This window comes from Diabrotica virgifera, chromosome 3 (assembly GCF_917563875.1).
Source record: "Diabrotica virgifera virgifera chromosome 3, PGI_DIABVI_V3a".
NCBI classification, from domain to species: domain Eukaryota; kingdom Metazoa; phylum Arthropoda; class Insecta; order Coleoptera; family Chrysomelidae; genus Diabrotica; species Diabrotica virgifera.
In genome coordinates, this window is record NC_065445.1 from 18,372,651 (window position 1) to 18,429,258 (window position 56,608).

A 56,608-nucleotide genomic window follows, 5' to 3' on the forward strand; every position below is an offset into this window, starting at 1 on the left:
AAAAATACCTTTAAAATGGGCAATATTAAATGTCGATTACAGTCAAACTAAGCGAGATAGCTGCAAAAAAAAACTGATGACTAATGTATTTTAAGAAAAAAAAAAAGGAGAAGTTTATTTAACCCCCCATCCATCATAATTTAAATGCATCGTTTTCCTTGTACAAAACCTTTTATTATAGTATTATCTATTTCTATGTTCAAAAAGTTGAACGGGTTTAAAATTAATGGATTTTGAAAAAAAAAAGTTTAAATTATAGAGGGAATTTTTAAATCTTCCTTTTTCTCCATTTAACTCAAAAACGATGCTAAAAAAGATACCATACAAAAATGTAGGGTTTTTAGATAAAAATTTTGTTTTTAGTTTCTATCATTGTGTCTCTTATCATTTTCAAGTTACATGGAGAAAAAGGAAGATTTTTAAGAAAATTTAAAAATGCGCTCTATAATTTGATCTTATTTTTTTTTCAAAAACCATTCATTTTAAACCCGTCCAACTTTTTGAACATAGAAATAACACTAATAAAAAGTATTGTAGAAAAAAAACGATGCATTTAATTTCTGGTGGATGAGGGGTTAAAAAATATACTTCTCATTTTTTCTTAAAAAGCATAAGTCGTTTTTTGCAGCATCTCGCTCAGTTTGAATGTTATCTAGATTTAATATTGTTCATTTTAAAGGTCTTTTGAAGCACTACAAAAGGTATTGGTATACACCTAAAATCGGCCGCTTCTCTGTTATTTCAAGTTGAATACACCGGTTTGAGCATGCACCAAAAAAAAAAAACAAACTCGTTCACCTACCATCTCTTTTTGTGTTATAACTAGAGGATTTATGAAGTAACCAATGTCCTTGTTTTATAAGCTACAAAAATGTTTTATATAGTTTTTTTTTAGTTAGATGCATGGTGTTTAAGGTATTCGCAAAAAACCGTTCGAAAAGGTGTTATGTTTCAATGAAAATGGCCAATTTTCAACTACGAATAACTCAAAAAGTATTGAGTTTTCAAATAAAAATTATTAAAACAGTTTTTGCTTAGAATTACGTTCTCTAGATACTTTTATGGTTATTTTAACCAAAAAATTCTCCACACCCGAGTAAAAGCGCCCTAGTATATAGGGTAGACTTTGAATTAGGAGATAAGTAGAGGCTATTCCCAAAATTTAATAAATCCATGTAGTAGGATAGAACTCTGGGGTGACAAAACACGTTGTTTAATTCCCCTCCCCAATTTCTACTTTTCTGTGATCGGGGAACCTTAGAACCTAATTCTGGCGTTTTGATACAAGTACAGTGGAACCTCGATAAGTCGGCCCCCGATAACCCGGACCGATTTTGATCAGACAAACATTTCAACAATAAAAATGTATGTATTATGTTAAAAAAACATTTTATCTGTAGCCTCTTCTGGAATGTCTTAAAAATATCGAGTTTCATTGATAAAACTTCGGTTCGACCAGAATATAATATTTGAGAGATAATGGGTATTTGTGTAATTTGAACTATACGATAGTAAAAATGACTCATGGCACACGGCGGCGGTAGACCGACGTTCATTATTTCGGGCTATCGCAAACAACACAGGCACCTGTTATTCCTTTATTTATTTCCAACTGTCTTTTAAAAAATTCTTACAATGGTCTTTTAAACAATGAAAGAGCCACTGTTCTTAAGTAACATAACATCGTTCCGATCAGACGAAATTGACACAACCGAAACTGACTGAGTTGTTTTACCTAGAAATGAACAATACTCTATACTGTCTATACTCTATACTATACTATGCTCTATACAACTACTATAGGTAAGTTAGATGTATACTGTGCATATATATTTCACGTTATTTTAATTATAACGGACTTTATCCATAAGTATACCGTATTTTATTAATTTTTACCATGCTCTCCGGCTAACCCGGATTTTCGATAACCCGGATCGGCCTCGGTCCCGATTAATCCGAGTTATCGAGGTTCCACTGTATAAGTTTTTTGGTAGTTTGATGTCTTTTGGTTTGTGTTTGGTGTCTTACTCTATCAAATGCTTTTTCGAAGTCTATGAAACATAAAAATATATCTTTTTTTTTTCTTCGTGGCATTTTTGGGCCAGTAGTAAACTGAACAGGGCTTCTCTCGTTTCCATGCCGGCACTGAATCCAAACTTAGGGTCGGTTGTTTGAACACTAATCAGAAATGGAATCAACTGATCATTATCAAATATTTAATTACTGTCAACGTCATATTTAGTTACTGTCAATGTCAACTTTGATTGGGTTACTGAAAACAATTGATTACAATTATTTGATTAGTTAATTAATAGGGAACTTGCACATTTTTTTTATTACATAATAATGTTCAGTTTTGTATAAAAATGAGATTTCCAGAATTTCACGCTTCAAAAACTCATAATAACTTAGAAGTACAAATTTAAAGTCTTCTTTATCTTAAAATAGTTAAAACGACCCGTGACGTCACAGAGTTTAACTATGTGGTTCAGTTTATGGTTATATTTACGTATATTCTTCTTCTTTAGTTTATTGGCCTCCACCTACTTGGGTATTTAGCCAGATCGTCGTCGGGGAATAAAGGAAAAATATTTATATTCTAATGACATTTATCGTATGTCATTGTAATAAAATATACCAGTTTGTTGAGATTGCAGTTTGATACAGTTTTTGAAGGAAAGGAAAGAAGGTTTACTATTGAAAATAAAACCATTTTGTAAAAGTACAAATTTTCTATGAATAGTTCAAACGATCAAAAACATTTTTGTAACGTCACATAACTGTATTTTCTACTGACGTTTATAATGTCTAATTTAAAATTATATATATAATTGGTGTAGAATGTAAACATACAACCCGTGACGTCACGACGCGTTTTGGGGTGGCTGGTGTAAGTTGAATTTTTAGTCGTCTTTAGGGGCCAAACGAAAGACAAACAAAACTTTTTTATTTTTGATACAGGTTCTAAATTATGTTCTGTTGTAATTTATACCATTTTTTTCGAATTTAAAATTGTATGCAACTTCCCTATTATGATAATAATTGTTATGTTAATTAATAATTAATTAATCAATCAATTATGTTAATTATCATAATGATAATTAACATAGTTGATTACAATCAACTGATTGGCGTACGAACAACGGATTTTGTTATTTGATGGTTGTCAAGGGGACTTGATTATAATCAACTTCTTGATTAGCGTTCGAACAACCGGCCCATATAGTCTGCGATGATCGTTTCGTACTTTTTATAGATTCGGTTATGTACGACTATTAATAGAACTTTTATTGCTTGACTCATAAGGCTTATCAGACGTAGCTCGTGGTAGTGTTGTGGGTTTGGCTTTTTCGGTGGTGGGCTGTTATCTAATGTATGCAAATTTGGGAACAAAAAGGATAAGACTTAAAGTAAGTTGTTCTTTTATTTTTATTTAGCGATGCAACTTTTACGTCAATTGTTTTGATCTTTCTGATTGGAATTGGTTGCATGCTAAATAAATCCGACGGGAACACTAACAATATTTTATTCTTAAATCGTATGACAATAAAAATACAATATCTTCTTTTCCATCGCTACACATGCAACCAATTACATAATGCAGCACTTGACAAGTTCAATATAAAATTATTTATATTACACAAATACACATATGTCAAAAAAAGACATTTATTCTTAATGTTAACGGTATAACCTGGCTAGATCCTTGAGAGCATGTGTTACGGACTTGGAAGTATTCGACCTGAAACATAAATGAACCAATTATAGAAATTTTATATTTATTACCGTTATTAAACAAAAATTAAAATAAGAATAGAAGAATTCGCTGTAAAACGAAATCAAGAGACGTATTATATGTATTTCAGTTCGTTCAGAGAGCGCCATAAACGCCCTTACTAGTTTCACTCTCATTAGAGATCATCAGAGAGTGTATATATGGCTATCTGAACGAATTGAAACAAACCAAGCCTCCTAGTACCGAATCACGACAAAATAACTCGACATGGATCCCATAGTGACATTTGCCTAAAACAACAAGTTTTATTTCCGAAGAAAAAATTAAAATAATAGCCGAAGCAATAAAGCCCTGAACCCCCGAAAAAAAAGACAAGACGGATCTTAATAATTCTTTTTGCATTCGATTCGTGAATGCGCCAAGAAACTTTGTGACCCCTAGCCAAGAGATAATATTGAAAAACTGCACTTAAAAATGCATTCTTTAAGAGCATCTCAAACAGTCAATAAAAAAAATCAGAACTCGTCAATTATCGGCGGAAATGAGTTCAATTTTGTTACTCGGGGGTTTTTGGGGTCGCTGAAAACGAATATGACGTCGTAAGTGATCTCCGGAGTACCTGGTGTCCAGGATATCTACTGTTTACCTCGTCTTGTGGAGTTTTCGACAAATTCATTAAAAAATTAGTAAAAAATCATTACTCGGGGGGTTTTTGGGGTCGCTAACGACGAATATGACATCGGAAGTGATCTTCGGAGTACCTGGTGCCCAGGGTACCTACTGTATACCTCGTCTTGTGGAGTCTTGGGCAAAAAATTTGTTAAAACATTAGTCAAAAATCATTACTCGGGTGGTTTTTGGGGTCGCTAACGACAAATATGACGTCGGAAGTGATCTCCGGAATAGCTGGTACCCAGGTTACCCACTGTTTACCTCGTCTTCTGGAGTTCTCGGCAAATTCATTAAAAAAGTAGTCAAAAATCATTACTCAGGGGGTTTTTAGTGTCGCTGACGACGAATATGACATCGGAAGTGATCTCCGGAGTACCTGGTGCCCAGGGTACTTACTGTTTATCTCGTGACTACTGATTTTTGACTAATTTTTTAATGAATTTGCCGAAAACTAAAGAAGACGAGGTAAACAGTAGGTACGCTGAGCACCAGGTACTCCGGAGATCACTGCGGATATCATATTCATATTCGTCATCAGAGACGCCAAAAACACCCGATAAATAAATTTTGACTGTTTTAATGAATTTGCCGAAAACGAGGTAAACAGTAGGTACCCTGGGTATCAGGTACTCCGTAGATCACTTCCGATGTCATATTCGTCGTTAGCGACTCAAAAAAACCCCCCGAGTAATGATGTTTGACTAATTTTTTAATAAATTTTTTGCCGAAAACTCCACAAAACGAGGAAAACAGTAGGTACCCTGGGCACCAGGTATTCCGGAGATCACTTACGACATTATATTCGTGTTCAGCGACCCCAAAAACCCCAGACTAGCAAAATTAAACTCATTTCCGCCGATAATTGACGAGTTCTGAATTTTTTTATTGTCTGTTTAATATGCACTTTAGGAATGCATTTTTTGTATGCAGTTTTTCAATATTATCTCATGGCTAGGTGTAACATGGTACGTTAACCCTTAGCATTGAGAAGAACTACGAAATAAAATATAATGTAGTTTATATTAATGTAAATATGATCGGCATTGACCGCTATTGAACTTATCTATGTTATTATTTAGTGTTGTATATAAGCGAACCAGAGAAGTGACGATACATTCAGATCAATCGATTAGTCGCGATAAAGCAATAATACCTTAGTTATTGTTTACATATAGACTGTTGTTTACATCCCGCACTTACGGCACAACAGCTCAGCCACCAGACGTTGTACCACATCATGGCGATCTGCCTAATTGGAAAAGCATGCTAAGCTCCAGCCTTTTGGACCCGAAGGAAAAATATGCAGAAAATAGTTGTTATAAACTAGAAATGGGAAGCAAAATGTCCAATAGAGAAATGAACCAATGTCGACACAGGGGAGAAACTTTAAGAGGACAATCCAAAGAAGCAATCCAGGTGTAAAGAGACAAAGTAACAATTTATCCTATTTTTATACTTCCTTTATAGAACTTTTATTATTATTTAAGTTTAAGATATTGGAATTATTTTATAGGGATTCTAAAATATAATATTCTTTAATATTCATTAACATAATATTTTACTAATGATTTAACTTAATATAACATAATATTTTTTTAATATAATGAGCAATGATTAGATTTACTTTAAATGTCGGCTAATTGGGAAACTTTTGAAAATAAATTAGATAGCGTGTTAAAAGAAAGTGATAAATAGAGTAAAAGAGCATTGAAAAAAGCAATACCCAAAAATATAGAAGTACGATTGGACATAATCAGCAACCTAATCACTACGTGCGTTTATTGCACTGGTAAGCAAGAACGAAGGAATCCTTAACGGCGCTCAGCGTACTATTTGTAGCAATTATTTCTGCAAAATCAGGGATAAGGTTATCAGAACTTTCCAAGCTCTAGACTCAAGGATAATAGTTCCCGAGACGATTACACAACATATAAAAGAAGATATAGTGGAAACACAGTGCGACAGCGAAACTGAGGAAAACATGGCCTTAAATATGAATGACTTTCTAACTACAGCGAGTAGGGTGTTACCCAGAGAATTCGATGGAGAAATCGGGAAGCTGCAAGCATTCGTGGATGCATTAGAATTTGTAAAATCGATACAAGAAGTCTAATCACGACAGAGGATTCCATCGAGAAAATTATAGACACATTAAAGAAAAATATAAAAGGAGATAGCCTTAAATTGGTAAAGCCAAGCTGAATAGCAAGAAACAAGCCCACAGGTCACAAAGTTTCCTGGCGCATTCACGAATCGAATGCAAAAAGAATTATTAAGATCCGTCTTGTCGTTTTTTTTTGGAGGTAAGGCCGATTTAAGTGCTTTAATGTTTCGCCTATAAAATAAAAAATTAAACGTACAGCCGAAGTAAGCCAATTTTCTGTTATTTACGGTGTTATTAATTTCTTTGTCTTTTATTAGCCTCTGGAGTATAGTTATGTTAGTTGTGTGCGCCAAACCCTCAACATACGTTGATAGCACCACATTTCAAATGTCTCTAATCGTTTTATGATATTTTCTGTAAGTCTCTAGCTTTCTACTCCGTAGAGGAGGGCACTAAAGACGTAGGTATATAAGAATACTTATATTTCCTTATGAAAAAAAAATTAACAGATTTTTGATTAAATATTTTTAAGGCGTATCCTCATATACAATTACCAAAAATGTATTCGTTTCATTTGCACAATTTGAATGATTCGTGATTTACTTACCTGCTAATAGTGGTATGTATATCCGTCAACTGTTGAGGTGTGGCGGCCATGATGCCGCCGGTACTGTTCTTCGGTAACACGTCAAGACCAGCCGCTACCCATTTGCAGGTGATCTCTCTGTCGAAATCGAGCAGCTGCACGAATACGTCGCCGACTTCGCTGAGCATGTAGGAATGGAGGTAGAAGACACAAGAATGGATTAGATTTGAGACTAGTTGTTGGCCATACTCGTCGAGGATGCTGTTGAATATACAAAATAAACAGAACGTAACAAGTACATAGCAAAATTTATGGAATTCAAACTAAAATCTGTATGGATCTTAAGAGGTTATCTATCCTAGTGTAAAAATACGAAATTCATATATTTTTTTTGGAATTTCTAAAATAAAAAGTACTGTTCCAATTTTTTTGGTAATTTTGCACGAACATTTATTATAAAAAGAAGTTTGTACATGTAAAAAACTTACATAAAAAAATATTGAAAATTAAACAAGTTATGCTATCTGATTATTATTAAATCTAATTTATATTATTTATTTCAAAAACCACTTTGAAATTTTATGTTTCAGGATCTCTATTAGCTCCAATCACTGCAGCAGTGGAGCTGTTTTTTTTACGGTGCCAGCAGGTGGCGCATAAATCGTTGTAATTTTTTTTTTATGAAAACTTTTTTACATGTACTTCTTTGTATAATAAATGCTCCTGCAAATTTTCAAAAGAATTGGTACACTACTTTTTATTTTAGAAATTACCAAAAAAAGTATATGAATTTCGTACTTTTACACTAGGATAGCCCCTTCGGCAAAACCGAAAACACGTTCCAAGATTGCAGCTTCAATTTTGAATATTTTGTCGAGATATTTGACACACATATTCGTAATATAGTAAAGAATGGCGGTATTACAGAGCCCAATTTGAGAAACATTTTAGTATGTGGAAATTACTCTATAATTAAATAAAATATTACAAAAACGAAAAAAGAAAGATTTGAAGAAAATAACCTTTCTTCAAATAAATTTTCTTTCAAATGCCTAGATTTTGTGTCACATTGGAACTACTAAATTGGTTATCTGTAAAGTTTGTTTAGCAGAAAATGGCTGACTTCAATTAGTGCGGTCGTAAATATTATTAAATTTATCTGACTGCCCATTGTTAAGACCGGTCCGGAGCGATAAGCGAACGAGATAGACAGAGTTGGTCTTTTGACAATTATCACTGCCTAGAAGGTACTCCTATAATAAAGCAAAGGATCCACAAAATTTTTACCTGAAATATGTAAATGAAACACATTTACATTTTACCTGAAACCGGGCCTTTTATACTATTATCGGTTAACCCAGGATGTTTTAATTGAAGAATTGAAACAAACTTCAACAAGAAATCGAAAATATACTCCCGACATTTTCGCAAAAGGACTATCATTGCAAATAATGCTTTTCTTTTACCCATGTCACCTATGAATTATCACATCCTCGTTATAACTAATAACTGATTAGGCAACATAGAGAAATAGTCACTGTCATTTTGAAAAAACCTGCGTCGGTTATCTAAGTGTAATAGCACGATTCCCTTCTCTGTATCGATATCTGTTCAGTGCAGTAGTGTATTATTTTCTAAGATATTCGAATTCGTTAGTGTTAACCCATAGGGAAGTAGTGTTTGTTTATAATTAATTTATTATATTTTTGTGTAATAGAACAAGTTGTCGGACTATTTGTACTATATTTTACATAAAAATATTTCGAATTTTAATGAGAGTATATACAGTTTTAGGAGGATTTTTTATTCTAGAAATATCATCAATAGTTTAAAAATGGGAAAAGTTTATCAAACGAAAATAAAGTGAGGACTTTCAGAAAAAGTCCAGTAAAAACCGTGCTAAAATTATGACAACATCGAAATTGGAGCCACCACAAATTTTAATAATGTAAGTACCTATGAGAAGTAATCTACTGTTGTCATAAATAAAAAAGTGTGAAAAGTTGTTTCCCATGAAAATGAAATTCGTAAAAAATCTATATTTAGGTACAGAAATCCTGACTACAGTGCAAATGCCAATTTGTTCAGGTAGGTATATCTTCATTGACAATATTTTGGAACTTGCTTCAATCTGTCGTTCATTTCTTACGACTAAACTATTTGATATTTATATACGTTTATAGTAAAACTTGTAAGTAGCGTTCGGTTTATTTTTATAAATATTTATTTACTAATAATAAAATTGTTTTCTATTACATACTTCCATTTAGCGCACCTATGAGTATATTATCACAATATTGATCTTTCATCTTACATAGTGTCATACTGCCGACGCACTGTTGCCAAAATTTCGCAGAACTTTCGAAAAAGGGTATGATACTATCTCCCAAACTAATATTGATGACACGCAGATGTGGCTTCTTAACAAAAATATACTAACCTTTTAACTAACATCTGTCGTTGATTGAATTCGGGATCAGCTCTCCCACTCTGGCCCTGGTTTATCAAATCGTAAAAGAATTTCATCACAGACATATTCGCTTCTCGGTGGTCCAGGGAAGAAGCCAAAAGGGCACACTGTAAGATGTGGACCAAGGAAGAACATTTTAAAAATGCTAAAGGCGCCCTCTGCATAAATCTTGCACACAACCTAAATAACACATAGAAAAATGTTAGTATCGTAACGTTTAAAAGAAATTATATTTTGCAGTTTATAAAAAATAGAAACTTATATTGTAGCACGGTACACAGAGAACCGGTATGTTCGCACGCATGGAAGGCGAACGCGTGACGTCATATGGGAACCTTAATTTTCATCCGGCAATGCTAAATGAAGCGGTAATATTGTTCGAATTTTAAAATTATGTACCTATCATCGCTTTTTAAATAAGAAATTGTATTTTATATTCTTTTTACTGTCATTTTCCAATATGTATTTAATTTAAACATGAATTTCCATTGAAAAATAAAGATTTTAGGTATCTGTGGTCCAATATACATTTACCATAGTATATTAAAAAAATAAAACAGAAATAATATAAACATTCACTTTACTTCTGGGTCTGTAAAAATGACATAAAATTGTGTCTACTTACTGTTATTCTAAATTGTGGAAAAATATTTTACTAAAAATAAAAACTTAACCACAAATCAATTAAGAAATTTTAAGTTTTAATTGAAGTACTTAGAACCAATTACTTGATGACTTTCAAATTTTATTTACAAAAAAGAAAAAGGTTGATTTTAAGTTAAACCAGGTTAGGAATCTAAAAATTTCAAGTGCGAACATTTTATTAGACTCTAATATACTGTTATGATCTGCTTCTTATTGATTTTATATTAATTATTATTTATTTGATTAATTATTTAATTGTCGCAAATCATACATAAATATTGACTAAAAAAAAATCTCAGGGTGCCTTTTTTATACTATAAAAAAATCCAAATTATCTCACGTTATACTTATCTTCTCTCGTGGGTTCAGTATCTCTTAGTTGATCCTAATCGGGATAAAATAGGGAAAAGAAATAAAGCAAAATATTAAAATAAAAATACAGAATTGACTTTTATTTATCAAAATCAATACTCTGAAATCTATCGAATCTGAAAACCTGTGGACACAGATGTCCGAATGAAATTTTTACCACTTAAATTTATTATAGTTAAAAAAAAACAATTTATCGGTTTGTTCCCGATGACTTTGGTAAAACAAACTAAACAAAAACAAATTTATGTATTCGCAAGATTACCTATATTTACTATTTATATTTTGAAATATTGGAATTTTAATTCATATGCCTTTTACTCAAAAATTTAGTTTCCGAACATAAAAATCTCTTTCACATAAATTGACTGACCTTTTGCTTCACTCACTCTGATGTCTTCTCGTGACCCAAAACAGCTCTCCCTCGTTGACTATGTTAAAGGCTACTCATCAAAGCCCTCTCCTTTGTCCAGCTTCAAAACTATCAGCATACCAGCACCAATTCTCCAACAAGCCGTGTCTCTTTTGACACGTACTCGATTCAAACAAAACTCCCAAAAATTCTCTGCTCTCCTTCTCACAATAATACAGAATCAAAGAGGTATTTCGTCTCAATTTGATCTGTCTCTCGTTCCACTTTTCAACACTATTTTCCACTATCAAACAGCCACTGGTATCTGGTAACTATCTATTCACTAACAACGTCGAACCGCTCCTTAGCGATGCCAAAAACATAATGCCTTCCTTTTCAAACTCTCTCAATCATTCTAACTACTTTTCCCCTTCCACATTGCCAAGCATCAGAAACCTCGACTTTTCCATTCGACAAACAAAACAGTCATTTTCAAAATTATTCCGACAATCCTAATTACTTTCGGAGAAACTCTCCAACATATACTCGTGTTGAAATAAAGATATTAAAATTCCAACTTTCTTTTCAATTATCAATTTCGAGAAATTTATAATTACCTATACCCTAAACAATCTTTTTCCATTTTAAATCTAAATACATCGTTATTTTCACCTTAATTATTCACAAAAGTCTTTAATGGTTCATCGGAAAGCTCATTTAAAGAGAAATCTACTTACATCCAAACTACATTCTAAGAAATATCTACAGCTCAATATACAGGGTGTATCAAATTTATGTGCCCGCGTTATTTAAAAAAAAATTAATTTAATTTTTATTTTGCTTTTGATTGATAAAATTGAAAACACAATAATACATACATATTATACAGATTTGTCGTTTGTCATCCCCCTCCCTTCCACTTCCCCGCCCTTATTTTGGACACCCTGTATAAATAATTATGTCAATGTTAATATTAATGAATAGTGAATTGAATAACCTTTCAAATGAGGTAGCACACGACCCGTATTCCCTATTTAAAAATATGGGGTGGGGGAAATGGAAGGGAGGGGTTGACAAATGACAGATGTATGTACCGTAAAAATGTGTCCCCCTTAGATCAAAAATCGACCTGTTTCTTCATTTTCTTAAAATCTAATAACTACTGTCAAATTTCGAGGTGGACTGTTTTCTTTGGCCCACTCTGTATATGCATGTATAAAATGTTCGCACTTTAAATTTTTAGATTCCTAACCTGGTTTAACTTTAAATCAATTATGTATATTAATACATATTATGTATATTAATAAAAAAACAAATTAGCGGGAAAAGTTTTATTAATAATATTATAATTAGTATCTATAATTAAAATCATTTTTTAAAATTAGAAAATTTAGATATCTTTTTGTCAAGTGCTCTCTAGCAGTTTTTAAAACTTATTGTTCTGTTAATATCCCTCATTCTAATATATGTTCTGCACATGCATAATATCACCTCAAATGGCATTATAGTCTCGGTTTTAATAAATTACTATGAAACTAATAATTACAAAAATACACATTTATGCTAATAAACAACACTTTGTAACTAAAATAATATAGAATTACTTCAATCGTTAACAGCTTAATATTTTAAAACTGCCTCAATCTATTCAGTTTCAACGCCACCACATATGAAATAATGCATCCAAATAATAAGCAAATATCTGTTAGGTTCCCACGTGACGTGCTGCGCGGCCGAACCAAATTTAGCGACGACAATCGGCATACCGGTTCTCTGTGTATCGTGTATTGCAGTACTATACATGTTACAAGTGATTTGCCACCAGACAGTCAATATGTGAACAAGTCGATTTAGAGTTCAGATGGTACCTACAGTCGGAAAAATGAAAGAATAGGGCTTTTCATTCACAGTCATTTGTTTCGAGCTTCTGTCATGTGTTACATAAAATTAATATATCTACGTCATACGTTACTGGTATCCACCATGATACAAACCGAAGACGTATGACGTAGATATATTAATATTATGTGACACATGACAGAAGCTCGAAACAAATGACAATTGATGAAAGGCCCTATACGCTGTGAGCTCGTACGTAGAGGGGATATTTACAAATTCGCGAACGCCAGTAGTGACAAGTTTGTAAACGTTGACCGGAAATTTGACATAAATGTCAAAGTGATTAATTTAAAATTAAAATTAAAAACATTAATTATAAACAATATTAGTTGGTCAAAGCTGTGGTATATATTTTTACCTTAAATATACTTACGTTTTAAATACTGAATTGAAGTTTTTTTAATGTTCCGTAATATCTAATTATAAATTAATATATTAATCTTACCGCCATCTATACGATAATTGTGAAAGTATCCGAAGTAAGAAATTCATATTTTATCAATAGAACGTCAAAATGATTAGCAAAATCTTAAAAAAATCGATTATAATTTAATTACTTTTTTGCGTTGTAAATATTAAGCGATAACAATTAAATAATAAATTTAAAAATTACCAGTGAAAGTTGATTAGTAATCCGCCAGGAGCGACACCAGCGAAGCTCACAGCGCATACCCATGAACGATCACATCAATCACTTATTTTGTATTTGCTGTCTTTTTCTATAACAAACGTTTGTTATTTATAGAAAAAGACAGCAAATACAAAATAAGTGATTGATGTGATCGTTTATGGGTATTCTTTCATTTTTCCGGCTGCAGAGCATATTACATGGAATATTTTGAACATCCATGTTTACATTCACATATGAAGGGCCACGGGAAAGACCGATCAGAGTCACATTGTGTTCATTTTATACAAATCCAATTTGAAAGTTTTAGTTTTGGTTCGGAAAATTAAATAAAACATTTTTAATTATAACGTACGGTGATCGTTATTGGACAAACGAAACCATGTTTGGGTTCTTTCCACGAAAAGCTAAAATATGGTGCCAATATTTAAATTTAGACCAAAAATGGACTCTGATCGTTCTTTCTCGTGGCCCTTCATATTCCATCTATTTTTCCTTGACGGATCACTTTTAAAGGGTTTTTACCCATATATTTTTATAATACATATTGTATTTTGGTGGTTAGCATGCTAGATCACGTAAGCAATGATGATGATTGGTCATCCAATCGAAAACTAGTTCTGTGATGTAGGCCTTTTTAGAGATTTTTAACTATTTATACCTTTTATAAAGGATCTTAGTCGCTTTTTAAAATATTAGTGCACAATATAAACTGCGCGTCATAGAAAACGGGCACCCTAAAAAATGGGTCATTTTTGATGTCGCGTATCTCCTAAACCTGTTGTCCGATTTAAATGATTTTTTGAATATTTTATAGCCCTATTCTTTTTCAATATCTTTGTAATACCATTTTTGCAAAACAGGTAAATTTTCATTGTATACCGGGTGTACGAATCAAACTGTGTTTTTTTCTCAAAGTTCGCAACACCCTGTGGATTATTCTAGCATTTATAAAATACTGAAATTTAAATTCAACTATAGCCTCAGGTTTTCTTAACATTCTGTTTTTTGATTCATTCGCTTATGTTGGATAATACAAAAGTTATGTACTTTAACAACTAGCTATGTTCTTCATCAGTACAGGGTGTTATAAGTCTAAAGTGTTTTAGGGACTAAATAAGTTCGACAAACTTTAAGGGGTAATTCTGCATTAAAAATAATGGCAGTTTGCTTTATAATCATATATCCGCAAAAGCTTCGTTTCCGAGATACGGGATGTTAAATTTTTTCTTACAAACTGATGATTTATTTATTGCTTTAAAACCGGTTAAGATATGCAAATGAAATTTGGTAGGTTTTAAGAGATGGTTATTGCGCATTTTTTGACATTCAACTAAGAATTTTATATTCACTATTGGAGCGCATACGGGTAATATGACCGATCATATTATTCGTATGTACGCCAATGGTGAATAAAAAATTCTTAATTGTATATCAAAAAATGTTCAAAAATTACGTCTTAAAACTCACCAAATTTCATTTGCATATCTCAACCGGTTTTAGGGCAATAAATAAATCGTCAGTTTTTAAGAAAAAATTCAACATCCTGTATGTCGGAAACGAAGCATTTGCGGACATATGTTTATAAAGCAACCGGTCATTATGTTTTCATGCAAAATTGCCCCTTAAAGTTTGTCGTACTTCTTTAGAAACACCCTGTACTGATAAAGAGCATGCCTAGTTGTTAAAGTACATAACTTTTGTATTATCCATCATAAATGAATGAATCAAAAAACATAATGTTAAGAAAACCTGAGGCTATAGTTTGGTTTTAATTTCAGTATTTTATAAATGCTAGAATATGCCACAGGGTGTTGCGAACTTTGAGAAAAAAACACAGTTTGATTCGTACACCCGGTATATAATGAAAATTTACCTGTTTTGCAAAAATATTAATACAGTGATGTTGACAAAGAATAGGGCTATAACATATTCAAAAAATCACTTAAATCGGACAACAGGTTTAGGAGATACGCGACATCAAAAATGACCCATTTTTTAGGGTGCCCGTTTTCTATGACGCGCAGTTTATTAGTACTAAAAACTGTTTACCTAAAAAAGTCATCCACTGTATCGGGATGATTCTTCAGCCCGTTCTCCTCCTGCAACACGTGGAAGGTAGGTTCCAGAAACGCTTGCAGCATATCCAGCAGACCTGGCACGCATATCGGATCTATTGCGTATTCGTCCACGAGTATACTACCGACATAGAGAAAACACGAATGTTGGTATAACGTATAGATCCTCACTATTTGTCCAACTAGGCTTTCTAAGAGTTCACGCACTTCTTGCGCGACGCACCGCAGCATGAAACGCACGGCACGACAACATCTCTCCATTATCCTAATGTCACTTTGGAATTTATCGAACGTGCGAGACAATACCGGCCACACTTCGAGAATTACCGGTTTACAAGGGTTTTCCACACCTGAAAGTATATTACATTTACAAAAACGTTTGTTGAATATTTAAAAGGACTTTTACTTTCTAAATGTAGAAAAAAATTATGTAAAAACATTCTTTAGTATCAGAAATTCCTTAAAAATACTGTCCTAAAATTTTATTAAGAAATTCGAAATAGAAACGAAGTTATAGCTGTATACGGTACCTACCTGAGCTAAAACCCACTTGTATAGAACGACGCGGGCGACGCTTGACCTGTGCAGCTGCACCTCGACAGTTTGGTTCTAAAAATTATAAAGCAAGTACGTGTATTATATTATTGAAAATTGGAAAAAATGCCTTGAACTGGTGGTCATTTAAAAGACATTCGAAGTAAGGAGACGCATCGGAATAAACATAATACTAAAAGACAATTTAAAGGTGATCAATTTACTGCAGAAAACAATTTTGAATTACTCAGTTTCTCGGCAAAAAATTAAAATTTTGTGATGCATTCCAAACATATTACGGGAATAAATATTGGACAAATAGTAACGAGTTGGTCGGAAAATATCGACGAAACTCAAGCCGATAGAAGGAGCAGCGAGTCATCAAAAGAGGGCAGAATGATGTAAAAAAGTTTTGACCGACCAATTATAGCTTTTGCTGGACAGTGAGGGTAGATATCCAACATACACCAGGAATCGCAGATTAAGAGGGAAAAAAGGGGACAATTTTATTCGATAAAATTGTAGTAAAAATACTTTAAACACGTTTTTCTCGAAATCGCATTTTTCAAAACTTTATAGGAGTTTTTCTCAAAATCTACTACACCAATCTCAGTAAACCAAATTTTTTTGATACTCTATACAATCATAATGTCCCATAATTATCAGTCATCGTGTCATGTCCCATAATTAATTGGACATTATCTAATGGGTGATAGAAGACATCAAAATATTAAGATTTAACCACAATCGCTTATATAAAATATGGCTCGTTACTGAGTTACAAGGTGTTTTATTTAAAAATTTAAAAACTATTTTTGCTCAATATTGTAAAACTATTCGACGTATCCTTTTCATACTTGACGGAAAGTGTAGATATTATACATCCTCTGAAATTATGATAAATAAACGTTTCTGGCTACTACCAGTGGCGTACGACAGGGGACGGCGAATGGTTGACCCTTCGCAAATTCTACGCCACTGGCGGAATTGCCATTTTGACGCAATTTTTCGATTGTACAATACTCTCTCTGTAAATAAAGTACTCTTCACTCGTAACCATAAAGTCATTGGTTTTCGAGATATTTGAAGTTAAACATGTAACGGCACACATATTTTGATTAATGTATTGTGCCGCCTAATTTTAAACTTCAAATATCTCGAAAACTAATGATTTTATCGTTAAAACTGAAGAGTACCTATAATATTCATTCTTAACGATAAAATCATTAGTTATCGAAATATTTGAAATTAAAAATTAAGTGGCACAATACATTAATTAAAATATCTGTGCTGTTACATGTTTAACTTCAAATATCTCGAAAACTAATGACTTTATCGTTACGAGTGAGGAGTACATTATTTACATAAAGAGTATTGGAGAATCGAAAAATTGCGCTAAAATGGCAATTCCAACAATGGCGTAGAATTTGGGAAGGGTCTACCATTCGCTGTCCCCTGTCGTACGCCACTGGTAGTAGCCAAAAACGTTTATTTATCATAATTTCATAGAGTGTATGATACCTACACTTTCTGCCAAGTATGAAAAGGATATGCCGAATAGTTTTAAAATACTGAGCAAAAGTAGTTTTTAAATTTTTAAATAAAACACCCTGTAACTCAATAAGGAGCCATATTTTATTTAAGCGAGTTTGGTTAAATCATATCATGTTGATGTCTTCTATCACACATTAGCTAATTTCCAATTAATTATGGGACACCCTGTATAAACAACCACTCAATAAACATCTAAAGTTAAAAAAAACCCACATTTTTAGTACGGGGAATTAGTAAATTTACCCCCAAAAGTTATAAGTCTCACGAATTAAATCTCATTGCAATTAAAAAAAATTGTTACGGAAAAGCAGAAAAGTGTCTCCCAAATTAAAATGCATTTTTTTGAAAGTCGCCCTCTGCAGTGGTGAAGAAGTACTAAAAGTACTAAAAAATACCACGAAACCTATTTAACAATGTAAAAAAATAAAAGAAAAGGAAATGTTTTTTCTTTAAAAATATTCAAAAATCATCTTTTTTCCAATTTAGAAAGTAAAAGTCCCATTAAGAAAATAAAAATCATACCCCATATATACAGAGTGGAACAAAAGTCTTGACAACGCCTAATTACCTCTTAAATGGATGGTCCGAATTATACAAAAACAGGGATACACCTATTTTGCAAAACGAAGATTTGAAATTTGAATTTTGTAACGTTGCCAGATTATAACATACGATTTCAACCATATATAAAACTTGGTATTTTGTCTAGCCACGAAGGTAATAAATTAAAAAAACTTCTTAGTGCCAAATAGTTTTGAAGTAAATCAGTAAATATAGAATGTTTTGATTTAATCACGTTGACATTAATTATTAAAAATAACTAAAGCAGACAATTGTTTTTGCGTTTTTAAATCTCTGCAATAAAAATGGTTTTTTAAAAGAACGAATTACTGTTTTAACCCTTTCACTCATGGCGTCTACAATTGTAGACATATTTTCAAATATCTGGCCTACCCACAATTGGCTTCGTTTTACAGTTGTGTGATATCGTCTACATCCACAGATATTCTGTAATAAGTACTATTACCTAGTTTACAATGACTTTTAGCATAGAGAAGCATCAATCTATAATAGCTATTTACATGGTGGTTACTGCGTTACACATTCTATTCAGGTAAGTTCTCATAATTCCATAAATATATCAAACATTATTGGTAATCCAGTCAATTTTATGTTTTTATTTGGAGAACAAGTATTATATTATTAGATGTATATAAAAATTTTCGTCATATATTTCTTGTAGTGTCTATAACAGGTCTATAAATGGTGTCTAAAATTGTAGACAATTGTATAAAAGGAAAGTTTTATTTTTTTTTAAATATTTTATTTGTTTCAGTAAATCATGTCTAGTAGGAAATTTTTAACGAAAAAAGAACTTCTTAAACAGCTAGAAAAGGGCCTTTTTGATACAGAAGGACTTGAAAGTGATTGTAGCGATAAAGATAACGTATGATCCAAAATTATTGTCACCATAGGTGGCTCTGAACGACAGAGATAGCTATACAGTGCAGGTCTATTATTAATTCAGATATACTTTTCAGTTTACGTCAAATTTGACAGATTTGTCAGTGTACGTACGTCGAATTAAAAACACTATAATTGAACATAAAAAGTAGCAGAGGAAGCAAAATTTTAACTTTATACGAATTAAAAGATCTTGAGATTGGGTATCTTTTCAACGTGTTTTCAATCTTTATTCTTTGTTTGGAAAAGTGATCATAACAACACTGAATATAGCCGCAGTTGGTCGTGACGTCACACTCCGGCAGATTAGAACAATACATACGTAATTTTTTGCACGGATAGCTTTGATCCCAATAATTATGGATCGCTCGTTATTATAATGTCAAGAGACATTGAAGACCTGATGATATGGAGGATATAATTGAATAACCAGATAATTTCCATGATGATATCGAGGAAAGATTTTTTCTTCTTTTATGAAAAATGAGGAAAGAATTAAGGATGAAGAACATCCAACTCCAAATTCTGAAAATTCTTATAGAAATATGGATATATCCCAAACAAATGAAATCATGTGAATGCAAGAGACATCAGGTTTCAAACCAGAAGTTTGTTCTTAGAAGCACAATCAGTTCAAAACCTGTCGCTGTTTTTTTTTAATTTCCATAAAAACAAAATAGTTACATTTTATATTATTTACTCACATTTTCTTAAAATTTTTTACCGTATTTTAATTTTTCAATAAATACTATTTATTTATAAAAATAATTTATTTTATTGACTACCAAAGTCTACAATTGTAGACATTATTTTTTTCATATATGTACTAGGGGAGCAAATTTGAAAAAACAATTCAGGGGTGTTAAGTATCATATTTTAGCAAGATATTACCCAAAAAATAATTTTTATCTGTGTAAACAAAAACTTGTGAGTGAAAGGGTTAATGATGCAGGGCTGCGGCGATAGAAAAGGATCTTATAGTGAAGTAGCCAAGTTGTTCAATGATAATTTCCAAACCATTCTCATAATCATAGTAGTTCCAAATGCCGAAAATGAGGTCATGAATTTTTAAAAGCGCATATTGTTCGTACACTTCGGAGTTACTTTCCTACTTAAGGGTTTTGGCATCGCTGATTACGAATCTGACATTTTTTTTAAACAAAATGACAGATCCAATATGGCGGAAAGAAATTCGAAAATTTTATTTTAAACTCAATTTTTTGAAATCTTGTATTATAGGGGACTTTTGAAATTGCTGATTACGAATACAACTTATTTTTGAAGTACAATATGTATTCAGAACCTATTACTTATATACAAAGGCCAATACATACTCAACAACCGCCAGAATCATCTAATATGCGGCATTTCACACTTTTGTATTCAAACAACTGCCAGCAACGCAAAGGCAGTTAAAGGCAGCTAAACCAATGTAATTATATACCTTCGTACCGTACATTTTGAAATTAATAAACTTTAATCGCAGAATTATGTAATTTTTGAAAGGTTTTTTACAAAGTTTTGATTTCAAGTATATTTTTAATCAAACATGAATAACCATTTTCAATTTGCTAGCTTGTTAGTCTTTTTACATTTTTAATGTTTATTCATTAACAAATTTTATACATTTATTCTTATAAAATCTTAAATCAACTTACCTTACATTAATGCATACTTGAAAAAGAAGAATATGCTTTACAGCGATAAAATTGATGAACTACAAAACGTTTTACAGCGTTTTCAATATACGCGTTCTTTTTTACTTTCACTGCCGCGGCATGCCGGCCAAAATTACTTCGTACATGGCTAGCTTGTCCGTGAGCTATGAATAAGAATACGTAAACATGACAATCCATAGATAGGGACTTTTTTACCTCATGACCACGTTTTCAGCATTTGGAAACACTGTGTGACGATACAAAGAAGTTCAAAGCGTTTTGAGGAAACTGGACGAGTAAAAAATGGTATTCGAAAAGGTAAATCAAAAATTGTTATAAATTACAATAAAACTTTAGATTTAATGCAGAGTTTCATTGAAGCTCCACATACAGTCTATAAATATGTAATATATATGTATTTTATATTTTGTACCAGACAGAATCCTAACACTGGTTATTGTAATTTTAGCATTTGATTTTGCTGTACCGGAGACCTGATGATGCTTTGTAAATTATAGAAAGTGAAACCAGTGCCTGTGGTAAAATAAAGTGATTGTATGTAAGTCCATTCATTTATTCCATTTTCCAAAATTTGAAATGAACTCACACAGACAACATATTTATTTGATATTTTGTTTTATTTGACACAAGTTTGTGTTTTGTTTATGTTTTGTCTGTTTAGTGAAAAACTGCCGCTATACTACACAATTTCGTAATACAAAATTTAAGATTGAACCTGTTGATTACTTACCTTCCGGAATATGTACATTAACATATCTAAGCACCGCACTAAGTCTATCTAGCCACATTACTGGATCCGTTTGGGCTCCTTTCACCGGATGAACATCCTGTTCTATTATTTGACATATCGGATTAAGCTGCATAGAACATAATTCCCGTAAAGCCGTCGTCAACTCCTCGTGCGGCATTCGACCTATTATCGAAGCCACTCCTCGCAGAAGACCCAAGGTTGCTGTGTTGGTGATGGCGAAGGAATCAGCTTGGTGAAGAAGCTAATAAAAATCAGTTTAGTATAAATATAATAGTATAAATATAAAATAGAAATAGAAAAGGGTGTTGAATATAACAAGCCATTAGTCCTGATATTTGTTGACTACGAAAAAGCTTTCGACACCATAAGTTATCAAAAAATGTTAAAAGCCTTAGTGCTGTACTCTGTACTACGGAGTGCCGTATAGATAATCGCTATATAAACATGATCAAGTTTTTTGTTATTTCTCAATTATTTCCCAATTATTTTGAATAGTTTCTTGACATTAACATGACCGAGATGAAAGTCACATCTGAGAACGGACCTGATTAGCCCATAAGCATAGCAATTAGGTACCTACCCATGTGTCTAGTACAGTGGCGCTTACTGTATGTATATAAAAAAATCATTTTTTTTTAAATACAAGACTTATGTAACCCATTAAATGACCTTATGTAACCCGTTAAATGACCTTAATATATTCATTATGTACCTGTAAGAGTATTGGGACGTGTCTTGGCATATGATCGTTACAACTGGCACAGATGTTTTGAAGGGCCACAGCCGCAGCAGCTCCTACTCCAGGTTGAGGCAAACAACACACTAAAAAGTTCAAAACTGGATCCAGCGTGTTTGGATGCCTCTCTATCCATTCACAAAGTTCTCCTAGCAAAAGCACCGACGTGTATTTTACGGCTACATGTGTATTTTCTGGAACATTTAATATTGCTTCTACGACCTGAGGTACCACTTCACTTTCACCACTAAAACACAAAAAGTTAATTTAGGACAATACGTTTGTATATACAGTCGACTCAAAAATGTCTAGACCAACAAAAAGATCTTTTCGTCGAATTTATAGATTATGAGAAAGCTTTCGACAAAGTTAATGTTACTCCATAACATTCGCATGGAATGTTTTAAGTGGAAAGGACTCCATAAAAGTGATATTAACATCGTGAGAAATTTCTATTGCAACCAACAGGTTCTGGTACTATTTGATGGAAATAGCACGGATGTGCAACAGATAAGTGAAGGAGTGAGAAAAGTTTGTGTACTTTCACCATTACTATTTAATATATATTCCGAAGAGGTATTTACACAAGCACTTGCTAACTGTACAGAAGGGATGAAGATAAATGGTGAAAATATACATAACATTTGTTATGCCGACGATACAGTAATTATTACTGAAAGTGAGAAAGACCTGCAGACGCTACTAAACACAATTTATAATACTGGGGAACAATTTGGTTTAACAATAAATATAAAGAAAACAAAAACCATGGTTTTCAATAAGAGGGGTAAAGTCATAAGAAAGATCCAAATAAAAGATGATAAAGAATGTAGCAATCAAGAGCAGCCTTTTTGAAGATGAGGTGTTATAATATTCCATTAAGATTTAAAAAGTTACTTACGGTATTACGTTTTTTGCAACAGCTTGCATTACAAACAGAGCTGCCTCGGTGGAATCCCACATAACTCCTGGACCTTGTATATTAATAAACATTTGTTTGAAACAGGCACTACTGCCCACTATGAAAACTACATCTCGTATTAATTCTGCTACCTACAAAAAGTAACAACATTTAAATAAACGAATTAAAAAACTTATTAATTAAGGAAATTTCTTATTCTCTCCTCTTACACACAAATATGAAGTACGGTAAATGAATTACCTTCAATCTAAAATCTTTAAATTCATCTCCATCTTCTAACAACCCTTCGCTATCTGGCTCCATTTGACAATGCCTACATAGTGCTGTTATTAATCGTTCTACATAGGGTCGGAATAGTTCTGTCTTTTCTTTGTTATTTTTTTGGTATAATTCTTCACTTAAAACATACCAAAGGTTAAAAGTGATTTCTGCTACCTAAAAATATGAACAGTAAATATAATAATCAATATTAATTGTACAAGAAGATATTCTTATATTACACCAAAAAATTATTGTAATAATTATATTGCATTGGTAAGGTGACAAGTATTAGAAACAATTCTGCACAGGGTTATAGACAACATTAATATGTCAAAGTATATTAGTAAATCAAAACTACGTTGACCTATTTAGAATATACTAATGTTGTCTATCATATACTCTGTGCAGATTGCAACTTATGCTGTATTGGTCAGACTAGCAGCTCTTTTCAAGGTTGACTAACTACTCACAAAATCCTCTTGTGCCCTTTCACAACATGCCATTTCAACTAAACATCAAATCGACTTCAAAAATGTCAAAATACTGGTCAAACAACAATATTATCATAAAAGATTCCTCCTTGAAATGTGCCATATTCTCAAACATCCATCTGTCCTAAATAAAAGAAATGACATCGATAATTTGAGCCAGATTTATCCCTCTTCTTTCATACACAAGAGATAAGAATCACATTTACGTTTATTTATTAACACAAAATAGTTTGCATTTTTTATAATATTAATATTTTATTAGGTACACTTACCTCATAGTCATGGTGTCCAACACACATTAAAACTAGATCTAAAATTTTAATAGCATAGTGCATCTGTTTTGTATTACTATTAGCTATAATTTTTTCTAAAAATGATTCTGCCAGTTCTGTAAACAGTCTACAGTAGTCCATAGATTTTCCTTGATCCTCATTCGCAACAGAAAGGTGATAAGGTACATCTAGGTTGATAATATTATTGAAGAGGTAATTTTCCAAACCGAGTTGGTTATTGTTGTTTTCAAGACTTAGTAAAAGAGTACAAATGCAGTCAGTGGCAGCCTCATGGAAGGCAGCTAAAAAAAGATTTATTTATTTATTTGCTTAATCAATTCAAAATTAATATATAAACTTATGTAGGTATGAACACTAGGTTTGTATGGGACAGTGTAAACGCACAGTCAACATTATATTAACATATATTATAAGTACTTAAATATAAACACAAAATACTTTAATATTATAAAAAATTTTACCTGATATGGTATGTTTATCATTTTGAGGCTTGAAGTTGAGTATCTCGAATGCTCTGTTAATAACAATACTATCAGAAAGATCATTCAGACTAATAGCTCCTACTGAGATCCAGGACGTAAAGCAGCGTAATACTTTTACATTGAACTGAACATGCTCTTGCCAATTAGTTTCGTAGAGTTTAGAACAATGTTTTAAAAATTCATTCACTGTTGGAGCAGAAATTTTCATCTCTTCTAACACATCTATTCTTCTGTTTTCACCTAGCCTGTAAAATATATTTTTGAAAAATCGTACAAGAATATAACTGGTAGATTATTCATCTAGTTTCTAGTTGCCATTCTGGTACATCAATTATTTACATTATTTTTAACTTGAAAAGGAATTTTTTATATATGTAGACATAGTAGATTTTAAAGTATATTTCACGAATTTGTGACTATTTTGATTAGAAGAGCAAACAAAATTGGCAGATCAAAGACGAGTTCCAAAAACATTTGACAGAGAAATGGGACAACCATGTGAAGCAACAAGAACAGCAAAGACATGGGCCATCTGTGGAAACTACATGAAATCCTAAGAAATGACAGGAAACCAATGCCACCTCTACATGGAGAAAACGGCATAGTATACACCAGGGGTCACCAATTAGCGGACCGCGGTCCGCATCCGGACAGTGGGCTAGTTTTGTGCGGACCGCCATTAAATTCAGAATCAAGTGTTTGGCAATTTTGAAAATGTTTGGTCATGAAATTGTGTACTATGTTTGACTCAACTTATGTGTGCGAAGCCGCTTTGTCAAGAATGAACTTTATTAAAAATCGGTACATAACAATAGGGCTTTTCATTCACAGTCATTTGTTTCGAGCTTCTGTCATATTTCGTATAATCCGTGTATAATGTTAATATACACAGATTATACAACATATGACAGAAGCTCGAAACAAATGACAATCGATGAAAAGCCCTATACACAATGAATTTATATTTTATTTACTGTAAGTACTTACCAGAAAAGTAGTCAATTCTACAGGGCCAAAAAACAATCAGATATTAATAGTTTTCCTTTCCACATATATGTTGTGAGACCGCTCCCGAATGAAAAAATTTCTGATTCGGTTTCTTTGCGGATTCCTGTTCAAGAATGTCCCCTTTAAACAAATCAGAGGGGGCCCGGGGTGCCGGGCAAAACAATTATTTTAAACAAATTCAAAATTACCTTTTTGCCACGAAAAATGTATTTTTAGGTGCTTCTAAACAAAAAAGGTCTTGTCATTTTTCTCGAAAGTTCATAGTTTTCTAGTGATAAGCGATTTAAAATCTGAAAAATGTGAAAATACGCATTTTCGAGGCTTGAAAACTCATATGTAAATTATTAGATTTCAGGTTGCCAAGTACCTAAATTGAGGTTTATACATTCAGTTTTAAGATTCTTATGTGTAGTCGGGGCTTATTTCAATATAGACCATTGTTTTTTAATTGTTAATTATGTGCCTCCACTCGACTTTAAAGCCACCGCGCGTCGCACTTTATGGTGCGTCTCTGTCGCACTTATACTTATTATACATACTTATGTGAAAAATTCCCAAAAATACTTGATATTTATTAAATCTTTGTAATTTATTAATAACATTGTTTTTTTAATGTTGTTCTGAAGCTATTTCCTTGTGGCATTTTTATAATTACGTATTTTTTATGGGAAATAAGCCACAATTTTATTAAAAAATGAATTTATTAACGTTTCGAAGCCCAAATCGGGTTTCGTTGTCAAAATACAAAATACTATTAAAATAAAACCAACATGTTGTTGCTAAGTAAAAAAATTCTTCTAATAATTTATTTAATCTGACTCATTTATATTGGCAATTCAGACGTATATTATACATTTTAAAGTAGAAGACTTTAAAATGATATCGCCAATATTTATGAGTTGCGTTCCTGGGACGACTTTACTAAAAGATAGTTCATTCGATTACATGAAATCAATCCCAACTCAAGAATATCCGTCGCAAAAAAAAATCATAGCATGTGATCTGTCTTTAAAAAGACAACCAAATGCAACGATGACAGTAAAATTCTCGCGTTAGAGATTCCATAGTAAATCACGAGGGAAAACCAGGAAAAAACCTCGTGATACTATCCCGACATCGTAAGTATTTGGTCTTACATTTAATCTACCTTCAAAAAAATCTACCTTCGAAACGTTAATAAATTCATTTTTTAGTAAAATTGTGGCTTATTTCCCATAAAAAATACGTAATTGTTTTTTTAATAATTTATTTATTTATTCAATTAATTATTCTCAATGTGCTAATTAAATAAGCCAATAAAAACAAAGCTAAATTAAAATAAGCCCTGACAACCGCCAAAATACTAATTTACACATGAGTTTTCAAGCTTTGAAAATGATTCTTTTTGCATTTTTTAGATTTTAAATCGCTTAAAATCGCAAGTTTTGAGAAAAATGACAAGATTTTTTTTGTTTTGGGGTAAAAAGGATAAAAACATATTTTTGAGGGCAAAAAGGTGATGTTTTGGATTTGTTAAAAAAAATTGTTAAACAATTTCTGCCCAAAAATTTTGTACGGCACCCTTCTGATTAGTTTATAGGGCAGGGGTGGCCAAACTGCGGCTCACGAGCCACATGCGGCTCTTTGAAGGATTACTTGTGGCTCTCGATTGTACCCGAGTTATTTTTCAATTTTGTATTAGATATGATTTAAAAAAATTATTATCGTTCCATAATATGTGTTTCAAAATGTCTTTTAATTTACTGACAACAAACATGAAAGACTTTGTAACAAATTCCATTTCCATCCAAGATAAGAATGATATGACACATCGAAAACTGCGCTAACGAACATTACATAAGAGTGGCGCAATGTAAAAGTCAGTAATCAACCGAATCCAGACCGATTTTTGTATAACTCTTGCTACAGATGTAATTTGTAATTTGTATTAGGTACACATTTTGCATTTAAGTCATTTTACTCGACTTAAAAAAAATTTTTACCATATTATACTAGAAAAACTTAACGAGTAGGTATATAAAAAAGCCGGAAGGAATATTGACCGAACTCCAAAATAGATTTGAAGACTTAAAATATGTTAAATCGTCTCTTCATCTTTTTCCGGATTCATTTGAAATGAACATAGTTCATAAGGTGAATTTTTTATTACTACCAATATATGACCCAAACAACAACTGGAGAATTAAAATTAATAGAGACGCAAGAAGATCAAGCTCGAAAATAAAACTATAAGTCGACGCTGAATACCGAATTTTGGAAATTTGTACCAGAATCCAAGAAGGTACCCTAAAAAAGAATGCTTGTCGAATTATTTCCATATTAGGAACAACGTACTTGTGTGGACCATTTTATTCCATTTTATAATTCGTGAAATCCTAACACCGATCAATATTACCTAACCAGCATCTAAAAGAATTACTAAGAAGTCACATATTAATCACCAAATTCTAAAGAATTATCAAAAGAAGGAAAACAAAAATGTAATTAAGTTTAAATATTTCGTAATTGTATTTCGGTTTTCAGTAAGTAAAAGTTCTGTTAAAAAAATTGTAAATACCTTCTATACATAGATACTTTTTGAATAAGTATTTTATTGCGGCTCGCGAAAAACTTCAACTTGTGAAAAGTGGCTCTGACTATTAAGAAGCTTGGCCACCCCTGTTATAGGGGATAATTTTTAACAAGAATCCGTTAAGAAACCGAATTAGCACAACCAGACACAGGTGGCATTAAATCCGGGCCCCGGAAGTGTCATAGGTTGTCGAAACGGACCCTCAGGGAATCTAATTGGTGACCCCTGGTATACACCACCGAAGACAAGGCCAGAGTCATGATAACCACCCTATAAAGCCAGAAAAACCTCACTTTGCAAAAAAAAAACATCTGGACCGGATGAAATAACCAACTAAAAATACCTCACAGTGAAAGCAGTTGTTTATCTCACCAACATAATAAACACACTGCTGAGATTCAGAACATAAGATTCCCTAATCAATGGAAGGAAGCCCATGTGATCACAATCCACAAACCTGGAAAAAACCCGAATTTTTCCACAGAACTACAGGCCAATAAGCTTACTCCCTGCAGCAAAATTGCTGAATTGCGGACCGCTGCCAGAGGGTGAGATTTGCAGCTGTTGAATCAGAGAGAGGATGCTTGCGCATAGGAGTTCCTCAGGGCTCTGTGTTGGATCCCTTATTATCCTTGATATACATCAATGATTTACCACTTTCATGTCAAACTGCGCATTTCACTCTCTTTGCAGATGACACAACAATCTCATCCTGCAGTAAGGATTTGGTAACAGCAGTGGGGAGTTCGTGGGGTTCAGTGTCGGAGGCAGAACAATGGTTCCATTCTAATAGGCTGTTTCTCAATACAACCAAAACACAGTCCTTACTTTTTTCAACTAGAAATATTCCTGATGAACTGGACAATGCATCCTGTGCTAAATTTCTTGGTGTTCTGCTGGACCCTGGTCTGATATGGGATGCTCATACCACCTCTTTAGTGGCAAAGCTATCATCAAATATTTTTGCTTCGTGGACTTTCATCCTGTGTTTCCGCTTCCATACTAAAGCAGGCATATTTTTCTTTGTGTCACTCACATATCTCCTATGCTATTCTCGCATGGGGCCATAGTGCAGGAGCGAAGGATGTATTCAGACTGCAGAGAAGGGCCATTCGCATTGTCGCAGGCTTGCCATATAGAGCCGATTGCAGACAAGTTTTTATAGATTGGAAAATATTAACATTACCTTGCCAGTATATATATGATAATCTTATATATGTAAAATGCAATATGCATAAATTCCAGACTCATGAACAGATTCATAATATTAACACACGCTTTAGAGGGAACCTTGCCCCAAAGTTTCGTAGGCTGGAGAGGTGCAGAGATGGCCCATCATGTCTGGCTATACATTTCTTTAATAAATTACCCCTAATAATTCGAGAACTGCCCTTAGATACATACAAAATAAAAATCAAAGAACTTCTTTTGGTGGGTGCTTACTATTCTCAGGAGGAATATCTCGGGGCTACCCTGTTGTGATAGTCCTACAGCTCTCTTAAATGTTCTGTGTGCTCTTGTGTTTTCATGCTAATATCCTAACTTTGTGTTAAGTATTTAGACTAGGTGATAAAATTTTATAGATTTTACTTATTAAGTGTTAGCTTGCCAATGTATTTCAATGATGCATTTTAACAGACTTTGACTTATGTAAATACTTTGTATATTGACATCAATAAACTGAATTGAATTGAACTGAAAGAGTGATACCCTCAAGGCTCGAAGAGAAAACAGCAAAACTATAGGTTCTGCCATAAGCCCAATTCGGATTTAGAGAGAAATACAAGCTAGCACCAGGTACCCAGGCTCACAGAATACATCACAGAAGGCTTCAATAATAGACAGTAAACCAGATTAGTCTTCCTAGACATAAGCAAAGCATTCGACAGGATTTGGCGCAAAGGGCTAATATACAAAACTGAAGAACTATGGTTACAACAATGTCATGACAGAGCTACTCTCCTCATACCTTGCAAACATATACACAGCTGATGTTTCCAGAACACCACGACTATGATCTGCCTTTGGGAGTGTTCAAGTATTACGTAAAGCAATTTTGGAAGATTTTTGACCCCCTCCCCCTGGTAACGCACTGTAATGGGAGTTTAACTATTATGTAACGCAATTTTTGAAGATTTTTGACCCCCCCCCCCCAACTTGCGTTACATAATACTTGAACGGTCCCTTTACGCTGATAGCACATCAATAGTGGCCAAACACATAAACCAAGACATTGGAACTGGAAACCTTCGTAAGGTTTCCAGTCGAGTTTCCCAAGTAAATTATGTCCACCATACGTAAAAGTTGCCAAAAAACAGATTTTTCAATATCTTAATTTATTTCAAAACCTGCTCAGCCATATCCCAAATTTATATATTTCCTCTAAGTGCAAAGGATTTTGTTGTTCCTTAAAACAAGATAATGTTGAATATAAAAGATTTACATTCTTAATCCATTCGCTGCTGATCATGTGGCAGCGCTTGATGTGGTTACTTCAGTCAGGGGACATTTACGTGCCAGTGAGTGATATGGTAACTTCAGTTAAGTGCAGTTAAACAAACTGGCTCATAACCAAACTCCATCCTCTTCGATCGGTAGAGAATGGATTAAAACCAAAAGTTGTACAATACTCTAATATTGATTATTTACTAACATATATTTAGCTCATATTTAAACAACCTTCTCAAAGAAACTTGTAGGGACCAAATGGGGTGCAAATCCACAGGTCTAAAAGTAACAGCTGAGGCCTTGTCTTTCTCGGTAGGGGAATATGTCTATCCCATGTGGGGTAGATGTAGACATGCCCAACAAGTCACCACTGCATTAAATGAAACTTATAGAACAGGGGTGGCCAAACTGTGGCTCGCGAGCCACATGTGTCTCTTTGAAGGATTATTTGTGGCTCTCAATAAATGTACCTAAATTACTTTTAATTTTTGTTTTTCAAAATGTCTTAAATTAGTAACAAGAAATGTAAAAGACTAAGTGTAGCATCCGTCCATTGACAAGCAGACCCCTTATCACTGTTGCTATTCACTTTGACCTTAGAATATGTAATAAGTGAAATATCATCTGATCTGACTAGACAGGGAATTGGTGAATCGCTGATCAAAACTATTGTTTGCATTTGCTGATGATCTAGGTGCAGTCGCTTATTCTACAAGAGACGTGAGAGAGGTGTTTTCACAACTCAAGGAAGAACCAGGACGTCTGGGCCTTCGAATAAATGAAGAGAAGACGAAATACATGCTAGTAACCAAAAATCCAAAACCAAGAGTTAGGCAGAACACAATTAATGCCCACAACTTCTAAGAAGTAAAAGAATTTAAATATCTAGAGGCGATAATCGCAAATGACAACCACATATAAAAAGAGATAGCTGCGGGGAATAGAGCATTATACTCCCTATCATCATTATTAAGATCTAAGTTACTAAATTGAGATTGTATAAGCCAATTATTATTCGCTCAATGGTTACACATGGAAGTGAAACATGGACTCTCCATCAGCAGGAAATAAGTATGCTGTTGGTTTTTGAAACGAAAATTCTCAGAATCGTCAGAGATATAAAATCTAAGATAAGATGGGCAGGTTATGTGGTAAGATTAGAGGAAGACTGAAGAGTGTTAAAGACAGTATTTTTTTGAGAGACAGTTAAGATCAGTAGGCCGTTCCAGAAAAAGATAGAAGGATGATGAAGAATCAAAGTATCCTGAAATAGTAAAGGCTGCTTGTACAATTATTTGCATATTTGAAATAACGATCGGAACCATTTTATTTCACTTTAAAATTCGTGAAATCCAAAAACTGAGAGAAAAATTTAATACTTTTTTTAAACTTATTAAATAATTGTTTAATTGTGGCTCGTAAAAAAATTCGAATTTTGAAAAATGGCTCGGACTATCAAGGAGCTTGGCCACCTCTGTTATAGAATAACTACTGGCTGTATGAAATCCACTGTACTACTCCTACTGTACCAGGCAGCTGGACTCACATCACCAGAAGACTGTAGATGCACCTTGTGCAATATGTGGAGAGGTTCAGGTAAACTTTTGATGAAAGACACCAATTATACCAGTTTGACACCAAACCGCCAGGAACCAACCGGTTTAAATGGAGGAAAATGTTTTTGAGAAACATCAGTATCAAACCTCCCGAACTGTTTCCTATACACCCAAAACCACTTAATGGAATGAACCTGGACTGGAAAATAACTGGCAGACACACAACCGCATATGCACTGGAGCTGTCCCTATACAACAGAACCTTATTAAATTGGATATAAAGACAGATAACAATGCACTTTATGAATGAGGGGAAATACAGAATGTGGAGCACCAGAGAGTATGCAGACTTTGCCCATCACAGTGCACCCTCAATGATTTATGGCTATAATTTGTTTTTAAACCAAGAGGAATGATTCAACTTTAGCGCACTGTAATGCTTGTTTGTAATTGGTCCAACCACAGGCAATTTTACTCCACTGTTATAAAATTTTGACACTAATGACATTTTCATATTTTGACACATTGGCATTTCATAGGTTAATTAAGTTATATCGGCTTTTTTGTGTTTTCTGTGTTATTCCTTTAATTTTTAGATTTTTAGTATGCTTTTATATAGAAAGCAGTTGTTTTTAGAACTCTTTAGCGACATATTAATATAATATAATATAATATTTATAGATTACCGTTGAGGGCCTACATGATCAACCAAAAAAGAAGATGTATTTGGTGATATTTCAAGTGACTTTCTTGGGTGTGAATCTGTCTTTTTAGTTTACTCCTCTTAGTTAAAAAATAAACTATAGTAAATACAAAGGGTGTAGACATAGCCTGATACTAAGCAGAAAAACTGTAGACTCGAAACGAGACGATCTAGACTCGAAAAAGTAAGAAAAGTAAGCTCATATTGTGATCAAACAAGTAAGTAACACATAACACTTTACCTATATTTCAGCTAATAAATACTTATCACAGTTGAGTTATTACCTGACAGATCTACTTTCCAATTCTTCAGGTAACACAGTCAAAATTTCTAGCAATGGCCATATATTAGTTTGGGAGAATCTATTGATTAGGTCTAACGTAGGATTCTGCCAGGATGGCATTTGTAGGGCTAAATCTGCCAAAGCAACACACAATTGTGTCACTATAACAGTGTTAGTTGCTTCGTTAATTTGGCCAATATGTTCAAGTAATGAATCTCTTAATGACGTGTGCACTTCTAGAGGAAGTTCGTGGAAAGACTGGTGGATTTTCGTCCTCATAGTTTGAGCAGCAAAGTAACATGATTCCAAGTCCCTTTTTAAATGTAATAATTCGTCTGCTACAGTCCAGGCATGGACCTAAAACGAGAAGTTAGTATACTGATGATGTTTTAAAAAGTTCTTGATACTTACGGATTTTTGGAGTTCCAAAAGCCATTTAGAAGCCCTTTCCTTCTCACTGCTGTTAGGGTTATTGTACAACGCTGAAACTGCCGATATCACCAGATCTAAATCTGGTTTCTGATCCATAATAATAAAATTCAACTATAAAATTATTAAAAAGTGTACAAAATTATTGCATTGGTTAAAAAATGCATTATTTTTAAATATAAATAGTCAAAACCTCAAAATCCGAATATTCACAGTTTAGAAGAATACCGGTAATGTAGTGATCTACTGTTTTCTTTTCTTAATGACGTTGACGTTGACATTGAATGTTTTTAAAAAGTCCTGTCGACTTTCAAAAATATTAACAATTTTCCAATCAAATTCAAAATATAAATAAATATTTATTTTTACCTTTTTACATTCTTAACATAAAAGAATTTACATTCTTAACTTCTATGTGTTTTATTGGTTTTATCACAAAAAAAAATTTTCTATAAATTCAAATATCCGTGTAAGACTGGTTGCATGGTTTCGAGAATGTCATACCAAAATTCAAAATAATGCATACAGCAAGTACAAATTAAATATTTAACTGAAATAAATACGGTTATTTATTACCAAACATAGATTTGCTTTCTACAATGTAATATTCAGAAAAATGTGTATCTTCATTTTTCAAAGCAAGCAAATTTCAACGTCAGTTAACTGTTATAAGCGTTCGCTGTTACAATAATTATAATCTATTTATTATATTCTTATAAATGTTCGATACGTAAGTATTTTATGAATTTACTTGTAATGTAGTATTGAAATATTTCATTCATAATAAGTGAAATTAATGATACTTGATCATGGAAGAAACCCAGTTTGGATTGATAGGCAGTACGAAAAAAACAAAAAATATTATGTCAATATAATAGTTCCGCAAGAATGTTTAGAATTTAAACAAGTAATTGGACTTCGTAAGCCCTAGGTTTTCACCCAAAGTAATCGAAAATAGAACTGGAAGTCGATATTTGAACTCTTCGTGTAACTTTGCGTCGATTGATATGCGATTTTACTAATTTTGAGTCAGTTACTAAACTTTGGGTGATCATTGTTTAAGCAGATATGACTTCAAAACCGGAACTAAATATTCAAACTCAACTTTTCAATACGCTTCGATTGATGTGTTACATGTACTATTTCTGCGACTATAATAGCACTTCTGGTTAGAACTTTTTAACCGAAAATGATATAAAAACCAAAATATTACATTTATTTGTTCTCATCTTGCTAAGGCACGTCGAATGATATATTTCACTTGTACTATTCCGGTGACTTTAAAACTGTACTTCTGGTCGCATTTCTAAAACCAGACATCCTTACGTCAAATTTCTAACCTTTGTTACCTCATTTGTCATTCTACCTGGTATAGACACGAAAGAATTATATTCGCGGTCGGACGGACCGACGGACAGACAGCCCAGGTCAAATGTCTCACCTTTAGTAACATCCTGGAATTATAATCTTTCATTTGAAACCTTATTTGTCATTCTACCTGGTACAATGAAGGAGTTAAATTCGCGGTCGGACGGACAGACAACCTAGGTCAAATGTCTCACTTTAGTAACATCCTTGGATTGTAAGCTTTCATTCGACACCTCATTTGTCATTCTACCTGGTATAATGACAGAGGTGTTATATTCGCGGTTGGACAGACAGACGGACAGACAGCCTAGGTTAAATTTCTCACCTTTAGTACCATCCTTGGATTATAAGCTTTCATTTGACATCTCATTTGTCATTCTACCTGATATAATGACGGAGGAGTTATATTCGCGGTCGGACGCACAGACGGATAGACAGTCTAGGTCAAATTTATCACCTTTAATATCATACTTGGATTATAAAGCTTTCATTTGACACCGTCGGTCTAGAGTCTAGACTCTAGCTAGACGGTCCAGTTCTCTGAGGCGCAGCGCAGTCGATCGACAAGTTTAGTGGATTTGCGATCGACGACGGTTCGAGCCTCAGCCAGGTCATGAAATTAATAAAAGGCCAACGTCGGTAGTATAAAATTCAATAGAATCTACGACTTGGTCTGGAATAACTGGTGTCTGATCGGCCTATGTTGGAGCGGTACCGCAAGGGATATAAGGTCTTGCGGTTTGGTGATACTCCTCCGTAGATCTCTACCGAAGGGCGTTGACGCCTAATAACGGTGTATATGTATATATATTTGACGTCTCACTTGTCATTCTACCTGGTATAATGACGGAGGAGTTATATTTGCGGTCGGGCGGACAGACAGCCTAGCCTAGGTCAAATTTTTCACCTTTAGTACCATGCTTGGATTATAAGGTTTCATTTGACACCTCAATTGTCATTCTACGTGGTATAATGATGGATTAGTTGTGTGCACAGGCAGACGGACGTGGATAATTCTAAGTTTTCACATTTTTTCAAAATTGGGGGAAACAATATTATTATTAATTATATTGTAATATATTTTGAGAGTTTTACCAATAAAATCTTATTGTCAGTAGGTTTGGCTCCAGACACAATAAAATCGATTTAAAGGAAAGGTATGTCAAACACATAAAGTTAGAGGATTTGAAGAAGCTGTACCAAGTTTTCGAATTTAAAGAGCAGATAGGTCATGGTTCCTTTGGAATAGTGGTTAAAGCAGTAGACAAATCGACAAATAAACAATACGCTATAAAAATTATTAACAAGTATAACGTAAGTCTTATAGTTAGATACACCATTTAACTTTCATAGTAATTACAGCTAACACCTCTTTAAGCTCTAGACTACTTCATGTAGGGTTTTCCCACCAGAGTCTTCATTTGGTCTGTCGATCATGTTGGAGATCTACCTCCTAATCTTCAGCCTTCTACCTATACCCTTCTACTACTTCCACGGGCCCAGTTCTTTTCGCAATGTCTATTCCTCTCATTTTAACTGGACTTTGTCCTGTTTCTTCTGTTACAGTCGTCTTTGCTGCGATCCGGAGCGCCAGCTCTCGTACTATCCTTTTTCGGATGTTGAGCTTATGTGTCTTCGCCCATTTCACCATACAGTCATGGTTCATCCGATCTAAGTGGTCTCTCCACATGCGTCGTCGTGCTCTTGTCCATCATCTCACTATGTCTTGAACGCCTAGCTATCTTTGAGTGTGATACCACTTATGGATCTTATTAGGGTTTTCATCTCTGTTGTTCTCATTATTTGTTTGGTCTTTGTTGTCTCGGCCCTTGTCTCAGCTGCCTATGTCAGTAAGGGTCTAACACATGTCTTATAAATGTAAGGTGACCAACTATTTTTTGTTCAAAAAGAGTACACTTTGCAAGTACAGTGGACTCTCTCTATAACGAACACGGATATTACGAGGTTTCGCTTATAACGAGGTACATTAGGTGTCCCATGAAATTCCTATTGAACTATAACCCTCTATAACGAGGAATATTTGGTTATAACGAGGAAAAATGAAACCGAAGAATATGTTTTTTACCTGTTTTTAGGGCAGTAATGGCTATAAATAAACACCCCAACTGGCTGTATATAGAAATTCCTAACATCTGTGTTATTATCGAGGCAAGTGCTGTAATATGCTTCGCTGCCTGCAATAAACTTCTTCCTGTGTATCGACCGATATTGATTATTGTATAAAATTTACAATTTACGATGGCGAGGTCTCATTGTTCACCATCGACCCCTAATAAACTACGTAAGAGATATTAATCTTATAACGAGGTAATTAGGCCGCCATTTCATTTCTCGTTATAGAGGGAGTCTACTGTATTTCATAGGCGAATCAAAAAAAAAAGAAGGAAAAAGGATAAAAACTTTATTTTCTTTTAAAAACATATTTTTCTTTGGATTGCATTTTTTTTGCTAAATGAGGATGTTCCTATAATAATGTAGCCACATCCGAACAACTTTTATTTTGCATATTAAATTTGAGTGTTAAGATGGCAGAAAATGTTTTTACAGAAAGTGCGACTTCTCACTGCTCCAATAATCATATCCTAGTGAAAATACCCTTTCAACAGCAGCATTAATTAGGGTCTGGACAACATAAGCAAATTTCTATTAAAACTCTTAAATTTTCATGTGGGATATGTTCTACTCTAAAATGCCAAATGATTTCTGCCCATCTTTTTTCAAGTTCTATTTTCTCATTGTTCCATTTCTTCAATTTTTCTCCATTTAAATATAAATTTACTCTTCGAATTTCTTCAAAGAGAAAATGGTCATTAATAACATTATCTTTTACTTCCTTCATTACAAATTCGACTGCTGAAGAAAATTCTTTCGATTCAATTTTACTGTTTAGAAGGGTCGATTTGAAACAATTTAATGCTCTAAAGTTCATTATCCATTCTATCCGTTCACAATGAGTATAAAATTATACAAATGAGTACTTTCAGAGTACAGGATTTGAAAAGAGTACGGTTTGCGAAAAAAGAGTACAAAACTCAGTAAATGAGTACAGTTGGTCACCTTAATAAATTCGGACTTTGGGTTCTTAGATATTATCATCGATTGAATTTTCTCTGTTGATAGTCTCACGGGCACTCACGGCCACCTAATAAAATTTCACGTAATTTTTGTTGCAATTATTATGGTAGGGGAGCGCAAGCGGGGATTTTTGCAGTTACTCGAGCGCGTCAGATTATTACATGGGTAGAAAATGTACCTCTACCATATGTTGTCTCTTAATGCAGGGGAGTTCGTTAAGGGGGGCCGAAAAAAAATTTATCTTTAGAAAAACTGGAAATCAGATTAAGATAAGGTAAGTTAAGTACATGCAAAACAGTGTATATTTCAAAAATCTGACGATTTGAGCAGGGCGTAAGGAAATGGGTGAGTCCCAAAGTTTCACGAGAAAAAAACAAATATTTCGCGAAATGAATGACAGATCGAAAAACTAAAAAATACTTACTCAATATTTCTCAAAAATCTATCGAATGATACCAAACACGACTTCCCACGGAGAGGGGTGGGGGATAAATTTAATATTTTAAATACGAATCCCGCGATATTTCGCGAAATGAACATCAGATTGAAAAACTGAAAAATATACTTATTCAATATTTTTGAAAAATCTATCGAATGGCACTAAACACGACCCCCCACGGAGGTGGGGTGGGGGGTTACTTTAAAATATTAAATGGGAGCCCCCATGTTTTATTGCAGTTTGGATTTCTTCCGTAAAAATAAGTAACTTTTATTCGCGACATTTTTCGAATTATGGATGGATGGCGCTATAATCTAAAAAAACGATTGTTGGAAAGAGAAACTTAAATTAAAAATGGACAAATCCCCACTAAAATGGAAAACTTTACTTAACTTTATTTGGTTTTAGGACCTACTCTTCACAACCCAATAGGTCCCCAAAGCGCTCTAGTGACTGCACATTTAGCATACTTTTCTCCCCTACCATTAATGTTTGGCTTAAAGAATCACGAATAACTCACAAATTAAAGCACTTAGGTATAGGGAATGCTTAAGAAAAGTTCCATAAAATATAATTTCATTACAATACTAAAATACAGGGTGTTACATTTAAGAAAACTCAGAAAATACGTGGCCCTATATATTTGAAAATATTTTTAGATCATGGTCCTATCTTTGCCCCAACTTTACCTAAATAACTTTTTTTCGTATCTCTTACGATAAACGAGCAATTGTACTTTTTCACACTATTGCCCCACCCTGTATAAAAGACAACAAAATAAATAATAGGTATATCTTTGCAAGTATTTTATATTTCTTATACTTATCTTTCATTTTAAAGGTATCTGCAAATTTACAAGAAATCCATGAAGAAATAAAAATCCTTAAATTCGTTTCCCACCCTAATATAATATTTTTGGATAGAGTCTATGAAACAGCTAAAAAGATCTATCTTGTGTTCGAACTTTGTAATGAAACTTTGTTCAGTAGATTTAAGAATTCTTCTCAATTTGCAGAGAAAATTACCAAAAAACTAGCTCAGCAAATTATTGACGCTGTTATTTATCTACACAAACATGGTAAGTTTTTAATGTTGTTTATTTAATAGTCAGGGATCCCAGGCGTATTTTCAGCATTTACTACTATAACAAGCTAATTTTTCGTGAGTAGCTTCATTTGGACGAGACGCCCAACTTTTTCCGTACAACAAAATTTCCGTATGTGGTAGATAACAAAGATAGAATAGTAGTGTAAATTTAAAATCTCGACTGAATTCCGCCGTTGTGTTAGCCGTCATTTTGATTTTAAACAGGAACCGTTTTTGCTCAATATCTCCGCCATTTTCAACTTCTCGACAAAAAATATACGAACTAAAATTGTTGAAAACGTGATTTTCTATAATATCTTTCATTACAATTTTTTTCGTGTGGTCGATATTTTCAGAGTTATGGGGGAAGATAATAACTGTCATTATTTATAGCTATATTTTTTTACTAGTTGAGATTTTTGTTATCACCCATAATTTTTAAGTTACTATTTTTTTTCAAAATTAAATTTTTTTTTAATTTAAAACCAATCTTTTTTTTTGCAAAAATTACCACTTTGAACCGATAAAACTTATAGATCATATAAACAATACATACAGTGTGACATAGAAAATTGCCCAGCGCAAGTACATGTAATAATAATTATTACATGTACTTGCGCTGGCCAATTTTTTGTGTGACACGGTGACAGAAAAATACAGCGTGTTTTATATGTTCGTTCATGGGTATTCTTTCATTTTTCCGACTGTATGTATTGGTGAAACTCACCTCCAGGGCAAAAGCACACATCGGCACAATAGGTATCACTTTGTTTTGTTTGACATGTATGTGCATGTGTACGTGTATATCAAATTTCATCTTAATCCGAGCGGTTCTTGAAAATTTACAGTAACAACCGTGAGTAAATGGACTATAAATTAGCTTGAGTTTTTATATATATATATATATATATATATATATATATATATATAAATATAAATAAGCAAAATCATTGGCTAATACTCGTAAAGTGAATGTGAATTTAGTTCGAAATATATAAAATATATAAAAACTAAATTCACATTCACTTTACGAGTATTAGCCAATGATTTTGCTTATTTATTTTTATATTTGTACTCGATTATCCAACATCATTTTATATATATATATATATATATATATATATATATATATATATATATATTATGATATATTTTATGATATAGGATGAGGATGATTTATATTTAATGTTTATTAAAAACTCTTGATATACAATGTGTGTTTTTATTGGGCGGGCGGGCCCGCATCCCACTGGAACCAGAGCCCGGTGATCTATCGGTACGCCACTGCCTCAAAGTTAAAGGTGGTTAAAGCGTTAAAGCAAATTGCATATTTTACTCCAAATACTCATTGATATATTTGTAGATGGCGCCACACTACAATGGATAGATAGATTCAGTGAGCTGGCTTTTGGCCTATTCCACTACGACTTTTTCAGATATATTGTGCTCTTCTAACCCTAGGTTATATTCTCTAGCTTGACCCTTTTTAAAAGTGTAATAACTTGGATACTGAACCTTCCTTTATAGCTCTTTGCCGGTGGCTTTTCATCGCCTAATCTAATGTAACGAACCGCACATTTGCCAGGCTGTCGATACTGGCACAAAATTTGCTCTGCTGTTTCTTCCTTAGATTCTGCCAATACCACCAGCTTCAATTGCATATTCAGCTTCAACGGCCTATTCAGCTTCAATTGTCTATTAAGTTTCAACTGCATATTCAGCTTCAATTTCTTATTCAGCTTCAACTGTCTATTCAGCTTCATCTGCATATTCAGCTTACAATACCCTGCTAGTAGACTTACTATGGCTTTGACTGTTTTCCTGTCTTTCCTTAGGTCTACCGTAAATTTTTGCGACTGTTCTATAATGGACTATTTCGCCTCTCTTTGTTCTGCTGAATTCCTCCATTATTCCAAAGATTTGTGAGCTACCCACTTTCTTGTAGCCGTTTTTGTTACTGTCTTTCGGTCATATTAGGAACTCAAACAACTTTTTTTGTAATTGTATATTGATCGATGTAATCTTTTTCTCATAGGCATCTTTCAGTGCGTCACAGTTTTTCGATTTCTTTCTAACGCATTAAATTGTATGTGACAGAAAAAAAGGCACGTCCGTGATTACAGATATTTATAACATTTATTACGAATTATATAATACTCGTATATCTACGAATATAATCTGTACAATTTATAAGACTATACAAATAAAAAAAAATACCATTTTATAAATAATGCAATAAACACAATTGATTTGTTTTTATAACAAATTGCAAATAAAACGTGACAACTGTCAGATTGAACTAAAATGTCATGTCAGAATAAATGTTATAAATTAATATGTATTATCACGGACTTACTTTTTTTCTATCATTTGTGACGCACTGAAAAATGCCTATGAAAAGGACATTACATAAGTGTAGTTACGAATTTTTTTTACGTCATTTTATCCAAAATCACTATTTGTTTTAGATATTGTACACAGAGATATAAAAATGGAGAATATACTATTTGCCACAAATCCGGAAGATCCAAAGGATGAGTATTTCATCAAATTGAGTGATTTCGGATTAAGTGTAATAAAAGTAGGTGCGGGCATAAAAGGCATGATGCAAGACAGAGTTGGTACCATTCTTTACATGTGTAAGTAGAATAATCAATAATCATGAACTTCTTTCTTCGTATTGTGCCGCCTTCTAACGAAGGTTGGCAATCACTTCTCACTTCTTTTTTTGGCTTCCCTATTGATGAGACTTTTTACTGAATCTCACCCCACCGTGGCGAAAAGGGTTTAATTATTACCTTTTGCCTGATTGGACATAGGTGAATATTTTTGGACCACACGCGTACCTATGTCCGAAAGCAGAGAAATGTCCTTCGATATTAAAAAACTAGTGAACTTTTAGGGCAACTGGTTCTAAGATTTATTTGGTCTGGTTTTATAGTTACTAATAAACACGATATGAAGGGTTGTGCAAAAGAGAAATAAAAGTGCTAAGCGAACAAAACATTTATTAACAACAACGAGTTTAACAAATGCACGGAATTAACGATTAATTGTCTTAGTAGAGAAAGAGAGAGAGAGAGAGAGAGAGAGAGAGAGAGAGAGAGAGAGAGTCTTTATTATACACATTAGGTACCGTCTTAAAATTTAGCGTGCGAGGTAATTATTGCGAGCGGGAGAACAACAGAGCAACACACGGACTAGTCGCCTTGGACCCTGAGAAGGGACTGCCAAGTTTTTATTCTAAAACTGCATGATATTTTCTTAGTTCGCTAAGGGTAAGAAAAACACTTAACAAGAGTGTATCCACATCCACACATGTTTCATGTTTCTACCCTTGCGACCACCGAAGACGCTAAACAGCAACCATATCAAGGGCGGATCCAGGGAGGGGGGCATGGGGGCCATGGCCCCCTCCGAGAATTTAGAATAATATGAATTTAAATATTTGCAGTTCAAATATTTTTAATTTCAAACACATATATATGTACAAAACAGGGAATAAATACGTTTTCTGGACTAGAATTGAAAAAAAGAAGTAACGGAGAAGCTTCAAGAATGATTTTTGGGTTTTTTTATAAATCAAAATGTTGATAATTTTACAGAGTGCCAATTGTTAGAACGATCTTGACAGCCATGACACACAAAGAATAAAAAAGAAGTTAAGCTTTAGTTGGGTCACTGGCACTTAGAACAAAGGAGTTGGTTGGTATTTTCGCACAGTCAAAAGGAATTGTTTTACAAATATTGCGTTTCATTTTTGTATTGAAAAATATGGTCACAATAACGGGATGACAGCCCAAAGCCTTGTCACGAAACCTTTAACATCTTTCGCCAAACTCATGAGCAAAGACGAAGTCATATAAACCCATGAAAAAACATCATACCACAAGGAGTGCGTTCAGGTTGAGCTGGATTTTCTAAAAAGTTATCGCAACCCTCAAAAGTCAGTCATTAACCAGATAGACTCTCAGAGGTCTAAACAGAAACAAAAAATAAAGAAAGACTACGACCAATACTAGAGTCTATCTATAGTGTTCTTAGGTCGGCAAAATATTCCTCTAAGAGACCATCGTGATGATGGCCTTATGCTTCTGGACGAAGATGCTGGACCTAGGGATGAGGGGAATTGCTGTGGTACTAAGGCAAAACCCGATATGTCAAGGATGATCGATTTTTCGTTTTTAATGCCAATATGTACATTGAGCGATGAAGAATGTGATGACAAATCACTACATGGCTAAACGCATCCATGTAACCAGTAGATAATAAAATTGTTTCCGATATATCCACTATTACAACAACACCGCTAACTTTTAAACACATCTGCTGCAAAATCACGTTTTTGACTTTGACATATCGGGTTTTGCCTTAGCACCACACAGTGTTAAGGTTTAAAATCACATCAGGAAATAAGACTCTTAAATAACACCTATACACAGCATCTTCCTGAGCAACATGCATTAGTAGCAGCAGTCAAAATCAATTAATAACATGTTGTGGTGAAGAAATAATTGAACAAATATTTGACGAAACGACTGATGTATCCCACGTGGAACAGCTTTCTCTAAATTTGGGATACATACACAATAACAATTAGTGAAAATCAAGAAAGAGGGAAAGAACAAGGCCTGGCAGGAGAAGCATTGGAAAAAATAGTATTAAACTTGTTGAAAGAACTGCACTTGGATCCGAAGAAATGTGTAGGAATCGGTACTATATGGCAGGAATGGTGAGTTTTAAGGCACTTCTCAAAGTGTGTGAAAAGTGACTTAAAACTCACCATTGTAATCCTAATTTTTAAAAATTACCCCCCGTACTTCTGGTACTCCTCCCCAAAAAAAGTTTATGGCCCCTCGCGAAAATCGGTCCTGGATCCGCCCTTGAACCATATGTCCGTTTTATCTTTTGTGCCTCTTAAAAACAAAATTCTTAAGTCTTACTAGCAAATGGTACAGATTGTCCCAACAAATTTAAAAGCGATATTTGTAAATAAATGCGAACCAATTTAACTGTTGTTTTCACAGCACCTATCTTTGCAATGAAATATCTGTTCAACACAGAGGTTAGTCCAATCTCTGATATTCCTCAGCCAAGATTTCTTCTTTCTTCACTGTACTCTTCCTTGCATTATGACGTGTAGCAAAGAGTATTTATTGTTTCGAAGTATGTGACTCAGATACGATGTTTTTCTGATTTAAATTGTGTTAATAAGCTTTCTGCCATGTCCAATTCGTCTTGACACTTCTTCGTTTGAGACTTTTGCAGACCAAGGAATTTTCAGAATGCCTCCAATTTTCTTACGCTTTGGACTTTCAGCGTCCAAGCTTCTACCCCATATAGTAGTTGCGACAAAACTTCTTATTTGTAAACATTGACATGTGTTTTATAAATCATTTTCGAGTTATTTCTATTTCATATCTCCTATTCTTGAGCAGTATCCTTAATTTATTATTTATTATTATCAATAACCTTTTACCATCTATTTCAGCTCCAGAAATCTTATTGGATCACACTTATAGCGAGCTCTGTGACGAGTGGTCGATAGGCGTAATAATATACACATTGATTTTTGGTAGATATCCCTTTCATGCCACAAACAAAGAAGAGTTAATGATTAAAATATGCGAAACAGAGCCCGAGTACCCAACAAAGACCGCAGGAAGCGACTGCATCGATTTATTAAAATCAGTCTTAAAGAAAGATCCCGTGGAACGAATAACAGCCTTAGAAATGTCGAAACATCCGTGGTTCGGGAATACAGTACAGAGAAGGAAGGATCAAACTGTTATTGATTACATGAAGCAATGGAAGAGTGAAATGATGGTAAATTTCTTTCTTTCTCCCCTTCCTTTTATCCCATGGGGGTGTCGGATTTGGGCTAGGTATTTTAGTTTCCATTTACCCATCTCTTACATTCTTTCCTATTTCTTGCCGTTATTTTCAATTCCTCGAGTGATTTTCGTTTAACTTTTCCCACCTCTACTTGCTGTGTCCATTTTTTCTTGGTCTGCCTCTTTTTCTTTTTACGATGTTCTTTGCTTCGTGGACTTTTCTTGTAATCCTGTTGGGCTGCTTCCTCATCAGATGGCCATGCTCCTAATAGTCTCATTGTTTAATATATCCCATTTTGTCTTTTCAACTATCCTTCTTAGATTTCTCATCTCCATCCTGCTCTTATGTTTTTCCAGAATTGTCCAGTTTTCACTTGCACAGAGCACAGTCGGTATCACTATTGAGTTATGTACACTGCACGTCACAGAAAACGGGCACCCCAAAAAATGGGTCATTTTTGATTACTCGTATCTTCTAAACCTGTTGTGCGATTTAACTATTTTTTTTAATAACTTATAGCTTTATTATTTAAGAATATCTCTGTAATAATATTGTTGCTAAACAGGTAAATTTTCATGGTATACTGGGTGTACGAATCAAACTGTGTTTTTTTCTCAAAGTTTGCAACACCCTGTGGAATATTCTTGCAATTATAAAATACTGAAATTAAAACCCAAGTATAGCCTCAGGTTTTTTTAACATTTTGTTTTTTGATTCATTCGCTTATGTTGGATAATACAAAAGTTAGGTACTTTAACAACTAGACATGTTCTTCATCAGTACAGGGTGTTTCTAAATAAGTGCGACAAACCTTAAGGGGTAATTCTGCATTAAAAAATAATGACAATTTGCTCTATTACGTCAAATAAGTCTATAGAGTCAAAACGCAAGTACATTATTTTCTCAGTAATTTTAAATGGAATTTATATATCAAAAAGTACCATTACCGTACTTTAATTTTTAGATAACATTCCCTATCTCTAAATTTATTAGTTTTTCAATGGACCAGTAGCGTGGCCACCCAAATCACCAGAATTTACTAAACTGGACTGATTTTTTGGAGTTACGTTAATAATAATGAGGTTTATAAAAGAATATCTCCAACAACAAGGGATGAGATGGAAAATAGAATAAAAAGTGTATTTCGATGTCTTAATTTACAAATGCTTCGTAGAGTAAGTAGCTCATTCAATGATCGTTTTTAGGCGTGCAAAAATGTGTTAGGAGGTAATTTTGAACACCTTATGTAATAATTAAATATTAAAAATATTTTATTAAAAGTAGCTTCTAATTTTTTCAAACATGTTTTTTTGCAAAATGTTTTACTGATAAATTATTTTTCGTTCTTTATTGTTACATTGTTACATTTACATACAAAAGTAGTGTTTAATTGTCTTCACAAAATGTTGTATTTTGTGTTTGTGTATTTTTTTGTAAAATTTATTACTAATTTTCTTTCTTTATTTGTTACATTTACATAAAAAAGTAGTTTTTATTTGTTTCAAAAATGTGGTTGTGTTTTTTTTTTGTAAAATAATATTAATAATAAATAAATTAATAAATTATTTTTATTTCTCTATTTGCTACATTGTTACATTGATTACCGGATTGATAATCAGTAACAAAGATCTTACACACATAGATTTGGCCAACTCTGAAAAATAGCGTAACGCGGAGCAGTTCGGGTCGGTGGTCTATCTATCTCTCTCTACCGGCGCTTAACTTTCTCTCTCTAGCATATGATGGCTGCCGCCTCTGTGTAACTGTCGTTCCATTACTCCCACCTCTTGGTAGATACGCTCACACTCGCACGACAGACAAAGATAGCTAGACCACCGTACTTGATATCGGCGTTACACCCCGATGCATTGAGTGGCATATCCCTAGCCAGATCTATTCTATTTACATATCTCTGATCAGTAATCGCCAATAGGGCTTTTCATCGATTGTCATTTGTTTCGAGCTTCTGTCATGTGTCACTTAATATTAATATATCTACGTCATACGTCTTTGGTTTGTATCATTGGTATATACCAATAACGTACGACGTAGATATATTAATATTATGTGACACATGACAGAAGCTCGAAACAAATGGGTGCGTTCGGACGACCATAGCGGCTGGCTGTCAGCAGAAATCGGCTGAGTGGTTGTATCCAGCCGTGATAGGGAAAGCTTAGTAAATCTCTCAGCGGCTGGCTTCCAGCGGTGACGTCTGACAGCTACTGCTGGCTCAGCTGTCCAGCCGCTGTGGTCGTCCGAACGCACCCAATGACTGTGAATGAAAAGCCCTATATTGTAAATTCAGTCATGGCTTACTTAAAATTTAGACACCTAAAATAATTTGCTCTGAAAAATGAAAATATCTCGAAAACTAATTTTGGACATAGGGAATGTTATATAAAAATTAAAGTACGGTAATGTTACTTTTCAATAATGATATAAAATACAGGGTGTTCCATTTAACATTACTGAGAAAATATTGTACTTGCGTTTTGACTCACCCTGTATTTGATATAAAGAAAATTAGCAATATCAATAATCCTTGAAAATTTTGACAATAAATAAAAAAATATGGCATTAATAAACCATTGATGTTGTGCTTATTTTTATTTATACAGGGAGTTGAACTTGTTACGATTTTCATACAAAATTGGTTATAACTTTGTAAATACCCTGTATAACATAACAAACCTTTATATTTTTGTGATGGATGAGAAGTTAACAGAATTTCGAATATAAAATAAAATATAGGGTGTTCCATTTAAAAAAAACATAAGTTTGGTCTGCCACTGTGATATCGAACAACCTGTAACAAATTTTGTAACGTGAAGCTCAAAGTTGTCTACAATTTTTGTTATTAACTTTTATTGCTATCTATTACTATAGCGGATCTATTGAGATTTACCCCACTAATCAATCACCCTGTATATCCATTAGTTTCTGTGTTTTATTCTCGGATCTGCTATTAATAGATACTATGTCTTCCGCATACATTACGTTATGTAATATAGTTGGTTTGTTCTGACTCTAGTATTTCTTATCAATTTTATCAATATTATACGAGGTATGTCAAAAAGTATGGATTTCGCTCAAGAGTAAAGTACCTTTATTTTTCACAATATTGAAAATTGTTGTTATGAAAAGCTCCTCAGATATAAAACTATGTTTGAATATGCAATTACATCCTTCTGATTGAAATATTATATTATCATTTCAGACCATCACTTCCAGTCATTATAGCATATCAGGAATACCAATTGTCCAAGATGAAGTACTTACAGTTTCGGATTATGAAGTTGATGTACATAAAGTATAATGAGATATTTAGGTAACGATTGTAACAAAAAAGGAAAAAAGTATAGAGAATATAAAGTCTCGTAAAGAGAGAATAAAAGGGCTCGGTTGGTGAATATTATCATGAAATAAATATATATAAAAATTATGTGTACCTAAACGTTTTCTGCGAATAAATTACTTTAAAATATTTTCTCTTCACTTACAGTTTATCAATTTAAAAATAATCTAGCTGTGTAGGATCAACTTGTTCCAAACTATCTAAACTTATGCGAAAATACCAACGTTTAGAGTCCAAGCTTCGCAACCATATATTAAAAATATATATTTGCGCTTTTGTTTCTAGGGTGATTCCTTTTCTCCCTGACTCCCTGATTAACTTCTTAGGGATTCCTCTCTAATTCAGTGATGTAGAGAGACAAATTTTGTCTTTCTACGTCACTCCTGAAAACATTATAATAAACTGCTCGTCAAAAGTTAGGAATATAGAAAAATATGCTCATTTTCATAGATGATATTTTTTCGTGAACAGATTAACGGATTCCTCTATTTTTTTATTATTTCAGATTTTTCTTTAGTGCCCACACAGTTGTGCAAATGTTTAGTCAAACTTCTTTTTTGTATTTATACCGGGTGGAAGAAAAGAAATGTTTTTCTTTTGTTAAGTTTTAAATTAAAGTTAAAATCCCAGTGAAAAAAAATAATAGTTAACAAAACTTTATAAACAGAAATGCACATAAGGTAAACAGTTCTTATCGACACCTACATAAGAGTTATTTGTCGACCACGTGAGCGTATGCACAGCGCAACATAAAAGAGACGAGATTGTTTAATGGAGGCTCTGTGATGTTTTGGGGTGGTATTTCCTTAAGTACGTATTTGATGTCTACGTGGAGACTCTTTAAATAACGAGAGGTACATTACACAGATTTTTTTCCTTAAACACTCTGTTCCTTTCGCACTATATGTAGGAAATAATTTCATCTTAGTGGTATGATAAGACATGGGCCTCCTCACGTATTGCATGTCATGAGTTAAAGTTAAAACACATATACGTGCATAGAAATCTGCCCACTTAAAAATTTTGTCATTTTTGATGACTCCTATTTCCTAAACCTGTTGGCCGATTTAAGTGATTTCTTGAACATGTTATAGCCCGATTCTTTAACAATACCACTTTAATAATATTGTTGCTAAACAGATAAATTTTCATTGTATACCAGGTGTACCAATCAAACTGTGGTTTTTCCTCAAATTTCGCATCACCCTGTGGAATATTCTAGCATATATAAAATACTGAAATTAAAACCCAACTATAGCCTCTGGTTTTCTTAACATTCTGTCTTTTGATTCATTCGTTTATGCTGGATAATAAAAAAGTTACGTACTTTAAGAACTAGACATGTTCTTCATCAATACACGGTGTTTCTAAAAAGTGCGACAAACTTTAAGGGGAAACAGTAGCGATCAACAGGTAGCGAAAACGCGTTCCAAGATTGCGGCTGTAATTTTGAATATTTTTTCGAGATATTTGGCACACGTATTCGTAATATAATAAAGAATGGCGGTACCTGTTGATCGCTACTGTTTCCTCTTAAGGGGTAATTCTGCATGAAAAAATAATGACAGTTAACTTGATAAACCTTTGTCCGTAAATGATTCGTTTCCGAGATGTGGATTGAATTTTTTCTTACAAACTGACGATTTATTTATTGCTTTAAAACCAGTTGAGATATGCAAATGAAATTTGGTAGGTTTTAAGAGATAGTTTGCGGATTTTTTGACATAAAATTAAGAATTTAATATTCACCATTGGCGCGCATACGGGTAATATGACCGATCATATTACCCGTACCTATGTACGCCAATGGTGACTATTAAATTCTTAATTTTGTGTCAAAAAATCAGCAATAACTATCTCTTAAAACCTACTAAATTTCATTTTCATATCTCAACTGGTTTTAAAGCAATAAATAAATCGTCAGTTTGTAAGAAAAAATTCAACATCCCGTATCTGGGAAACGAAACATTTGCGGACATACGTTTATAAAGCCAACTGGCATTATTTTTCATGCAGAATTACCCCTTAAAGTTTGTCGCATTTATTTAGAAACACCGTGTATTGATGAAGAACATGTCTAGTTGTTAAAGTACCTAACTTTTTTATTATCTAACATAAACGAATGAATCAAAAAACAGAATGTTAAGAAAATCTGAGGCTATAGTTGGATTTTAATTTCAGTATTTTATAAATGCTACAATATTCCACAGGGTGATGCGAACTTTGAGAAAAAAACACAGTTTGATTGGTACATCCGGTATACAATGAAAATTTACCTGTTTAGCAACAATATTATTACAGTGGTATTGTTAAAGAATCGGGCTATAACATGTTCAAAAAATCACTTAAATCGGCCAACAGGTTTAGAAAATATGAGACATCAAAAATGACCAAATTTTTAAGTGGGCCGATTTCTATGCAGGTAAGTTTAGTAAAGAGTAAAACCGTCTAGTTTTTCTGTTATTAAAGATATCAGAGAAATTAAAAAATAAAATATTCGCCCACCCTTTGTGCTTTTTCCTCCCTACAAGGTGTCGCAAACTTTTGTTTCGGTTAAAATACATGTTAAATTACAAAGCCGTCTATTTCCTTTGTTTCTAAAGATATCAGAGATATTCAAAAACCAAAATGGTTCACAAAATATAAGTCTACAATACGATTCTGATGTATACCTACTCATATGTGTACCTCGTCCTCCCTATAGGATGTCACAAACTAACATAATTAAAACATTTCTTTGCTTCCACCCAGTATATAAGTACCTACAAAAAGAAATTTGAGTAAACCTTTGCACAACTGTAAATACTAAAGAAAAATCTAAAATAATAAAAAAAAATAAGCGAAATCCGTTAATTTGTTCACGAAAAAATCAACTATATAAATGAGAGTATTTCCTATACATATCCCTAACTTTTGACGAGCAGTTTATTTATATACAATGTAATATCTGATAATATCCTTATAATGTCACCTGCCTACTTTTAAATTTGTTTAAGTAGGTATCCCATTCCTAGAAGATAATAATACTTATATCTTCATATATAATAAAAAATAATCATTTTCTATGAGCAGGTATAATAGCAAGTCCGTATTTTACAATCCAAGAAATTTATGTTTCGTTAAGTACCTCAGATTACTTTAGAAAATAAACTTTTACAATTATTTATTATTCCTCGAAATCGGTACAGCTCAAAGTTTCGGCATTTACTTGAAAATTTTCTGTGATTCTGTGTTTCTCTTTAAAACCTTTGACAATATCCTTTAAATTTAATTTTGTTTGCGATTTGTTTGCTAGGATTTATCCTTCGCTTGATTTCTTTCGTCATAGACCAGGGCGCATCTGTAAAAATATTAGTACATTTGGACGTTGAGAGGTGACTCAAATTTTTTTGCAGAAATTTCTTGAAAATAACTCAAATAATAATATTTAAGTTATCCTCCCTCTCAAAAAGGTCCGGGACATTGTTTAAATAAGCAAAATGTCAAAAAATGAAGGAAAAATTAAATGTTTTTCTTCGTTTTTTGTTTATAACTTTAAAAGTATTCATTTCCGAGAAAAGTTGTACTGACATAAAAGTTGCGTAATTAAATTTCCTACAATATATAGAATTGGTTAAGAATTTAAAAAATAGTCACCCTTGTTGCAAAATAGCAATAATTGCGAAAAAAACATACAAAAACAAGTATTCGCAGTTTACGTTTTTCAACCATTTATGCTACACTTAGGACCTTCATATTTTACTCAGAAAAACTTTATGATACAGTAAAACAATACTGTAAATTTCATTAAGATCAGTTCAAGAGATTTTGTAAAATAAATTTTGCAATCCAGCTTTCGCAAAAAAAATTCATTTTTTCAAAATGTTACAGGACTGAAAATAAAGCAGATATCACATTGAAATTTTTTTTTGCGTATAGAAGTTTACTGTACCTTTCATTTGCAATTTTGAAAAATTAAAATCAATTAACTACCACGGCGTCAGGAATTTTTTTAAATAAACATTAATTATTGGTGCTTCGCGCAGGACAGCTGATTGATACGTTCGCTCTGATTGGGCATTCCAATGACCTTTGATAATGATTGATAAATTTTAATTTTTAGTGCATTTCGAAATAAATAAATTTGTTTATTGCAAAATAAAAACACATACTCTGTCCTTTGAAATAACCCTTTTTTTAGCAAAAACTTTATTTTTTCATATATTTTGACTTGGAAAATAAAAGTGTATTATTTTTAAACATATGCAATTGTTTAAACAATTTTTCACAAACAATAATCAAATTAGTTTGATTTTTGTGGAATTAAAATATGAACATACAACAAAATATAGAGTAAGAAAATAATATATTAGATAAAGATTGGAAGAAATTTTGATGGAAATCAACTTGTTTGAATAGAACACTGCTATCCTGCGCGTAGCACCAAAAATTAATGTTTATTTAAAAAATCTCTTGACGCCGTGGTAATTAATCGATTTAAATTTTGTAAATTGCAAATGAAAGGCACAGTACACTTTTATAAGCAAAAAAAAAATTCAACTTGCTATCTGCTTTATTTTCAGTCCTGTAACATTTTGAAAAAATGAATTTTTTTTGCGAAAGCACGATTGCAAAATTTATTTTGCAAAATCTATTGAACCAATCTTAATGAAATTTACAGTATTGTTTTACTGTATCATAAAGTTTTTCTGGGTGAAATATGAAGGTCCTAAGTATAGCATAAATGGTTTTTTCGCAATTATTGCTATTTTGCAACAAGGGTGACTATTTTTAAAAATTTTTACCAATTCTATATTGTAGAAAATTTAATTATGCAACTTTTATGTCAGTGAAACTTTTCTCGGAAATGAATACTTTTAAAGTTATAATCAAAAAACGAAGAAAAAAATCGAATTTTTCCTTCATTTTTTGACATTTTGATTATTTAAACAATGTTCCGGACCTTTTTGAGAGGGAGGATAACTCAAATAGGAGGATTTATTTTCAAGCAATTTCTGCAAAAAAATTTGATTCACCTCTCAACGTCCATCTCAAAACAGATGCGCCCTGGACTATCATGACGTTCTCCTTGGTGATCAGGGAGCCTATAAGTATGTGAATGTGTCAACCACTTCAAAGATAGATGTGTCACTTCAAGAATTATCAACCGTGAATTGGTGACCGATGTTTCTGGCTTTTCTGTTAGGTGTTGATGCCATCCATCATCTTAGTTTTGTCCTCGTTTACTTGTAGGCCCATATTTTTTGAGGCATTTGAGAAGGTGGTATACATTTCTTCTAGCTTGTGTGTTGTGCGGGCAACTAGGTCCACCTCATCTGCATGCCAAAATTTGTGATGATTTATTAAACTTAATTTTATAGTAGATAAATGATGCCTTATTCCCAACAAAAATACTAAATTGCATAGAAATTGTGCGTTATTTTATTTACAAATCGAATATAATCAAGTTCCTCATTGTTATTTATATTTTGTTTGTCTTGATATTAATATTCAGGGTATCATTTTGATACGTTTTTAATTATACAATTTTCAAAATACACTGACCGGCACAAAAAACGGCCACCCCAAAAAATGGGTAATATTTGATGTCTTATTGAATTTCCTAAACCTGTTGTCCGATTTAAGTGATTTTTTTAAAATGTTATAGCCTATTCTTGAACAAAATTTCTGTAATAATATTCTTGCTGGACAGGTAAACTCAGAGCCTATTTTACTTTAAATCAGGCCCGAGGCACTACACAATTTTCGGACCCCTAAATATAATTTAATAATAATAATAACTTTTTTAAATGTATTAATTATTTAATAAATAGAAATATAGTTGCACAAGAAAATAAAATTTTTATTAACAATAAATAAAATTAACAATAAAAACAATTAAACATTGTTTAAGGGGATAGGCTCAAACTTTCGGCTTCAATGCTATTTAAATGCATTCGTGTTTTTTTTCGAAGCCTGAGAAAACTAATACGTATTTTTGAAAAATTTAAACGCAAAATAAAATATTACGTTACTACCGAGGGCCGACAGTCCCTGAAATCTTCGATAATGTTTATTTTAATAAGTTACAGGGCTGAAAAAAGGAGAAAATTGAGTATGATTTTTAATTTTAAATACATATCTTATTCAAAAGAAACTTTTTATTTATTCTAAGTGACATTCGCCCCTCGGTAATAATGTAATCTTTCATTCTGCGTCTAAATTTTTTAAAAATATTTATTAGTTTTCTGAGGATTCGAAAAAATGAAAGCATTTAAAGACCATTGAAGCCGAAAGTTTGCGCCTATCCACTTAATTATAACTCTTATGGTTATCATATTTATCATTGCCTGTTCGTAAAATGAAAGAATTTTGAAAATTTGTTTTGTTATTGTAATAAACATGTTTTGTTTGGTGATTTTTCCGGGCCCCATTCAAATACGGGCCCGAGGCAGGTGCCTCACGGGCCTAGTGGTAAAATAGGCCCTGGGTAAACTATCACTGTATACCGGGTGTACCAATCAAACTGTGTTTTATTCTCAAAGTTCACCATGCACACTTTATGGAATATTCTAGCATTTATAAAATACTGAAATTAAAACTGAACTATAGCCTCAGGTTTTAATAACATTTTGTTTTTTGATTCATTCGCTTATGTTGGATAATAAAAAAATTAGGTACTTTAACAACTAGCCATGTTCTTAATTAATACAGGGTGTTTCTAAATAAGTGCGGCTAACTTTAAGGGGTAAATCTGCATGAAAAAATAATGGCCGTTTGCTTTATAAACACATGTCCGCAAATGCTTCCTTTCCGAGATACTGGATGTTGAATTATTTTCTTACAAACTGACGATTTATTTATTGCTCTAAAACCGGTCGAGATATGAAAATGAAATTTGGTAGGATTTAAGATACAGTTATTGCATATTTTTTGACATGCAATTAAGAATTTTATATTCTCCATTGGCGCGCATACGGGTAATATTACCCGCATGCACGCCAATGGTGAATATAAAATTCTTAATTGTATGTCAAAAAATGCGCAATAACAAAAGAAAAAATTCAACATCCCGTATATCGGAAACGAAGCATTTGCGGGCATATGTTTATAAGCAAACGGTCATTATTTTTGCATGCAGATTTACCCCTTAAAGTTTGCCGCACTTATTTAGAAACACCCTGTATTAATTAAGAACATGGCTAGTTTGTTAAAGTACCTAAATTTTTTATTATTCAACATAAGCGAATGAATCAAAAAACAGAATGTTAAGAAAACCTGAGGCTATATAGTTGGGTTTTAATTTCAATATTTTATAAATGCTAGAATATTCCACAAGGTGTGGTGAACTTTGAGAATAAACCACAGTTTGATTGGTACACCCGGTGGCCGGTATACAATGATAATTTACCTGTCTAGCAACAATTTTTTTACAGCAATATTGTTAAAAGATAAGGCTATAAAATATTAAAAAAATCACTTAAATCGGACAACAGCTTTAGGAAATTCAAGACATCAAAAATTAACCATTTTGTGGGGTGGCCGTTTTTTGTGCCGATCAGTGTACATTACATTCAAGTAATGACATACCTACAACAAATAAGTTGACACCGTAAAAAACGTTTAAACGTCCAGTAAATTAATGGTTAATTTTTCAGCGCACCCTAAATAAACTGTTTCAAATTTAATTAACACATAATACTTATTAATCCAAACTCAAGGTCTGTAAAGGACGCCGGTAT

At 33.0% G+C, this 56,608-nt stretch overlaps 2 protein-coding genes across 4 annotated transcripts; one reads left to right on the forward strand and one right to left on the reverse strand.

The window, feature by feature from the left end:
• Positions 1 to 3,405: 3,405 nt before the first annotated feature.
• Positions 3,406 to 33,950, reverse strand: LOC114328602 (transportin-3). Of its 2 annotated transcripts, XM_028277494.2 has the most exons (13): positions 33,688 to 33,950; positions 33,278 to 33,633; positions 24,686 to 24,951; positions 24,204 to 24,505; positions 23,420 to 23,614; positions 23,159 to 23,310; positions 22,234 to 22,504; positions 21,501 to 21,762; positions 16,074 to 16,148; positions 15,514 to 15,889; positions 9,539 to 9,748; positions 7,120 to 7,359; positions 3,406 to 3,742 (listed from the first exon to the last, which is right to left on the reverse strand). In XM_028277494.2, the coding sequence occupies exons 1-13, from the start codon at positions 33,802 to 33,804 to the stop codon at positions 3,682 to 3,684; spliced, it is 2,883 nt and encodes a 960-aa protein (XP_028133295.2). In that variant the 5' UTR covers positions 33,805 to 33,950; the 3' UTR covers positions 3,406 to 3,681. The 2 variants fall into 2 exon arrangements, with proteins under 2 accessions (XP_028133295.2, XP_028133303.1); XM_028277502.2 differs by lacking the exon at positions 16,074 to 16,148.
• Positions 33,951 to 34,087: 137 nt separating this feature from the next.
• On the forward strand, positions 34,088 to 49,016 carry LOC114328618 (serine/threonine-protein kinase 33-like). 2 transcript variants are annotated; one of them, XM_028277512.2, is made up of 6 exons: positions 34,088 to 34,435; positions 36,189 to 36,387; positions 39,449 to 39,686; positions 42,163 to 42,333; positions 45,186 to 45,520; positions 48,750 to 49,016. In XM_028277512.2, the coding sequence occupies exons 1-6, from the start codon at positions 34,425 to 34,427 to the stop codon at positions 48,846 to 48,848; spliced, it is 1,053 nt and encodes a 350-aa protein (XP_028133313.1). In that variant the 5' UTR covers positions 34,088 to 34,424; the 3' UTR covers positions 48,849 to 49,016. The 2 variants fall into 2 exon arrangements, with proteins under 2 accessions (XP_028133313.1, XP_028133322.1); XM_028277521.2 differs by having other exon boundaries at positions 36,192 to 36,387.
• The last annotated feature ends 7,592 nt before the right edge of the window (positions 49,017 to 56,608 follow it).

Excerpts from the sequence above, each read along its gene's own strand:
- LOC114328602 (XM_028277494.2), bottom strand. The coding sequence starts at position 33,804 with ATGGATCAGAAACCAGATTTAGATCTGGTGATATCGGCAGTTTCAGCG. Across the intron at positions 22,505-23,158 it reads GTTGCAAAAAACGTAATACC|TGGTGAAAGTGAAGTGGTAC; the intron begins GTAAGTAACTTT and ends TTTGTGTTTTAG. Across the intron at positions 7,360-9,538 it reads CGACAGATGTTAGTTAAAAG|CATCCTCGACGAGTATGGCC; the intron begins GTTAGTATATTT and ends TATATTCAACAG.
- LOC114328618 (XM_028277512.2), top strand. Across the intron at positions 39,687-42,162 it reads TATTTATCTACACAAACATG|ATATTGTACACAGAGATATA; the intron begins GTAAGTTTTTAA and ends TATTTGTTTTAG. Across the intron at positions 45,521-48,749 it reads AATGGAAGAGTGAAATGATG|ACCATCACTTCCAGTCATTA; the intron begins GTAAATTTCTTT and ends TTATCATTTCAG.